The sequence below is a fragment of the Pongo abelii genome, chromosome 16 (assembly GCF_028885655.2).
Source record: "Pongo abelii isolate AG06213 chromosome 16, NHGRI_mPonAbe1-v2.0_pri, whole genome shotgun sequence".
NCBI lineage: Eukaryota > Metazoa > Chordata > Mammalia > Primates > Hominidae > Pongo > Pongo abelii.
This window is the reverse complement of record NC_072001.2, coordinates 19,832,711-19,893,658: the sequence shown is the minus strand read 5'-3', so window position 1 is coordinate 19,893,658 and position 60,948 is coordinate 19,832,711. Positions and strand designations below refer to the sequence as shown.

At 44.3% G+C, this 60,948-nt stretch overlaps 1 protein-coding gene and 1 long non-coding RNA gene across 11 annotated transcripts; one reads left to right on the top strand and one right to left on the bottom strand.

Annotated features, from left to right (window-relative positions):
- Positions 1–465: 465 nt before the first annotated feature.
- On the top strand, positions 466–7,492 carry LOC129053826 (golgin subfamily A member 6-like protein 7). The gene is made up of 8 exons (XM_054545940.2): positions 466–649; positions 2,182–2,310; positions 3,426–3,476; positions 3,565–3,658; positions 3,741–3,847; positions 5,122–5,180; positions 5,509–5,650; positions 5,948–7,492. Exons 1-8 carry the CDS (start codon positions 566–568, stop codon positions 7,082–7,084), a joined length of 1,803 nt encoding a protein of 600 aa, XP_054401915.2. The 5' UTR covers positions 466–565; the 3' UTR covers positions 7,085–7,492.
- Positions 2,542–48,582, bottom strand: LOC129050386 (uncharacterized). 10 transcript variants are annotated; one of them, XR_010137364.1, is made up of 16 exons: positions 48,462–48,582; positions 45,960–46,157; positions 44,235–44,344; positions 40,122–40,198; positions 37,623–37,741; positions 36,344–36,498; positions 36,102–36,245; positions 31,743–31,868; positions 25,662–25,781; positions 23,155–23,313; positions 22,953–23,069; positions 22,396–22,539; positions 22,179–22,303; positions 20,327–20,505; positions 10,496–10,630; positions 3,247–3,419 (listed from the first exon to the last, which is right to left on the bottom strand). It is a non-coding gene; the product is annotated as an uncharacterized LOC129050386 (long non-coding RNA). The 10 variants fall into 10 exon arrangements; XR_010137365.1 differs by lacking the exons at positions 45,960–46,157; positions 48,462–48,582 and adding an exon at positions 2,569–2,641 and having other exon boundaries at positions 3,313–3,419; positions 44,235–44,447; XR_010137361.1 differs by lacking the exon at positions 45,960–46,157 and having other exon boundaries at positions 3,248–3,419.
- Positions 48,583–60,948: the final 12,366 nt, after the last annotated feature.

Sequence of the window (60,948 nt, the reverse complement as noted above, 5' to 3'; positions counted from 1 at the left end):
CAAGGTGCTGGGTTTACAGGCATGAGCCATCACACCCACCTCAAAAGCTTTGTGTTTTTAAATATATTAGACATGTCTCTAGTTTCCAAAAAAAAAAAAAAAAAACCCTTAATAATGTAGGAAAATAAGAGAAACTTTTTCCAAAAAAGAGAAATTATTGTGATTATTTTACCTTATTGGAATGTTGGATAATATAGTCAGCTTTATTAATCATCAAGCATGCTGTAAATTTTCCATTATAATAGGATTTGTACCTCAATTAAGGTGATAAAGTTTTAAAGCTCAGAAAGTGAAAGCCAGCCCCACCCCTCTCCTAGAGTGGGTGGGGACAGCAGTTGCATGGGCGCCTTTCCTTGTGACATCACAGGACCTTCGTGACACGTGGCTGCTTGACCCCGCCTCCTTTCCCTTTCATCTTTCTCACTGACCAATGGGCTTGGAGCATTAAGGCCACACCCCTATTCTGCATTCTAGTGTGACCCTGGTGACGCCTCCTCTGGCTCAGTCACATAGCTGCGTGGTACGTGACTGGAGGCATATCACTGCCGTTGCCTGGATCACGCCAATGTGGCCCCAACCCCACCTCCCTCCCCTCCCCATGATGTCAGAGAAAAACCAACAGAGCAAATTGCCTGAGGCCAAGAGACAGGTAAAACGCATAGGATTGCGGGACCCCAACCCCAACCCAACCCCAGGCCCCCTCTGATGGCAGAACAGCTGTCAGAGTCCGTGTCACTCCAGAGGTACACCAGGCTGGGCCCCCCCAATGCCTCTGGGCTCCCTCAACCAAAATCTTGTGTCAGCCCCAACCCCTGCCCTCACCTGACTTTGAGCGGGTGACTCAAGGGACTCCCTGCTCTGTACTCTGCCCTCACCTCCTCTTGCCTGAAAACTGACCTCCCTGGGCCCTTCAGGTTCATGTTTCCAAGGAACTGGATGCCCCAGCACCTGCCCTCACCAGTCACCCCAGGGTGACTTTGGGCAGGTGACTCCTGGGGCTCCCCGCTCCATACTCTACCCTTGCCTACCACTGCCCCATGGCTGACCTCCTTGGGCTGTTTGGGCTCAGGTCTCCAAGAACCTGGGTCCCAACCCTGCGAACCCCAACCCAATCTCAAAGAGGCAACTTGGGCATAGCACTGATGTCACCCGTCCCCCACCACCCCACGGAGGAGTGGAATGTACTGACGGCACAGTCCCTCTAGGAACTGTCATTACTGCTGCAAGACTGGCCTTTGATCTTAGGACCCATCCCCTAAGTGTTCTCACCCTGTTTCTGGTTACGCTGGTTGCAGCACAAATTTCCATCTGGAAGGGGAGTGGGGACCATGTGACCTAGGATCAAGAAGTTTCAGGCTGCCTTACTCCCTTAACACAGAAGTTGACTGTTTGAAAAGCCTACACCTCCCTTGTGAACTCAAAATGTTGACAGTGTCTCTGGGTGGCAATGGGAGAACGGGTTTGGTTTGGTTTTCTCCCAGGCTTCTACTCTCCAGAGAGACTTCAACAGTTTTTCCTAAGTTCTCCACCTCATATTTGAATTCTCCATGGTTCTGGCACCAGAGTGCCCATCAGTTAGTGATCTTTGAAGTGAGATTTGCTCATCTTCTGTGGAAGAGACCTTGGGAAACTGAACTTGACAACTTGAATCTTCCTCATCTCATCTCAACCTGGGGTACTTTCAGTGCCACAGGATACATATGGGGCATCTTTCTGAAGCATCACTTTCCCTTGATTCTCTTGAGAGAGACAAAACATTAATGTTCTTAGGGATGACAGTCACACATATATTTCTAAGAGACTAGCAGACTTCTCTCCAAAATGAAGCTTGGGTTGTCCTCTTTCTGTTCAATTTCCAGATTTAACAGAAAGGCTGCCTTCTGCCCTGAGGATACATGACTTTTACTTTTCTACCTCTGCCTCTGGTTTTGGTCCCTGGCAGCTGCTGATTTGTGGCAAAATCCCAGAGCTCGGAGGCAGAAGAATGAGTTTTGGTTCCATTATTGCCTTTCTTTTAGCCATGGTATCAATCTCTCTCAGTCACTAAGTGATTGCAACAACACCTTGTACAGTTGTCGGTGGCATTAAATCAGATAGTCTATAAGAGTATTTTGTATAAACTGTAAAGTGACTGTAGGAGCTTGTAGTTCTCATGAGTATCACTGCTCCTCTTTTCCACAGTTTACAGATGATCATCAGTGGAACAGTGCTGGTGCTGGTACCGGAGCAACCGACAGCAAACAGAAGAAAATAAATAATGGCACTAACCCTGAGAAAACCACTTCTGGTGGTTACCATTCACCTGAGGATGTGAGTCTTGGCTGGCTGGTCTCCTGAGGACAAGGGGCACAAGGGGAAGTCGAGGGTAACTGTTGAGATTGTGGAAGGAAGAACTGCTGGGTACTGGTTAAGAATTCTGGGTTTGAATCCTACCCTCTCTCTCCATCTGCGAGGGACACGATTTATGGCAAATTGCTTGAGTTCTTTGGACCTCTCTTTTCACATCTGTAAAATAGGGGTGGTAATGTTTTACTTACATGTGTGAAGCTTAAATTAGATTTGTTGTTGTTGTTGTTGTTGTTGTGTTAATCTCTAGTCCAGGGCCTGCTGTAAACTCCTCTCCTCTTTGGGCTTCCATTTCCTGAGGAGGTAGAGTTAGAGTATTAGAGGTTTCTGTTTGCTCTGAGACTCTGGGATTTAAAGATTCACTAGAATGGAAACCTTGGGGCCAAGGGCTCCTGTCTGCCTTTTCCGTCCTATATCCCAGCTGGGAAGAACTGTCCCTGGCCCCTATGTGCTTGCTCAATGCTTGTTGAATGAACACATCTTTCTAAATCACAAGCTAGCAGAAGGGTGGGCTTTTCTCACATTCCATGTCTGAAGGTTTCTGTTACTGTCTTTTCTGGAGAATCTAGTTTCAGACTTTCAGTATTGTGGCTGTGGGCAAAAACCAATAAAGACCCAAATCCTTTTTCTTTGGGCATTAAGGAGAGTTGATCAGTTCGTGTTCCCATTGGGTCTAAGAACTTTGTCCTTAAAATCCATTCCTGACCCCTGCCTACCGCTTCCTGGCCTGGGGAATAGAATCGAGGGGCTACCCTCAGTCACCTTCCTTTGACTCTCCCCACAGAAACAACAGAACCGAGCTCAGCTGAAAGAAGTAACATGGTTTCTTTCTTTGCTCACGACATGACTGCTGGGTTTCGGGGGCACTCAGATGTAGAGGCCCCAGTCTCATCTCGCCTACTCCCAGTACGGGGAGGAAGGCTCACCTCCCAGATTCCACCCCATCCCCACAGGGTCCCTGATAACCTGGTCCCATGGGTGGGCCTGTCCTGGGGCAGTGGTGCCATTCTGGGGGCATGTCTCTTGCTGTGCCATCTCTGCCTCCCTCTAGTAAGAGCTCTGTCTTCCTCTTCCTATAGGAAAAGCAGGAAAGCCACCAATATCAGCAAGCCCTAAGGAGGCAGCTAGAGGTGAGTGGAGGGTGTGAAGTTCCCTCCTGTCATCTGGAGAAGGTTTCTTTGCTTCTCTTTCAGCACTTGCTTGTCTTTTCTCCCAAAGGCCCAGGATCATACCATACGAATCCTTATGTGTCAGAAAACTGAACTGGAGACAGCACTCTATTACAGCCAGGATGCTGCTAGGAAATTTGAAGGTGGGAATCTGGGCACCCCATCTTCCTTCAACCTGGCATTTTCACAGGCCTTTGGGCTGCATCTCAACCTCTCTCATTCCAGAAGAATCCAAGGATCTGGCAGGATGCCTGCATCATTCCTGGAACTTTGCAAGAGAGTTACAGCGGGCTCTTTCTGCTGTGTCCACACAGCACAAGAAGGCGGACAGGGTGAGTCCAACCACCTACCCGGTCCCCTGGGAGCCCAGCTTCACAGATGGAGGAATGAGCCTAAAGGTCCCTTCTGCAGGATGCAGTGTCCTGCCCAGAAGACAGCATGGGCCATTTCTTGCTGCTTTTGTATGTGGTTGTTAGAGGCAGGTTGGGGCTGGGTCAGCTGCTGTCAGTGAGTTGCGGGGCACTGTGGGGAGCAAGCACTGGACACAGAGCTCCGAGGCCAAGTGCCCACCCTGCCCATACTTGGCTGTGCCCTTGGTCAAATCCTTGGTGGGGATTAGGGTACTTGTACCATGAAGGTACAGAAGAGTATCTTTAGTATGTTACCATTTGTGTAGAGAGAGGGAACACATGTACGTGTGTGTGTGTGTCTCTGTGTGTGTACGTATTATGGTAATATACATAAAACATGTTTGTAAGGATTCATAAAAAACTCAGGCGAGAGGAACAGTATTGGGGGGAGATATTTCCCTTCTGTACCTTCTGAGGTTTGGACTATGCCAATGTATCGTTCTTTCAAAAATCAACAAAGGATTAATTTCCTCCTCCTTATCTGTGCCCCTACCCCCACCAAAAGAATGGGTTTAGAGAATCAGATATACCTGGGTGTTGAAATCCCAGCTCTAAGTGATCTTAGGCAAGCACTTAACCTTTAATACCCCATGTTTTTCATCTACACAATAGAGGTGATAATGATAACTGTCTCCTATGGTGGTGGTGAGGATTAAATGGGATTGTTAGCTTAGGGCCTGGTGAAGCACTCAATAAAGTTTCCAACAGTGGTAGTAATAATAGCAATAGCAGCATTACTGTAATAATGCTGTATACAGTAATAGTAAAATTTTCTCATCTCTCTGGGCCCCTGTTAGCCAGCAAACAATTCAGTCTTTTTCCCTGTCCCTTCCACCCTTACTGAGTTCTTTGAAAAACAAGTGAGAGCCAGGTGTGGTGGCACATGCCTGTAATCCCAGCTACATAGAAGGCTGAGGAGAAGAATCGCTTGAACCCGGGAGGCAGAGGTTGCCGTGGGGTGAGATTGCGCTATTGCACTCCAGCCTGGGCAACAAGAACGAAACTCCATCTCAAAAAAAAAAAAAAGAAAAAGAAAAAAAAATTATACCATGGACTTGGAAATGCCTTGAGAACATGTCAGGTGGGATTGAGAGGGAGCAAGTGTTACTGTGGAGTAGTCACTGTAGCTGTCATCACTGGTCGGTCAGCTGCTCCTCTGCCTGCTGTATCCTGACTTGACCTTTCTCTATTTGCAGTATATCAAGGAGTTAACAAAGGAGAGGGACGCTTTGAGTCTGGAGCTGTACAGGAACACGTAGGATAGGGGAAGGTGGGATGGGAGGTCTGAGAGCCCTTAGCGTGGGTGGTGTGCTGGGAGGTGGGGGGTACAGGTGAGCATGGCAGGGGGTCATACAGGTTTGCATGTGTGCACAGGGAAGCTCCAGTGCCGGCTGTGCCACTGACTCATGGGGTAGCCTCAGGCAACTCATGTCTTCTCTCTGGCCTGCCACCTGGGACTTTTAATTCCTGGGTCCCTTCTAGTGCCACGGTTCTGTGGTTGTGGAGCGAGGGTAGAGGGTCGATCACCAAAGCGGTCCTTTCTGTTCTTCGTTCATTCCTTTCTCTATTGCCTCCGGCCATAGCATAACCAATGAGGAGCTGAAGGAGAAAAATGCCGAACTACAAGAAAAACTTCGACTCGTAGAAACTGAAAAGTCTGAGATCCAGCTCCACATCAAGGAGCTAAAAAGGAAACTGGAGACGGGCAAAATCCTGCTGCCACAGGTGAGCAGCGGCAGCCCCGGGGGGTGTGGGAGCCCCATCCAGCTGGGACCATGGTCTAGGGATCATGCAGGGTATGGGGAGGCTCCAGCCAAGAGCTGGAAAATTTGGGTCCTTGTTCTGGTCCCGCCATAGAATCCTCTAGAGTGTGCTAAAAATCTACAAATTGGGACCATGCCTGGGAAATCAGAAAACCTCAGGGTTAGGGCTTAAAATTTCTTTTTAAAGAATCATAGACTAAAACCGTTATTTTATAGATTACATTTATATACCTAGCTTATGAGTCTATTTCCTTTTGAGGTTCAAACCAACACTTTGCAGGAGGAGAAGATGTGGAATCAGGAGGAGGAGCTACGGGATCAGAAGGAGAAGCTACGGAAGCAGGAGGAGAAGATGTGGAGACAGGAGCAGAGGCTGCGGAAGCAGGAGAAGGAGCTGCGCGAGCTGGAGGAGCAGATGCGGAAGCAGGAGGAGCAGATGTGGGAGCAGGATAAGCAGATGCGGAAGCAGGAGGAGCATATGTGCGACCTGGAGGGGCAGATGCGGAAGCAGGTGGAGGAGATGCAGAAGAAGGAGGAGCAGATGATGAAGCAGGAGGAACAGATGTGGGAGCAGGAGAAGCAGATGATGAAGCAGGAGGAGCATATGTGTGACCTGGAGGGGCAGATGCGGAAGCAGGAGGAGGAGATGCGGAAGCAGGAGGAGCAGATGATGAAGCAGGAGGAGCATATGCGCGACCTGGAGGGGCAGATGCGGAAGCAGGAGGAGCAGATGCGGAAGCAGGAGGAGGAGATGCGGAAGCAGGAGGAGCAGATGCGGAAGCAGGAGGAGCAGATGCGGGAGCAGGATAAGCAGATGCAGAAGCAGGAGGAACAGATGCAGGAGCAGGAGGAGGAGATGCGGAAGCAGGAGGAGCAGATGCAGGAGAAGGAGGAGCAGATGCGGAAGCAGGAGCAGATGCGGAAGCAGGAGGAGCAGATGTGTGAGCTGGAGGAGCAAATGCGGATGCAGGAGGAGCAGATGAGGGAGCAGGACGAGAGGCTGCGATTTAAGGAGGAGAGGCTGTGGGATCAGGATGAGAAGATGCAGGAGGAGGAGGAGAAGATGCGGGGGCAGGTGGAGGAGAAGATGCGGGGGCAGGTGGAGAAGATGCAGGAGAAGGAGAGGACGGGAGAGCAGAAGATGCAGGAGGAGCGGTGCTCAGAGCCCTGCCTCCCTCCCTCCGAAGATCTGTATGATACGAGCCACCCTGGCAGCGTGAAGCCTGCACGAGAGGCCACGGAGGGTTCTCCTGATGACAATTGCACTGCACAGCAGATCATGCAGCTGCTTGGTGGAAGGAAGAATGCCCAGGAGTGCCCAGTCTTAGGCAGCACCTCCTGCATCCCATTCTTCTACCGAGGAGACAAGAGAAAGATGAAGATCATCAGTATCTAAAAGCCGGCACTGTCAACAAGGCCTACAGAAGTGTAAGCCGCCACATGACCTTGTGAATATCGTCTGAGAACAAACTTGAAAAAAGAAAATTTATTTTAAATTGTGGCAAAATACTGGCTGGGCACGGTGGCCTGCACCTGTAATCACAGCACTTTGGGAGGCCTAGGCGGGGGGATCACCAATCCCAGCTACGTGGGAGGCTGAGGTTGCAGTGAGCCGAGATCACACCACTGCACTCCTCTCTGGCTGACAGAGTGAAACTCCCATCTCAAAAAAAAAAAAAAAAAAAAATTCTACTTGAGGACTCTAATATCTATGTATGTTTCTATTTTTTTTTTTTCTTGGTCTTTCTCGTTTAGTCTTGTGTTGTCTTGTCTTATGGCATGCCTAGTAAACTTTTATCTGCCTCCAGAGAGTATTGACTTTGACTTTATGGCACACAATCGGCGTTCAAGCAGATCACCTTCATCTAGTTTGGGACTAAGCTGGCTCAAAGCAGGTTTTAGTTTTTGTGACAGCTGGTCTATTTTTTATTCTTTTGGATTCTTAGGGGTGGCCCTTCCAGGATCCCCACCAAGGTCCCATCTCCTTACTGGGACCCAAATTCTCATTATGTCATTTCAGCCCTGTGAGAGTGCCAAACATTCAGCTAGGCTCTCCAGCCTCTTAACTATCACTTCATACTCAGTTTCTTAGCCTCTTAGCCCTCCACTGTTGACCAATCACCAAATGGGGGAAAGCACTACAGACTGTCAGGGTCACCTCCTAGGCCTGGTCACTCAAGTCCTGGCTGAGGTCTCCAATTACCTTCCAACAATTGTTTTTGATGGTGAGGGGGGACACATTTTTGTCCAGTTTTTCTAACTGTTCCTGTGGGGAGGCTAATCTATAACAAGCTATTCTGCCTTTAATGAATGTTGAAAACCCTTTTTTTTTTTTTGAGATGGAGTCTCGCTCTGTTGCCCAGGCTCTAGTGCAGTGGTGTAATCTCTGCTTACTGTAACCTCCGCCTCCTGGGTTCAAGCAATTCTCCTGCCTCAGCCTCCCAAGTAGCTGGGATTACACGCATGTGCCACCACCCCTGGCTAATTTTTATATTTTTAGTAGAGACAGGATTTCACTATGTTGTCCAGGCTGGTCTCGAGCTCCAGACTCCAGTGATCTACCCGACTCCGCCTCCCCAAGTGCTGGGATTACAGGCGTGTGCCACTGCATCCAGCCCATCTGTCTTTTTAAAAATGTTTCTGATTTGAGGTATAATTTATATTCCGTGAAATGCACAGATCTGGTTTACATTTTGATGACTTTTAACAAATGTATTACCCATGTAACCCACCTCCTTTGAAGATATGGAACATTTCTATCATCCAGAAAGTTCTCCTGTGCTTTCATCCTGTCTGGCACTCCCCCAGCAGCTGATGAACCTGCTGAGGACATTGGGTACAGGACTCTGGCCTCCCCAAAAGGGCTACTTTGACAAGACTGCTTGCCTTACCCGGCACTAAATCCCTGCCTGCTCTCTCAAAATTTCCATCTTTAAACTGCTTGTACCTATAACCCTCCCACATGAAATCCATAGATAAACCAGCCCACAGCCTAATATTTACTGTATACCCAAGCTTTCAGAAATACGACTCCCAGGAGTGGGGACTGATGGCTGCATCCCCTCCTCCTCCTGGAAGCCTCTACCAGCCTACAGAGCCCACAGAGTAGATCTCACCAGGCAGCTTGAGCCTGAAAGTGCTGCGGAGCCTCCTGCTGGTTCACCCTCACTATGGTGGCAGCTGCACGGGAGCAGCTGGGCTCACCCATTAAGCAAGAAGACGTTGGCTTGATACTGACACTCCAACCCCAGCCTGGGCAAGCCTGGCTGAAAGGACCCTTCCTTCTGGTCAGACTGTGGGGAGATGGGCCAGAGCATACACGCTCTACCGCCCTCCTCATGCTTCAGCTGTGCTTCCTTCTTAACAGAGGGAGCAGCTCATGGATTTGGCCAAAGTCTTCTTGAGGGCTGTAGGTTTGACAGGCTGGGTGTGTGGGGGCCACTGTGCTAGAGAGACAGACTGGTGTGTCAGAAGGCAGCCACCTGGCCAGAGGGGGGTCAACCCCCTTGGTAACCCCCTTCCCCCATCTGGACACAGAGCCCTGCACTCTCCACATGTGACTGCTCCCCTCAGAGCTGCCTCCAGAAGCGGGGTTCTAACCCTGTGGGTGGGGACATTGTGTTACTTTACAGTGGGCCATGGCTCCCTCTGATATCTCCAACTCAGAGGCAGTAGAGAGAAGATGAGAAATTCCCTGCACCTCTAGTCCTAGCTACTTGAGAGGCTGAGGGAAGAAGGTCACTTGAGCCCAGGAGTTCAAGGCTGCAATGAGCTATGATTACGTCAATGCATTCCAGCCTGAGCAACAGAGTGAGACCCAACCTCAAAAACAACAATAATAAACATAAAACTACCACATTACTGGCCAGGCATGGTGGCTCACACCTGTAATCCCAGCAATTTGGGAGGCTGAGGCGGGTGGATCACGAGGTCAGGAGATCGAGACCATCCTGGCTAACACGGTGAAACCATCTCTACTAAAAATACAAAAAAGTTAGCCAGGCATGGTGGGGGGCGCCTGTAGTCCCAGCTACTCTGGAGGCTGAGACAGGAAAATGGCGTGAACCTGAGAGGCGGAGCTTGCTGTGAGCTGAGATGGCGCCACTGCACTCAAGCCTGGGCAACAGAGCGAGACGCTGTCTCAAAAAAAATAAATAAACATGTAAGCATTCCACATTATAGACCAATTCCACTCCTAGGTATAGACACAAAGAATGAAAAGCAGACACTCAAGACACTTGTAAACCAATGTTCATAGCAGCATTACAACAGTCAAGAGACGAAAGCAACCTGATTGCCCACTGATGAAGGGATAACATGTGGCTTACATATATAATGGACTAGTATTGAGCCTTTAAAAGAAAATTCTGATGCATGTGGATGAACCCCAAATACCTAAGAAGTTCAATAACCCAGTCACAAAAGGACAAATACCGCATGACTCCCCTTATAGGAGACACCTTGAATAGTCAAATTCTGAGACAAAAGTAGAATGGTGGTTGCTTGGGGACACAAGGAGTTAGTGTTTCATGGATACGGAGTTTCAGTCAGAGAAAAGGCAAAAGTTGTAGAGATGGATGGTGGTGATGGCTGGGCAATAATGTGAATATACTTAATGCCAATGAACTGTACACATAAAAATGATTAAAACGGCAAGTTTTATGGTATGTATATTTTACCACAATATGTAAATTTTTTTAATTACGTTTTTTAAATTGTTATGAAAAAATACAAATAATCCATCCAAGTCATTTAGAAAAGGAGCATCAGATCAAGCTTTTCAAAGTGCCAAAACTCAGAAGATTACCTGGTTGCTTGCCCCATACCCAGCTGTCCAGAATTGACTTGGCCCTATATACAGGTGCAGGAGTTTCTTCTTCATCTTTTTTCTTTTTGTCATTCAGATCTTCTTTCTTTGTTCCACTTGGTTCGACACTATCATCTGCAGAATTAAAGATTTTTTAATCTGTAACTGCTTTTCAGAATGTCATACCGTTAGTCTCTGCAAATGTGCCTCCCCGAAAAGTTACAACACACATCGTTAACTGAATGGCATGCGGTGTCCCCCACCCCCAGGGCTGTGAGCATGTGTGACTAATAAACTGCTACTTCATCTGTCCAGTGTCAGCGTCCTATGTTCAGCCATCCCATATCCCTAGGGCAGGAATCTTCTAGGGTTATAAACAGAACTTTAATCAACCTCTCCTTTGTTATTTTACTGGTTCCATGATACAAGTTTTTCTGTGCAAAAGATCTGAACAGAAACTTCACAGAGGATACAAGAGTGGCAAAGAAGAACATGATATTCAGCATCGTTAGCCATTATGGAAGTGCAATTAAAACCACAACGAGATCCCACTAGACTTGTTAGAATGGCTCAACTAAAAAACACTGATAACACTAAGTGCTAACAAAGACACAGAGCAACAGAAACGTGACAGATTGCCAGTGGGAAGGCAAACTAAAACAGCCACTTTGGAAAACAGTTCAGCACATGACCCAACTTTCACACTACTAGGTCTTTATCCTAGGGAAATGGAAACTATATTCACACAAAATCTGTACAGAAATGCTCACAGCAGGATTACAATTGGGAAAGAAAAATGGAAACAACCACAAGGTCCTACAGTAGCAGAATGGATAAACACCATGTTGTACATGCACATAACCAGATGCTATTCAGCAATAAAAAGAACTATCAATACACAGAACAGCAGATAAACCTCAAACATATAACTGGGAGTAAATGAAGATGGTTTCAAAACGTTACTTAAAATATGGTTCCACTCACATGACATTCTCAAAAAGAATACCCTATACTGATGGAGAACAGATCAGTGGTTGCCAGCGTACGAGGCCAGGGAACACGTGATAAAAAGGAGCAGCACAAGAGAGCTTTCAGGGTGATGAAACTTCTCCATCCTGATGATGATGGGAGTTACATGAATCTACAGAATTCAAAATTTACTGAACTACATACCACAATAAAATAAATTTCATATAAGTTTTTTAGTTAAAAAAATGTTGGCTGGGTGCGGTGGCTCACACCTGTAATCCCAGCACTTTGGGAGTCTGAGGTGGGCAATTCACAAGGTCAGGAGTTCGAGACCAGCCTGGCCAACATGGTGAAACCCTGTCTCTACTAAAAACACAAAAATTACTCAGGCTTGGTGGCACATGCCTGTAATCCCAGGTACTTGGGAGGCTGAGGCATGAGAATGGCTTGAACCTGGAAGGCGGAGGTTGCAGTGAGCTGAGATCATGCCATTGCACTCCAGCCTGGACCACCGAGTGAGACTGCCTTTCAGAAAAAAAAAAAAAAAAAAAAAGGAAAATATCTAGGTCCAGGGAGGACAGCTGGAATAGTCTGGTGGAATCATGTCAGAGCAGGGAGCTGGGTCTGGAGGGCTGGAGTAGGGTGTGGCCCCACTCTAGGAAGGAACTAGGAAACGCATCCTGGGTGAAGCAAGAGCAGAGTCCCGTTCTGCAACAGGTGAGCATTTATCTTGATCTGAGAAACTACATGCACATTTAATAAGTCTCACTTAGCCTCTTATTTTCCTTAACAACATGGAAAATGAGAGAACAAACAATTCAGAAGGTTAAGACATGAAATACATTTAATTCAGAAATCATACACAGGAAGGTAGGAAATGAATGGGGGAAAAAAGCAGCTAATGGAAAGTGAAAATGGGCCGGATGCGGTGGCTCACGCCTGTAATTCCACCACGTTGGGAGGCCGAGGTGGGCGCATCACTTGAGGTCAGGAGTTTGAGACCGGCCTGGGCAACATGGTGAAACCTGATCTCTACTAAAAATATCAAAATTGGCCCAGCATGGTGGCAGCCACCTGTAATCCCAGCAGTTCGAGAGGCTGAGGCAGGAGAATTGCTTGAACCTGGGAGTCAGAGGTTGCAGTGAGCTGGCATCTTGCCACTGGACTCCAGCCTATACAACAGAGCAAGACTCCATCTCAAAAAAAAAAAAAAAAAAAAACAAAAAGTGAAAATAACCCAACATCTACTATGCAAAGCCTCTGGCCTAACAACAATACATTACCCTTTTAAATCTTTACAAACAACCTTGAAGGAGGCAGGCTTTGTTGTCTCCAGTTTACCAAGGTAGACACCTCGGATCACAGAATACAGAGTAGAACCCAGCCAGAAACACAGCTCAGGTGAGAACACAGGTGCTGGCTCTAAATGCCACACTCTGCCCTACGTGTGTGTGTGTGTGTGTGTGTGTGTGTGTGTGTGTGTGTGTGGTCACAAACCACAGCCCAGGGGCCAAACCCAGCCCACAGCCTCTTTGTGTATGGTCTGAAAGCAGAGAAAGTATTTTACTTTTGTTGTTCTTTTGAGACAGTCTTGGCTCACCACAACCTGTGCCTTCCAGGTTCAAGCGATTCTCCCAGGTTCAAGTGATTCTCGTGCCTCAGCCTCCGAGGAGCTGCGATTACAGGCGTGCATCACCATGGCCGACTAATTTTTTGTTTTGAGTGGAGATGGGGTTTCAGCATGTTGGCCGGGCTGGTCTTGAACTCCTGACCTCAGGTGATCCGCCTGCCTTGGCCTCTAAAAGTGCTGGGATTACAGGTGTGAGCCACCACGCCCGGCCACTGTATTTTATATTTTTTAATAATTGAAAAATAATCAAAAGAAAAACAGTATTTTGTGACTTGCAAACATTCTGAGGACTTCATCTTTTGGTGTCCATAAATCAACTTTACAGAATGAACGTCCCCTGCCCGCTGACGCAGTATTGTCTGTGGCTACTTTGGCACTACAGCTGCAAGGTCCCATGGCTATGACAGAGACCATAGGGTCCATTGAGACCTTAAAATATTTACTATCTCACCCTTTAAAGAAAGTAGGCCACCCCTACCCTACATCTGGCTATAAATTTTACACGTGAAAAAAATGCAACATTCTTAATTTTAAACTCAGTACACTGGAACATTGCTCATCTCCCTTCTTCAAGATGAAAAGCTTCGACAGTCACCAGGAAGCAGACAAGAACCCTAAGTACACCTGAAGAGTTATTCTCAGGAGCATAAATTACAACATTTTACAACAGCAAAAGCAGGATGAAGTCACTGGAGGGTATGAAAACAACCAAGAGTAATTAGCACCACCAGCTCCAAGACCACACCACATCAGCTTCAAAGTTGTCTACTCTTCCTTTCACTACTGTACACTTCAAAGTAGACACAGAGAAAATCGAACACATACTGCCCAGACACATTGCTTATGGAATGCTGGAGAGAAGGGAAGCGAGACGTCCCATTGGCCAGGTGTGGTGGCTCACGCCTGTAATCCCAGCACTTTGAGAGGCCAATGTGGGAGGATCACTTGCACCCAGGAGATCAAGACCAGCCTGGCCTACACAGCAAAACCCCATCTCTACTAAAAATACAAAATACGGCTAGGCGTGGTAGCTCACATCTGTAATCCTAGCACTTTGGGAGGCCGAGGTGAGAGGATCACTTGAGGTCAGGAGTTCCAGAGCAGCCTGGCCAACACAGTGATACCCCATCTCTACAAAAAATGTGGCTCATGCCTATAATCCCAGCACTTTGGGAGACTGAGGTGGGTGGATCACGAGGTCAGGAGTTCGAGACCAGCCTGACCAACATGGTGAAACCTCATCTCTACTAAAAATTCAAAAATTAGCTGGGCGTGCTGGCGTGCACCTGTAATCCCAGGTACTCAGGAGACTGAGGTGGGAGAATCACTTGAACCCAGGTGGAAGTTGCAGTGAGCCAAGAAGGCGCCACTGCACTCCAGCCTAGGCCACAAGAGCAAGACTCCGTCTCAAAACAGAAAACAGCAACAACAAAAATTCCACTGTCAAGACAGCAGCGTGACCACATGCTACATCTCTTTCTTCTATAGAACATCATTAGACATAGTAAAAAAAAAAACCAGTATTTTGAGACAGAGTTTCATTCTGTTGCCCAGGCTGGAGGGCAATGGCGTGATCTTGGCTCACTGCAACCTCCAGCTCCCAGGTTCAAGCGATTCTCCTGCCTCAGTCTCCCGAGTAGCTGGGATTACAAAAAAAAACCATATATTTTAAAGCAGAGTAACAAATTGATAACTAAGCGTGGAGTGGAAAGAAGGGACCACCGAGGACTGGAAATAGCAACGTTAGACTATGAACTAAATTTCTCCCATGGTTGATTTGGCCTATGCCCAGGAATGAGCAAAGACAGCAGGCCCGTGAGACTGGAAGAAAGATGGAGTCAGCCATGCTAGACTTCTCTCACCGTTATCATCTTTGCAAAGCTGGTCTCACCATTTATTGAAGTGAATTTTTTTTTTTTTGAGATGAAGTCTTGCTCTGTTGCCTAGGCTGGAGTACAATGGTGCAATCTCAGCTCACTGCAACCTCCACCTCCCAGGTTCAAGCAATTCTCCTGCCTCAGCCTCCCAAGTAGCTGGGATTATAGATGCCCACCACCATGCCTGGCTAATTTTTGTATTTTTAGTAGAAACGGCGTTTCACCATCTTGGGACTCACAATACACATCAGCCCATCGCCTCTCCTGCTTGGCAGGGATGGTCATGATCCTCATTTCCCAGTTAAAGAAACCAAAACTCCATTATGGGGTTTCACCATATTAGCCAGGGTTGTCTCCAACGCCTGACTGCAAGTGATCCAAGCGCCTCGGCCTCCCAAAGTGCTGGGATTACAAGTGTGAGCCACTGCACTCAGCCAATTAGGAGGAAATATCCAACATTTAGCCAGGTGCAGTGGCTCACTCCTTAATCCCAGCACTTTCAGAAGCTGAGGTGGGAGGATCACTTGAGCCCAGGAGTTTGAGTCCAGGCCTGGCAACATAGTGAGACCGTCTCAACACAACATTTAAAAATTAGCCAGGCATGGTGGTGTGCGTCTGTAGTCACAGCTACTTGGGAGGCTGAGATGGGAGAGCGTTTCAGCCCAGAAGGTCAAGTAAGCTGTGACTGTGCCACTGTACTCCAGTCTGCATAACAGAGCAAGACCCTGTCTCAAAAAAAATCCAAAATATATAAATAATTGATACAACTCGAAACAACCCAATTTTTAAAATGTTTAAAAAAAAAACTTGAAGAGACCTTTCTTTAAAGAAGACATGAAAATAGGAAGTGGGTATCTGAAAGGTGTTCCGCATTGCAGATCATTAGGGAAATGCAAATCAAACCCACTGAGATACCCCCTCACACCCCTTATGACCATTATCAAAAAGTCAAAAGATAAATGTTGGCAAGAGTGCGGAGAAATCGGAACTTTTGCATACTATGGATGAGAATGTAGATTGATACAGCCATTCTGGAAAAGAGTATGAAGATTTCTACAGAAATTAAAAATAGAACTACCATATGACTCAGCAATCCCTCTTCTGGGCATACAGCTAAAGGAAATGAAATCATTACTTTGTAAAGATACCTGTATTCTCATGTTCATTGCAGCCTTAATCACAATAGCCAAGATATGGAAACAATCTAAGTGTCCATCAATGGATAAATGGATAAAGAGTCTGTGGCACACATACACAATGGAATATTATTCAGCCAGGAAAACAAACAAGGTCTTGCCGTTTGCTGCAAGATAGATGAGGCTGGAGGATGTCATGCTTAGTGAAATAAAGTATACACAGAAAATCAAATATTGTATAAACTCATTTATATGTGGGATGTAAAAATGTAAATAAATAAACCTACAGGGATAGAGAGTAAAACATTGTCTACCAGGGGAGGTAGGAGAGGGGAGGAATTGGGGACATGGAGGTCAAAGGATACAAAGTAGCAGGTATGAAGGATGAACAAGTCTAGAGATGTAATGTATGACATGAGGACTGCAGGGAACAAAATTGTTCTGTATGTGAAATTCATGCTCAGTGAGTAGATTTCAACTGCTCTTGCCACAAAAGCAACAAGGAAATGGAGAACTATGTGAAATGATTGGTGTGTTAATTTCTTTCAGTATAGGAATCTTTTTACAATCTATATATAACCTGTAACATCATGTTGTAAGCCTTAACTATACACAAGAAAATTCATTTTTAAAAAAGAAAAATTGACAGTCAAAGACTGACAAAGCAAAGACTAAGTAAATAAAAACAGGGGTAACTGTATTTATATCTGTTAGTCAAAAAATGAGTGACTGACTGAGGCAAGTGCCTCCATCAATAGAGCTTTGTGGAGCCACAATTTGACGACACCCCCGGAAAAAACACACAAGCCACAGAAACGCCTGTGACCTGTGCTTTCCAAAGAGGGTTTTGGGAACTGAGCATGTAAGGGGAGAATGCAGGCAGGAGAGAAGAAAGGGAGGGGGAGCAGGCAGTGAAGGGGTGGTTACATTCTTAGGAAGCTCTAATTAGTGTTCAGTAAATCTTCATTTTACATAAGATAAGGTAAACATCTGAAAAGAGGGAGGAAAGATCAATTATGCAGCCATCTCAGGGTAGGTGGAAGAGTGATTGATCTCATGTTCTTGTTCTGTACCTGGGAAGGTAAGCCTGTAATCAACAATGTCAGTACCAGATTGAAAAGAACTCAGTTTTACGTCTTCAACTGAGGTTGCAGAGCCAGGGTTAAAATGGGCATATGCTTATTTTATAGGGGGACATGGATCCTGAAAGATTTAGGGGCTAGCAAGGAATGTCCCTGTGAACACTTTGTAAGGGGGGCCATATGGAGAGGTATGTGGCCTTTTGTGGCAGTGGGGACCTGGCTTATGTCTAATGCCATCACACAGGGTTGTGAAATGGCAGCTCTCTCTTTGGGGAGAAAGAATGGTAGTGTTGGATGACTCAGCTCCCAAACTTACGTCTCCCTTAGCATAACAGGTTTGGCAGTTCCAAGACTTTATTTTCTTTTACATATTAAAAAAAACTCTAATGAAAGAGCTATGTGAGAGATAAAGAGGGTATTTCCTAATGATAAAAGGGTGCAACCAGCAGGGAGAAAAAGGAATTCTAAATTTGTTTATGCCTGGTAACCTTAAAACACGCAGAACAAAGCTTAACAAACAAAAAAAGAAATAAGTTGACGATCATTGTAGGAAACTTTAATATCTGTGTCTCAGCCACTGAAAAATAAACAGACAAACGTCAGTAAGGAAATAGAATCGTTAAAGGATGCATTTAACATGCTGGACCTAATTGAGATACGTGGTACACTACACTCAACATGCAGAATACATATCCTTTTCAAGTGCAGAAGCAATATTTATAACAATTAATCATATTTACGATCATTGAGAGGACACAAATACAAAGAGTTTTAGTTATACAAATATTTAATCGCAGTGGAAGTATAAGTTTGGAAATTAAGCAAAACATTTTCAGTATGTTAAAGGGATGAATAAAATCAAAGTTTGCTTTTTTGAAACACTAATAAAACTGATGGCCCCCAGCAAGATTAAGAAAACAGACAAAAAGCACAAACTCCAACCACAGACCTTATAAGTATTAAAAAGATAAATAATAGAACAACTTTGAAATTTTAGATAATGAACAAATTGATTCAGCAAACACAGGTTACCAAAATGAATATTCATATATATGTAATTGAACCTGTAATTAAACACCTTATAAAGAAAACTATACAGTCTCACATGGCTTAATAAGTGAATTCTTTCCAAATGCTTAAGGAAGAAATAGCACACATCTTACATAAACTCTGTCAGAAACAGGAGAAGAAACATTTTCCAAATTGTCTAACCAGCATAGCTTTAATAATTCATATTAAAACCTCACAAGTCTGGGTGCGGTGGCTCACACCTGTAATCCCAGCACTTTGGGAGGCTGAGGCGGGTGGATCATGAGGTCAGGAGATCGAGACCATCCTGGCTAACATGGTGAAATCCCGTCTCTACTAAAAAATACAATAAATTAGCCAGGCGTGGTGGTGGGCGCCTGTAGTACAAGCTACTCGGGAGGCTGAAGCAGGAGAATGGCATGAACCTGGAAGGCGGAGCTTGCTATGAGCCGAGATCACTTCTCTTATTTAGTTCTCTTATTTCCATTGGTTAAAGACCAGAATGTGTAAAATATGCATTATCAGATTAGAAAAACAAAACAAATATCAGAAAAACGTTTTTCAAAATAGCATTTGCTAAAATCTATGAGAGAAACTTGCTCTAAAACGTCCTGTTTCAAAATTTTACTGTGTGTCCACCAAGTTCATTTTTCTGGCTGTGGACAGCAGGCCCACACCACGCCACAAACCCACCCCATGCCAGAGACCCACCATGGCCCCATGAACAGGCCAGCTGAGAGCTGCAGCCACTGCCCAGGGCTCCCTGCTCTGTCCTCGGCTTCCTGATCCAACCTGCCAGTGCTTTGCTTTCTCTAAGTGTAGAAACTAAAGCCAAGAGCCCAAGTTTACAAAAAGCACATTTTTATTAAATAGAGGTACAAAAGTGTTTCATTTTCTAATAAATCTCTTTCACAAATCACCTGCTTTTTTGCTCTTCTTGAGGTTTTTTTTTTTTTTTCTTTTTTGTGACGGAGTCTGGCTCTGTCACCCAGGCTGGAGTGCAGTGGCACAATCTCTGCTCACAGCAAGCTCCGCCTTCTGGGTTCCCGCCATTCTCCTGCCTCAGCCTCCCAAGTAGCTGGGACTACAGGCGCCCATCACCACGCCAAGCTAACTTTTGTATTTTTAGTAGAAATGGGATTTCATCGTGTTATCCAGGATGCTCTCGATCTCCTGATCTCGTGATCCACCTGCCTTGGCCTCCCAAAGTGCTGGGATTATAGGCATGAGCCACTGCACGCAGCCTGTGAAAAACTTCTGAGTATCATCATACCCTCCAACTTCTCCTCTCACCTATATTTAAAAGGGTCTGCTCTTTATCCTAACATCTATACTAGGTAATTTTCAGAATATTCCTTCAATCACCAAACACATTTTTGAGATTCTTGTGCTAGATTTCACTATCTTAATATGAAATCCAATCATCACCCATTAAAATACAATACAGGCCAGGCACAGTGGCTAACGCCTGTAATCCCAATACTTTCAGAGGCCAAGGCAGATGGATCACCTGAGGTCAGGAGTTTAAGAGCATCCTGACCCAATATGGTGAAATCCCATCCTACTAAAAATACAAAAATCAGCCAGGTGTGGTTGTGGACACCTATAGTCCCAGCTACTTGGGAGGCTGAGGAAGGAGAATTGCTTGAACCCAGGAGACGGTGGGTGCTGTGAGCCAAGATCGTGACATTGCAGTCCAGTCTGGGCAATACAGCAAGACTCCGACTCAAAAAAAAAAAAAAAAAAAAAAGAAAAAATTATTACGTAAATAAATAGGCTGGGCATGGTGGCTCAGGCCTGTAATCCCAACACTTTGGGAGGACAAGGTGGGCAGATGACCTGAGATCAGCAGTTCAAGACCAAGCTGACCAACATGAAGAAACCCCATCTCTATTGAAACTACAAAATTAGCCAGGCGTGGTGGCACACACCTGTAATCCCAGCGGCTCGAGAGGCTGAGGCAGGAGAATCACTTGAACCTGGGAGGTGGAGGTTGCAGTGAGCCAAGATCACGTCATTGCACTCCAGCCTGGGCAACAAGAGTGAAACCGTCTCAAAAAAACAAAAAAAGTAAATAAATACAATACAGTACAGCTACTACGATTTACCTAAGAAGCTGTTGTATGAGCTGAACCAGAGGCAAACACTGTTTGCCAGAAGGCTCACAGATCCCCGTATTAATAAGGTCTTTATCCAATGGAGTCCTGCTTCTATGAAATGTTGAGGCATTCGCTTCCTGTTCATCAATTTCTTTTTCCTTCTGTGCTTCTTTTTTGGCCTCAGTATCCTGTAATTCATAAACAGAAATTGTTTACAAGTGATCTCATTAGCAGGTGTGAAGGCACACAGGCTGGCTGAGCCCTGACCCCAATGCCAAGCTATCCCAGCCTCTGTGGCTAACGCACACACCTACCCACAGGCCCCCGCCTGCCCTGTTGGAAACCCTAACTCAGTTGTGCGGTTCCAAACAGTGTCTTCTTTTTACAGATCCAAGGTCCAGGCTGCCTCTGCTGATGCTTTCCAATCTCCTTCTGTGAAGTCCCTAAAATCCTTAACCCTGCTACTGGCTCTCACAAAACCCAATGTGATCTGCCCCACATACGCAGCATCTAGCTGCTTTGTAAGGACAAGAAGCAGCTGGAATTCTCACACACACTGGTTCAAATGTAAATGGCAAAGCCACTTGGGGAAACTATGAACACACACTGACCCCAGGACCTAACAAATTCCACTCCAAGTGTTTACCCAAAGGGAGAACATATGTCCACTAAAGTACTTGTACACAGCACAATCGTGGCAGCTCTACACGGCCAAAAACCAGAAAGCCTGGGCGTGGTGGCTCACCCTTGTAATCCCAACACTTTGGGAGGCCAAGATGGGGGGATCACTTGAGCCCAGGAGTTCGAGACCAGCCTCTGCAATACAGCGAAACCTTGTGTCTACAAAAAAATCAAAAAACTAGCTGGGCATGGAAACATGTCTGTGGTCCCTGCAACACAGGAGGCTGAGATGGGAGGATCATTCGAGCCTAGGAGGACAAGGCTGCAGTGAGCCAACATCAGGTCACTGCATCCAGCCTGGGTGACAGAGCAAGTCGCTGTCTCAAAAAAAAAAAGAAAACAAAAACCAAAAGCAATTAAATGCCCTTCAATAGGGGAATGAACAGTACTACACCTATAAAATGGAACACTTCCCAATAAGAAAAACGAAGTCACAATACACATAACAGTGTGGAGTGAATCTGAAAATCATTCTCCAAGGCAAAACAGGAAAGAGTGCATACTATACAGTTACATTGCTGCAACACTCAGAGCAGGCAAAATGAATCTAATCTCAGGGCAGGGGAGTATCCTGGCTGCAAGTGCCAAGGGCACAGGGATCTTTCCGGGTGATGGGAATGGTCTACATGAGGAACAGGTTACCTGTTAACTTCACTGAAACAGACAACCTGCAGTATTTCATCACAATTAAATCATAACTCAAAAAAATTTTAAATTAGCACATAAGGTCAGTCGCAGTGGCTCACGCCTGTAATCCCAGCACTTTGGGAGGTTGAGGCAGGCCAATCACAAGGTCAAGAGATCGAGACCATCGTGGCTAACACGGTGAAACCCCGTCTCTACTAAAAATACAAAAACTTAAGCGGACGTGGTGATGGGCGCCTGTAGTCCCAGCTACTTGGGAGGCTGAGGCAGGAGAATGGCGTGAACCCAGGAGGCGGACCTTGCGGAGAGCCGAGATCGTGCCACTGCGCTCCAGGCCGGGTGACAGAGTGAGACTCCATCTCAAAAATAAATAAATAAATAAATAAATAAGCACATAAAATAATTTTAATTTAAAAAATACTTGGATATGATAAAAGTTGAGTGTTTTACTGTGTTCTGTTATTCTTCACATGTGTGAGTGTGGTATTTCCGATCTCAGCGCACCACCAGGTCACGTGTGCCTCCAAGGCCATACCTGGATCTCCGCAGTAATGGCTGCGTGTAAGGCTGACTCCAACCCTCCAGCAGCCATCAAGCTGCCCACCAGAAGATCAATCATGAATCGACGACCTGGACTTATGTTCACTTCATTGCCTGAAACTGAAATAGAAAGTGTGTGGCAATTGGAGTGAAATGCCATCCCGTCCCAGCACCCTGACCCATGCCCTCTCCTGTTCCTTCCCCGAGCCCACCTGCGCAGGGCAGGAGAGCAGAGAGTGCCCGGGCCTGCTCCTCCGTGGTGGGCAGCAGCACGGACAGCCGCTCTGCAGCACGGCCTGGGCAGCCGACTGCACGATGCTCAGCACGTCCGCGCTCCTGGCCAGGGTTACCACTGTCTGGTTAGGAACACAAACAGAAAACCAAAATTAAAAGCAAGTAGATACCGTAACGTCAGACTACAGAATACAGAAAGACTTACCACAGGGAATCTAGAGTGGCCAAATGTTAAGAAATGTAATACTACTAACCAGAGACAATTCAGAGTATCAATCATTCCATTTCAACTCTCATTCTTAATAAATAAAATGCCCACACAGGAATGGCGGCAGCTGCTAACCAGCTGACAGCCCCCAGGCAAACAAGTCCAGTAACCACCAGGGCCTCTTCCCCAATGCCACTGAGCCCTACACCCACTGGATGACAGGGTGGGCGGCCTCATGAGGCCCACTGTACTCCTCATCTCTTCCTCCAGGGAAGCTGCCATGTGTGTCCTTGAGGGCCTATCCAGGGTGGCGAGAGCTCTACGTACCATTCTCAGTGACAGCCAGGGTTTGAGCGTCCCCACTCCCACACGCCACATTGGTGACCTTCAGTCCTTATTTAAGCCCAGCTACCAGCATCGGAGTGGCCTCATCTTCACTGGAGCCTTCAAACAGATAGGACAGAGGTTACTAAGTCCTGTAAGAGGCCACCTCCTGCTGCACGCTCCCACTCATGCAGAGCAGACATACCGTGGCCCAGCCGGCCGCAGTTCCCGTGGCCCCAGGTGTACAGCTCCCCCTCGGCAGTGATGGCCGCGCTGTAAGTGCTCCCGCAAGCGATGTGCACCATGTGCTTCCCGGCCTGCTTTCCAGAGAAGGCGGAGATCACCTTAGGCTCCTCCAGAGACCCTGGGGAGGATGGGAACAAACAGGAATGCCCTTCTTCTTGGTGTTTTTTCTTATTAGCAAAGGAAATTCAATATCCAAATTTAGACCATCACAGCATCAGGCCAGTTTCACCTTCCAGGTACTTTATAAAATAAGGAAGAGAGAATTCCAACACCTAACACCTCCATGACTTTTTGTTCAGTTGGAACCCGATGCCAAGCATGGTATCCAGTAGAAATATAAAAACAGTGTTTGTTAAAGACTCGTATGACAGGCCGGCCACAGTGGCTCCCACCTGTAATCCCAGCACTTTGGGAGGCCAAGGAGGGCAGATCACCTGAGGTCAGGACTTCGAGACCAGCCTGGCTAACATGGAGAAACCCTGTCTCTACTAAAAATAAAAAATTAGCTGGGCATGGTGGTGGGTGCCTGTAATCCCAGCTACTTGGGGGGCTGAGGCAGGAGAATCACTTGAACCCAGGAGGCAGAGGTTGCAGTGAGCTGAGATCGCCCCATTGCACTCCACCTTGGGCAACAAGAACAAAACTCCATCTCAAAAAAAAAAAAGAGACTTGTAAAGTCCATTGCAGCTTTATTCACAATGGCCCAAAACCATGGTCCATCTGCAACAGAAGGAATGAATTACCCATACACACAACAACATGGCGTGTTCTCAAGACATCTGCTAAGTGAAAGACGCCAGAAACAAAACACCATACACTGTATGGCTTTGTTTATATTAAATTATAGAAAAGGCAAAATAATAACAACAGAGAGCAGATCACAGGTTGTCAGGAACTAGAGGTAGGAAGTGGGGATCAAAAGGGTACAAAGACGGCCCTGGAAGCGACGGGAGCACCCCATGTCTTGATGGTGGTGACCCAACTGCGTGCACTTGTCAAAACCCACCCAACTCTACATCTGAAACTCATGCATCTGGTTGTATGGAAGCCTCATAAAGCTGACCGACATTTGTATGTATTTGTTAAATGAATATGGATGGAATGAACCCAGCACTCTGCAATCTACACTTTACAAATGAAAAGTATGAGGCAGTGGGGATTAGGGTAGAGAAGTCTTACTAGTTGAAGAAATTGCAAAGTTAGCTACTATGAACCTGACTTTCAAATAACTGATTTGTAACTACTTAATTTACTAATATTTACTAACACTTCATGTTAACTTTCACTAAATGCAAGTTACATACATGTGGTGTAAGGTCTAACATTAAGACCCAATATTACATGTTGCCTTGACATCTGGTATAAACCGGGAGGTTTTAATGGCCTCAGGGCAAGTTTTCCTGCCCCTGATGCCAAACAATTCTCATCACAGTGACCAGGCACAGGTACAGTTCCAGCTTATGCCTGAGGAGTAGGCCCCACTGCCCTGCCAGCCCAAGGAATTCTTAAAGCAATTATTAAAGTCTTTCTGCAGGAACCACAGCCACTCTCGTTACCACACAGCCTGCCTCTCGCAGCCCCTGGTTCTCTGTTCTATCCTGAGCGAAAGACTAAGAAACTTCCGTCCATCTCGTCTGCCCAGTGTCAGTACTGTGGGATGGAAATCCCTCCCACACTGACAAGGTGAAGAGGTGATTAAAACAATACATATAATGGAATTTTACCCATTTAATCCTAAGGCCACTGAAAATTATTCCTAACCTTACTATGGCTATCATATGAGATTTTCTCCACACTTACTTTACATAATGCTTCATGCTGCTATTTAAAATCTAGTTTCCCCTTTCCCTTTAATCTATGTGTTATGGGAAATTTCAAACACAAAAAGCAGAGAGAAGGCCTTTTCTGACCAGCTGGGTCCATCATGTGCATATGGCTTTCGAGAGTCCCCTTGACCAGGCACCCCTCTCCTGCCCTCTTCATTCCCAACACAGGAACCTGACACCCTCAGACAGGCCCTCCCCTCCTCCTCCTGCAATCCAAAGCCTGCTCTCCACTCAAAGCCAGGGTACACCTTAAAAAGACTTCTGCAATTAACTCCAGCCCACAGGCATTTTCTCTTCTTTCCACTATTTACTTAGCCTTTTAAATTTAATTCTCAATTACTATTCTATCTTCAAGGTAAACTCTTTAAGTTCCTTAAAAACAATTACTTAGGTTTTTTTGTAGTAGTTTCCCCACAAAAGGCACGCATTTACGGTAGCAAATTGGATTTACAAGCCTTTCTAGAATGAGGCACATCACCAAATAAGGTGATCTGGTTGTTCTGTTTGTTCATGCATGGAACTGTACCAGGGTGTATGTGTGGAGGGCTGGGGGATGACAAGCAGCATACAATTTGCAAGCCTTCAAATTATAAAGCAGCCTTCTGCCACCAAGAAAATAAGTGATCTCATTCTGACTTACAGTTTGAAAATAGGACATCAGAGGGAATGTCCTGAAAGGAATGAGTTGCTTCACTATTCTCAGACCTATTCGCACTCTGCTCCCTCTCTGTAACTGAAGGTCAATCACAGCCGGGAGAGCCTGCAACAGAGATATTTTTTATTCTTAAGAATTAGCCACGAGGCAGGGCCAGTATTAAAGACAGATAAACAGTAAAACTTTCTAAATTTCACTTCAACTAGGTTCCCAAACCACAGATGACAAGCTCCATGTGGTTCACCTGCCCAATTTACTTAGAGGGACTCAGGGGAGTAATCCCAACTGTGACCATTGCTCAACAAACACTGAGCAGCTATTATCTGCCAGGCACTGAAGTTGTAAAGACGATCAAAGGGCCTATCCTCAAGGACTCCACAACTAAGAGAATTAAAAATTCCAAAAATAACCTACTGATATTTTAAACACTTTTAAAGACCCTTATGATTTTCTGCTTATTCTCTTTGTGTGTGGGAGGGGAAGGGTTTGTTTTTTTTGTTTGTTTTTTTTTTGAGACAGTGTCTCGCTCTGTTTCCCAGGCTGGAGTGCAGTGACGTGATCATCGCTCACTGCTGTCTCAAATGCCTGGGCTGCAGTGATCTCCAACCTCAGCCACTCAAATCGACAGGACCACAGGCGCATACCACCACACCTAGCTAATTTTTTTGTTCTGCTTGTTCTCTCTAAATTTTAACAAACTCTTTTTTGTTTTTTGAGTCACAGTCTCGCACTGTCACCTGGGCTGGAGTGCGATGGCACCATCTCAGCTCACTGCAACCCCTGCTTCCCAGGTTCAAGTGATTCTCCTGCCTCAGCCTCCCGCATAGCTGGGATTACAGACGTGTACTGCCATGCCCAGCTAATTTTTTGTATTTTTAGTAGAGACGGGGTTTCACTATGTTGGCCAGGCTGGTCTGGAACTCTTCACTTCATGATCCACCCATCTCGGCCTCCCAAAGTGCTGGGATTACAGGAGTGGCGCCCGGCCAACAAATTCAATTTTCACAATTGATTTTACTAATATTTGTAATGTGAACTTTCATTAAACATAAAGCGTGTTAAAAGTGGAAAAAATACATCTCAAATAAAAGAAAATTATGAAATCGTTCCACCTTCTTAAATAATGTGGAAAACACATAACTAAAGAACAGGCAAAAATGGACTAGTATTCTAATAAAGAAAACCTAAACTAGGACCTGCTTTGCAAAATGATTATCAGTAGGCAACAAAATCACCAAAGTTAGCAAACTTTAAAAATCACAGCAACTTGGCCGAGCACGGTGGCTCACACCTGTAACCCCAGCACCTTGGGAGGCCGAGGTGGGAGGATCACCTGAAGTCAGGACTTTGAGAGCAGCCTGGTCAACATGGTGAAACCCCGTCTCTACAAAACACACCTGGACAACATGGTGAAACTCCGTCTCTACAAAAACACAAAAATGATTTTTTTGTATTTGCCGTGAGAGCGGGTGCCTGTAATCCCAGCTACTGGTGAGGCTGAGGCAGGAGAATCGCTTGAACCCGGGAGGTGGAGGTTGCAGTGAGCCAAGACTGCACCACTGCACTCCAGCTTGGGCGACAGGGTGACACTCCGTCTCAAAAAAAAAGAAAAGAAAAAATTGAAAAAATTACACCAACTGAAGTACATAGACACCATTAAACTTTTCACAGCATTTCTGACATTTCATTTTAACAAAGGCTTAGTTAAAGACATGTGGTAAGGGCCCACAATGAGGAACCAGGTCCAGAGATGTTAAGTAACTCGTCACACAGCTGAGGTAGCAGAAGCAGAAGCATAATCCAGGCCTCCTCATCTCTGCCAATCTCAGTCTTCTGCTGAAGAATTTAGAATCACTGTCTGTAGCAAGAAGACCAAATTGTGTAACCTAGTAACAAAGACCCTTCGCCATTTGTTCCAATCCTACCTATTATTATTATTATTTTTTTTAGACGGAGTCTCCCTCTTTCTCAGGGGCTGGAGTGCAGTGGCCCCATCTCGGCTCACTGCAAGCTCCACCTCCCGGGTTCACGCCATTCTCCTGCCTCAGCCTCCCGAGTAGCTGGGACTACAGGTGCCCACCACCACGCCCGGCCAATTCTTCATATTTTTACTAGAGACGTGGTTTCACCATGTTAGCCAGGTTGGTCTCCATCTCCTGACCTTGTGATCCACCCACCTCGGCCTCCCAAAGTACTGGGATTACAGGCGTGAGCCACCACGCCCGGCCTACATTTTATTTCCCATACCATATTTCACACATCCTGTGTTCTACCCCGGTCAGCACTCTGCTGCTATTCTAACTTGCTCCTACCTTTCTTCCTCCGTATTTGGTTGACACTAACTACCCGTCTGTTACGGTTACTTTGGTACTTAACTAGTATTGCCTTCACTGTGGCTCCCAGTGAACATGCGGCTTGCTTATATCATTTACTCAACCAACCAACATTTACTGAGCACGTACAATATTCTAGGAGCAGGGGTACAACAGCCCACATGGGGTTATCTCCTGCTAGAGGTAGGGCGAAATAATAAATGAAATAAAGACATTATTCTGGAAAAGTAGCAAATGTTATGGTAAAAAATAAAACATGTGCAGGGCACTGGGGAGTTGAGTTGGGGGATTCTATTTTAATGACCGTAGTTGGGAGGCCTTGCTGAGCAGGTAACACTTGAGCAGAAGCTTCCAAGAGCTTTTTGAAAAGAACAAAGGAGAGAGAAGCAAGTGCAGGGGCTCTGAGGTGTGAGCGGGTGTGCAGTTTCCTCAACAAAGGCCACTGTGGCTGACCTTGAGTGAGGGCAGGTTTGATGCATTCGCGTGAAAAAGCGAGTGTCGGCCGGGCGCGGTGGCTCACGTCTGTAATCCCAGCACTTTGGGAGGTCGAGGCGGGTGGATCATGAGGTCAGGAGTTCGAGACTAGCCTGACCAACATGGTGAAACCCCGTCTCTACTAAAAATAGAAAAGTTAGCCAGGCGTGGTGGCGGGCGCCTGTAATCCCAGCTACTCGGGAAGCTGAGGCAGGAAAATCACTTGAACCTGGGTGGCGGAGGGCGCAGTGAGCAGAGATCATGCCACTGCACTCCAGCCTGGGTGACAGAGCAAGCCTCTGTCTCAAAGAAAAAAAAATCAACAAAACAAAAACAAACAAAAAACAACTTTAGACCTCTTAGTTTTTTTATGAAATCTTTACTACTTGGTTTCCATTGCTATCTAAGTTAGCTTAGGCCTGGCTCAGTGGCTCACGCCTGTAATCCCCGCACTTTGGAGGCCAAGGTGGTTGGATCGTATGAGTCCAGGATTTGGAGACCAGCAGGTGTAACATGGTGAAACCCCGACTTTAAAAAAAACACAAAAATTAGCCACTGCACTCCAGCCTGGGTGACAGAGTGAGACTCTGTCGCAGATTAAAAGAAAAAAAAAAAAAACTTTGTGACACTGGGTTAAGCAAAACTTCTTAGCTATGACAGCAAATCACAGTCCATAAAAAGAACAAATTGATAAACTGGATCTCATAAAAATTAAGAACTATTAGTCTTACAAACACATCATTAATAAAAAGAAAATGTTGGCCAGGCACAGTGGCTCATGCCTGTAATCCCAGCACTTTGAGAGGCTAAGGCAAGTGGACCACCTGAGGTCGGGAGTTTGAGACCAGCCTGACCAACAGGAGAAACCCTGTCTCTCCTAAAAATACAAAAATTAGCCGGGCGTGGTGGCGTATGCCTGTAATCCCAGCTACTTGGGAGGCTGAGGCAGGAGAATCACATGAACCCAGCAGGCGGAGGTTGCAGTGAGCCAAGATTGTGCCATTGCACTCCAGCCTGGGCAACAGTGCGAGACTCCATCTCAAAAAAAAAAAAGAAAAAAGGAAAAAGAAAATGTGGCCAGAAGTTGTGTGTTGTACCTATAATCCCAACACTTTCAGGGGCTGAACAAGGAAGACTGCTTCATCCCAGGAGTTCAAAACCAGCCTGGTAATAAAGTAATAAAACCCTGTCTCTACAAAGAAATTTAAAAATTAGCCAGGCAGGTGGCAGGCACCTGTAGTCCCAGCTACTAAGGAGGCTGAGCCAGAAGGATCGCTTGAGCCTGCGAGGTTGAGGCAGCAGTGAGTCAGAGTTGTACCACCGTACTCCAGCCTAGGCGACAGAGAGAGACCCTGTCTCAAGGAAAAAAAAGAAAAATGGGAGGGGGAGGGGAGGGGCAGGGAGGGTACAAAGTGTCCAAAAACTTGAATGTTCTTAGCAGCTTTATTTATAATAACCAAAATGGGAAACAACCCAAATGTCTATCAACAGATGAATGGACCAACAACCAATTAAATCCATACAACAAACTACTACTCAGTGATAAAAAGAAATGAACTATCGATACATACAACAACCTTACTGAATCTCAAAATAATGCTGAGTGATGATTTCACAGGTGCATGCATATATACATACCAAAATTTATCAAATCATGCACCTGAAATATGTGCAATTTTTTGCACTTCAATTCTACCTTAATAGAGCTGTTTTACACACTCAAAATGATTTTTCTCTTGACCATGTAATATCCTCCCTTTAGGTACTGTCTTCCTTTCTGTTGAAGTCAAGTTTCTTCAAGAAGTTATGTATACGGCTATTCACTCACCCTTCAATCTAGTGTAATGAGACATCCTCTGGCAAAAACTGAAGCATTTTCTCACTGCCACATACAAAAGCCTCTCTTCACTCCGGAACTTCCTTAGTGTCTTTGCTGCATCTGCCCCTACAGATAACACCTGACTCCTGTGGCTTCAGAGATATTCACTAGCTCCTCCTCTCCTTCCAGTAACTCATTATAAGAGCCTATATGCCCAGGTAGTGTCACTGACCATTATCTTACCCTAATGACACATTTTCTTTGGGAAGTATGATCCATATGTGCGGCTTCAATGACTTACAGGCATAAGATCCATACCTCAGCCCTGATTTCTTCAGTTTACATGCTGTAATGTCTACATATCATGCTAAAAAAAAAAAAGAGAGAGAGAGAACACTTTCCAGCCTGGGCAACATAGTAAGACCCCCTTCTCAATAAAAGTAAAAAAATATTACCCAGGCATGGTGGCAAGTGGCTGTAGTCCCAGCTACTTGGGAAGCTGAGTTAGGAGGACTGCTTGAGCCCAGGAGCTCAAGACTACAATGAGCTCTGATCACGCCACTGCACTCCAACCTGGACAACAAGACCTCATCTCTTAAAAAAAAAAAAAAAAAAAAAGAACATTTTACTTAGCACAGCTTTATGAAGGGCTTTACCAGCAGGTCTCAGCTGACTATTCCTATTTTCTAACCCAATCTATTATCTTTTTACTTTTTTGGTACATATTTTTATTGATGTATGATGTACACACCATGAAGCACACACATCCTAAGAGTATAGTTGATGAAGTAAACATGCTCATGTAATCACTATGCAGATTAAGAAATATAAAACATTACCAGTAACCAAGAAGCCCTCTTAGTTACTGCTATGCCTCTTAACTAAAATATCCTAAACTCTAAACACATTGGCCTGTATTCTATATTCCCCAAATGTTTTACACACTTTCTTTACTGGACCTTCTGCCCTTCCCCTCCCGACACCATTTTCTCTTTCTCTCTTAAAGGTAAACACAGATCTCTTCCTCTATGGCATTAGCTCATCTTTGCTTACATTACACTCTAAATGTATCACCAACACAATGCTTTTTGCACTGTATTATGCCACCCACTTATTATTCACTTGGTAACTTTTCTGAAAGCAGTGACCCCACAGCACCATTTCTATATGTGTAACAACTAGCCCAGTGTTGCCACAGGAAAGTGTCTCCAATAAAATTCAGAGGGGAGGGGAGAGGGACAGGATTAGGAGATATACCTAATGTTAAATGAAGAGTTAATGGGTGCAGCACACCAACATGGCACATGTATACATATGTAACAAACCTACACGTTGTGCACATGTACCCTAAAACTTAAAGTATAATAAAAAAAAAGAAAAAAAAGGAAAACTTAAAATTCAAACTTTCTTTGGAGGAAGACCATTTGATATCTACTTTACCTGTGTGTGACATTCATTGCAGATAAATTTTCCTCTTGGCATCTCAGTCAATCCAAGGCACTCCAGGTGGAAAGCCCTGCAGCACTGAGCCTCACATAACAGCAGCTCACCTGATTTTTCACAATTCTGTTAAGAGAAAGAAAACATCTATCTGTTTTTCCATGTTTGAGAATGAAGAGTAAAACCAGTGTCAGTGGGTTAAAATAAACAAAGGTTAAAAGTGGCAGAAAATGAGGTGAGAAAGAGGCAAGGGCCTGTAGTTGTAGATTTTATTCTAGTTACAAAGGTGTACCACTGGAGAGCTTTGCCAAAGGAAAGCTAAAATCAGGTATTCATTTTTAAAAAGATTGTTCTGACTGCTACATGGAAAATGAGTTCAAGAGTAGAAAGGTCAGAAAAGAGCATAGAGATAAACCAGAAAGCTACTGAATGGTTCAAGCAACAGACACTGGCTAGCTAGACTTGGGCCATAAAGTTCCAAAAGAGCTCCCACCAAGGTCTGAACAGCCCTTTTGGGACACATCTAGAACCATCCCAGAGAGAGATCACTTTTCTGAAATAATCTCAGCTAAGATAGGGCCTCACTTAAGACAGGGGCTTAGGAAATAACAACAGGCATCTGTCATTATAAAACACTGTAAGATTTATGTATGTTTTTTTTTTTTCTGAGAGAGTCTTGCTCTATCGCCCAGGCTGGACTGCAATGGTGCAATCTCGGCTCACTGCAACCTCTGCTGACCAGGTTCAAGTGATTCTCCTGCCTCAGCCTCCCGAGTAGCTGGGATTACAGGCACGTGCCACCACGCCTGGCTAATTTTTGTATTTCTAGTAGAGAGGGGTTTCACCATGTTGGCCAGGCTGGTCTCGAACTCCTGACCTCATGATCTACCCACCTCAGCCTCCAAAAGTGCTGGAATTACAGGTGTGAGCCACTGCACCCAGCCTTGTACTACTATGAAAGGCAAACAAGGGGAAAGGTGACTAAATAAGTTTTAGCTTCAAGAACTCATAGAAACAGAATAGGTCTTGATCGCTTAAGAATTAAAGCTTAAATAAAAAACTAACTAGGACAGCTTTAGGGAGAAAGGTTAGAGAGGTAGGCTAGAATTGATAGGGGACCCCAGGGACTTTATCAACCTATAGTCTGAGCTATCCTCAAATGTCTGACTCCCCATTATCTACTATTCACATGTAAAAATTGAAAAATAGCATTATACATTGTACTTCGCATATTCAGAGTGCCAATAACATAAGTTTTTATATATAGTGAAAAAAAACTGACCTTCAGCACTTAAATAGGAAAATGTTCATTACAATGTGAATTAGAAACAACATTTTTGCATTAACTAAATGTTATAGACTAATTCTTCAACTGGGATAACCATGTAATTGATCTTTCAAACTGGGACACTTGAGTGAAAGGAAGTGCTATTAATAAATTATGACAGAACAAGGGACCTACACAAAGACCGATCCAGACAAGCCAGGACCACAGGGTCACCTTACCTTTAATCTTTTTATTAAATGATCTTTGCAAAATGTATTTACACTCTGACCTGTCTCACTAAGTAAATAATGGGCATAACTGTTTTTGATGATTAACACTGTTGTTTGGGATCTGGTCCAAGTATGTAATAGTGAAGATAACAGGCAAAGAAATTCAATTGAAATTATATTGGCCACGATAACATTTTCTGGTCTGAGTTTACTTTTTTAGAGATCTCAACTTATTTATCTATTACTATTTATAATTTATGAGATAGGGTCTCACTCGGTCACCCAGGTGGGAGTGCAGTGGCATGACCATGGCTCACTAAAGCCTCTACCTCCCCAGCTTCAGGTGATCCAATGACCTCAGTCTCCCAGTAGGGGAACTACAGGCATGCACTGTCATGCCTGGCTAATTTTTTTTTTTTTTTTTTTTTCCTTGTCAGGGTTTATTTCATCGGCTAACATTCATTCTCGACCTAGACAAAAACAATTAGATAATTATGACTTGCTTTTCCATCATCAACTCATTTTTTTTTGTATGAATAACCAAAAAATTTCTTCAACACTTTTTTTTTAAGAAGCTATAACTAAATAAAGCTTTAAACGATCCTGGGTGCAAGTTAAACAGCTCCAGTTCCCGAAAAGTTCACAGCCTTGTTTTGTGGGCAGTTCTGCTGTTCCTGGCTTCCCCCTCCAGGAGGGGACGTTTGCAGGTCTGGGGGTCCTGGTGACTAAGCTGTTAGCTCCACTGCCTGCCTGCTTCCATCCTTGCAGCCCTGGGAGGGCCCCGAGTGGACAGAGTCCTTACAATTTAGGAGATGCTGCTGGCAAAGGAACCATTGACCCAAAGCAGGTGGCCTGAATGGGAAGTGCCAGGCTGGACACTCGGGGGCTGAGGGCACTGCCAGCTGCCACCGCCTCTGGACACCTCAGCCCGGTGCTGGCCCGAGAGGAGACTGCTTTCCAAATGCAGTGAAGAGACCGAGACAAGACCCGTGCTTCCGTGTGAGTCGGGATGCGGGGCATAAGTTAACACATATTCCAATATGTACAAAACAACCTGCGCTCGGGCCCGCGCACCCAGGAAGCCCATGGTGAAGGTGAGGCCACCTCGAGCCAGGCCTCTGGCTGGGTGTCCACCTCCTGCTGGGAGGCCAAGGTGCCCCACGTGGCTTGTGCAAGACCTCACGATCCCCTTAACATGTTCCTCCACCTCCAAGGAGTGTATCCGCTCCAATGCTGAGTGTCCGAGCAGATTCCCATTGACCCTGACCTCCCTTTGAAAGAACCACACCACTAGATCCCCTTGGCACTTGCTTCCTTAGTGTGATGCATCCACCCAGGGAGGTGGCCCTGCGCGACGCTGGCACACTGTCCACCCTGCCCTGTTGACCATCCTGTCCTTCGACCCCAAAGTAAAATGGGGCCAGTGTAGGAGGCCTGAGGGTGGGGCCCTTATGCCAGACCTCCAGGGGTAGCAACCTCATCTGACCCCAGCTTCGCCTTCCTGTGCTGCAGAAGGCGCTTGCTCCCAAGCCCGTGGTGACCCATGTCTCCACCCCATGGTGGGGCAACTGTGGTGGCTGAGTGGAAGCTGGGAAAGGAGAGAGGACCCCCGCCAACCCCAGCCAATGCCTGGCTAATTTTTATATTTTTGGCAGAGACAGGGTTTTACCATGTTGCCCAGGCTGGTCTCAAATTCCTGGGCTCGAATGATCCACCCACCTCAGCCTCCCAAAGTGCTGAGATTAGTGCTGTGCTCGGCCTATGGTTTCAACTTAAAAAAGAACTAATATCCTCAAGTTTTTTGTTTATTTAAGTCTGTAATCTTGACCTCTTGGGCTACAGGTATGAGCCAATGCAGCTGGCTAATTTTAAAAAAAAGACAAACTTTTTAAAAATAGAGACAGGGGTCTCACTGTGTTGCCCAGGCTGGTTTAGAACTCCTGGCCTCAAGCAATCCTGCTGCCTCAGCTTCCAAAAGCACTGTGATTGTAGGTATGAGCCACTGCGCATTGCCTATCTTCAAGTTTTTATATACCAAATTTTAAGAATTACATAGGTACATCAAGACCATTAAAAAAAAAATTCAAATGGTCATTGACTCTACTCACAAAGACTTAAAGGCTCTTTAACAATAAAGTGGAATCCCCTATCTCACAGAGAGGCAATCCAGCACAATGGTTAAGACTCTAAACCAACCAAGTCCAACAGAGCTTAAAGGTTAAAAAAAAGGAGAGGGAGACTCCATATCCAGATGGCCAGGCTTCTCTCATGAATATAAGCAAGCTATTTATCCTGTCTGTAATTTAGTTTCCTCGTCTGCAAAATGGGGATAATCACAGAACTCTACTTATGAGATTATTACAATGACTAAATAATGTAATATTTATAAAGTGCTTGGAACAATACTTCATACATAGTAAATACTGGATAAATATTTATTAAATAAATAAAATATAGATGATAGGATTTCTAAAGTCACCACGTTAAAGGAAAAATATCTCAAAACTAAAATTACCCTTGAAAAGTTCCTTACAAACCCAAAGATTCTGACACCATGAGAAGTACTGGAGAATTATATTTGAATAAGCCACCAGAGATTCACATATTCCATCTCAGACTTGCTTCACAGCATATATTCCTTCATGGGCCTTAAGGGCAGGTGGTTCACCAACACTAAACTATTTCTCCAAGTATCTTTCTTTGTGGGAAGAAAAAAGGGTCAAATCCTTAAAGAAAGTGACTCTACTGGAATCATCCAAAAGCACTGTTATTCTACCAAGAAACTATCATAAAGAGATGGAGTGGGTTTCCCTTTAAAGATGAACATGCAATGAAAACACAAGTGGGCAAATATTTCTCTACCTGTCAAACATTCTCCTTGAGTGCAGCTCCTCCACCACGTTCACCCTGCATTGTGTTAGAGGCAGCCATCCCAGGATCGTGTTCTACACCTTCCTCAACAGTTTCCTTGGGGCTTGTGGCCGTCCTGTGAGGCATTAGTTCTCCCTTGCAAAGAAAAAACAATGTCCCACATCTGTATTATTGATGTCTCTTCCATTTGACCCCCTCCCTCTGGGCTATTTGTCTAGCCATTAAGCACTTACAGATGTTCAGCCAATCACTCGGGGGACTGCATGCAACGTTAGTTCTAACCCTGCTGTGATTGGGCGGGTAGTGGGCGCCTCATGCCCTGCCACTAACTGCTCTGAGGCTGTTTGTTCCACTGGAACTTTCTGAGCTGTTCCATTTTAAGGTTTCACTAAGGGAGAGAAAACATTCTTAAGTTTATTTGATTACTTATTTGTCCTTCCAAGGTCAGTGTTTCCTAAATAATGCCCCTCTTGGGCATTCTATTCAAATCGTCCTGGAAAGAAACATTCTGCATCATAATGTGTGATGCTGACCTGACTTCTAACTCTCTTTTAACCTGAGTTGGAAACCCAAAGATCATATCCATGATTGCACTGATGCTTTACAAGGAAATGGTTTTAAATCTTTTGTTTCCTGAAGGTCGATATTCATAAAAATTGTCCTAAGATTAAGTAGCTGATGGTCTCAAAAAATAAGCAAGTAAATCTTCCCGCTGATCACAGCAGTCTCAACTTTTTTTTTATTTAAATAGAGACAAGGTCTCATTGTATTTCCCAGGTTGGTCTTGAAACCCTGTTCTCAAATGATCATCCCACCTCAGCCTCCCAAAGAGCTGAGTGGCATGAGCCACAACACCCAGCCAGCAGTCTCAACTTTTTTCTTTTGAAACAGAATCTCACTCTGTCACCCAGGCTGGAGTGCAGTGGCATGATTTCGGCTCACTGCAACCTCTGCCTCATGGGTTCAAGCGATTCTTGTGCCTCTGCCTGATTAGCTGGAATTACAGGTGCACACCACCAGTCAGCTAATTTTTGTATTGCTAGTAGAGATGAGGTTTCACCACGTTGGCAAGGCTGGTCTTAAACTCTCAACCTCAAGTTATTTACCCGCCTCGACCTCCCAAAGTGTTGGGTTTACAGGCGTGAGCCACAGTGCCTGGCCAGTCTCAACTTTTATAGGGCAGTATCTAAGTTCCTTCAGGTCACATGTTGAGTTGATATTGTGCTCTCTGGTTTTACAAGTTTACTTAACGATGAAACACTCATATACTTGATTGGACACCTACAGCACAGGATGTGATGATCTTTTAAAAAGACCATATTGACAGTTGCAATACGTGCCTTGCCTTATTATTAGGATAAGGCTCTACTTTTCCTCCAGGATGCCTTGTGGCCATGAGCCACTTCGGTAGAATAGTGTTCTTAAGAAAACTCAAGGGAAACAGGGATGTGGCCTCTGGTGTGAAAAGTAGCTTCTCTTTAGAAGGTGAAGAGACCAGGAACTGAGTAATACCTCTGAGCATGGAATCTCTTTTGATGAGTCATCATTTTTCACTTTTTTGCATTGCATCTTGGCTGCAGCATGCCTCTGTCGTTTTCGCGTCCTTGGTTTGTCAAATATCTTGATAGTGCCTATGACAGGAAAATAGGTGCTATCTGCTGGCTAATAACACACATGTCCAAAAACTCTTATCCTATTATTAGAATAAAAACCAACCTTAAAACTCATTTAATTCTCCAGCTTTATGGATTAGGAAAATGGGGGAAATAAGAATTGAGACTAACTCATCATGACATAACTAGTTGGGAAATGGCTACATATATGTAACTTCTCCCTCATACAGATTAAATAGTAAGTGTATAGGTTATTACAGAAATTTTAATTTATGTGATTGAAATGACAAATCTTGTAGTTCCTCAAAGGAATTAAATCCTATAGATGAAGGGGAAATGCATTTTACTAGTCATGAAAAGATAGCACTCCCTAGGCTTCAAGATTGGAGACAGTAATATCAATCACTATATGATTTAAGGATTAAGGGCCGGGCACCGTGGCTCAAGCCTGTAATCCCAGCACTTTGGGAGGCTGAGGCCAGCAGATCACATGAGGCCAGGAATTCAAGACCAGCCTGACCAACATAGTGAAACCCCATCTCTACTAAAAATACAAAATTAGCCAGGCATGGTGGTGCATGCCTGTAATCCCAGCTACTCAGGAGGCTGAGGCAGGAGAATCACTTGAAACCAGGAGGTAGAGGTTGCAGTGAGCCAAGATCACGCCACCACACTCAGCCTGGGTAACAAGAGCGAAACTCCATCTCAAGAAGAAAAAAAAGAAAAAAAGGATTAAGATGGAGAGTTGAGGCCGGGCACAGTGGCTCACACCTGTAATCCCATCACTTTGTGGGGCTGAGGCAGGCAGATCACGAGGTCAGGAGATTGAGACCATCTGGCCAACATGGTGAAACCCTGTCTCTACTAAAAATACAAAACAAATTAGCCGGGCGTGGTGGAGTACACCGGTAGTCCCAGCTACTGAGGGGGCTGAGGCAGGAGAATCGCTTGAACCCAGAAGGCGGAGGCTACAGTGAGCTGAGATCGTGCCACTGTACTGCAGCCTGGTCGACAGAGCCAGACTCTGTCTCAAACCAAAAAAAAAAAAAAAAGAAATTCTTCTAGTCCCTCCTGCACTTTCCATTAAACACATTTCAATTGTGTTATAGAAACACAAAGAGGAACATAAGAGGTATTTCATAAAACATTCCAGGATATTTCTGCTAGTTAACAATATGAAAGTTGGAGTTTTGAAGACTGCCTCAGTGAGCTCTTTTTTTGACTGCCTGATTTGAGCTGGAGAAGCTCTGCCATCAAAACTGCTCACAGCCTAACACTATAAGACAACTTAATATGAGCATAACAGAAAGGTTTGAAATTCTCATAAGCTGGAACACTTACACAAAATTTATAATGGATAAAGTTCATGTTTTAGGTTTTATTTTAAAAATGAAATATAAAAGTATAGGAAAAGAGCTGATGTTATTATTATTACTACTATTATTTTAAGAGACATGGTCTCTCACTGTTGCCCAGGCTACAGTGCCTGCTGTGAGCAACAGCTCACTGTAGCCTTAACCTCTAGGACTCAAGGGATCCTCCCACATCAGCTTAACAAGCAGCTGTGACCACAGACATACACCACCATGCCTAGCTGAAGTTTTTTAAATTGTAGATAGAGACAGGGTCTCACTAAGTGCCAAGCCTGGTCTGGGGGGAACACCTGGCCTCAAGTGATCCTCTTATCTCAGCCTCCCAAAGCGCTGGCATTGCAGTTGTGGGCCACCATGATCGGCCTGATATTATTTTGAAAGCAGCCTATTTTTAAATCTTACAAGCAAATTGACCAACCTATGGGATTACAATTGCCACGTGGCTAAATAAGCTAACATATTGCTAGATTTACTTGTTAGAAAATTTAATAATCGTAGGTCACATGAAATATAATCTTGCCTCCATGATACTCTTTGCTGGCAGATCATGCCTGCTGCAGTGTGCTCAAATTTGGAATAACATTTCAAAAATGACACTAATCAATAAATGGCTTTGGCAGACAAATGAAGAGTGGAAGACAGAAGTGGCAAGGAGGAAACCTGGGGAGGATAAGAAGACAGGAGTATGACCATGAAATTGGTCAGGTGTGGATTTAGTTCCCTGACCTTGCTACCTTGTTCATCTTCACTTTTCTTCTATAAAACAGGAATACTATAGATAATAATCCAACTCTCTGTAATGCTTTAGAGAGATTACAGGTAGCATTCCTACTAAAAGTCCTGGTAGAGTAGATGTTCAATTTATGAATATTTTATCTGTTTCAGGAAGCAGATTTTGGGCAAACCAGTTTGAAAACTTGTACCTCACTGGTCTGGCTTACACATGAAACATTTTTTGTGGTTAAAGGACAAAGTGCTTCAAACTTACTACTGTATTACATTCTTTAAATCTCAAAAATACTCACCTCCACCAAAATCTGTTGAAAAAGATGTGGCACAAGATTCAGTTATTCCATTCTCCAGGTGACCAGCTTCTTAAGCACTACAAATAAGTGAAAACAACACCATTTACAGATGAATGAAAAAAATAAACCCTTTACCTTATATGCCAAAGTCTAAATTGTCAGCTGCTATGGATATACACTTTTGACTTGTTTTAGCAATTAAAAAAATCAACATGACCACAGTAAACGGTTAAACAGAAACTTCAGGGGGAAAAGGAATCAGATTTAAAAATGCTCCAACAGACTGGGCACGGTGGCTCACATCTGTAATCCTAGCACTTTGGGAGGCTGAGGCGGGTGGATCACCTGAGGTTGGGAGTTCAAGACCAGCCTGACCAACATGGAGAAACCCCGTCACTACTAAAAATGCAAAATTAACCGGGCATGATGGCACATGCCTGTAATCCCAGCTACTTGGGAGACTGAGGCAGGAGAATTGCTTGAACCCAGAGGGAGGAGGTTGCAGTGAGCCGAGATCACACCATTGCACTCCAGCCTGGGTAAGGAGAGAGACTCCATCTCAAAAAAACAGAAACAAAAACAAAAATTAAAAAAAAGCAACAACAAAAAAAACTCCAACAGACCTGTGAACACCACAATAAAGACTGGCCAGAGATTTCCAACATATAGACTATATAGACTAGATACACAATGCTTTCTGTGAATACACTATGCTTTCTGTGACTGAAGTGGAGAAAGAGAAGGGGTATGTACCCAGAGACCCACAGGTTCAATGTTATTGCACTGCACCCTGTACTTAAAATCCATCTTCCTGGCCAGGCACGGTGGCTCATGCCTGTAATCTCAGCACTTTGGGAGGCCAAGGGGGACAGATCATCTGAGGTCAGGAGTTTGAATCCAGCTTGGCCAACCATGGCCAACACGGTGAAACCCCGTTTCTACTAAAAATACAAAAATTAGCTAGGTGCGGGGGCACATGCCTGTAATCCCAGCTACTCAGGAGGCTGAGGCAGAATTGTTTGAGCCCAGGAGGTGGAGGTTGCATTGAGCCAAGATCGCATCACTGAGCTCCAGCCTGGAGACAGAGCAAGTCTCAAAAAAAAAAAAAAGAAAAGAAAAGAAAAATAATCCATCTTCCTACAATTGTGTTCACAGCTATTAGATTTGACACAGACCTGTTTACTTGGTGAACTGTACATTAAACAGTTCTGAAATACTGAATGGCATTCCAACTTAAAATGACTTCAGATTAATCCAAATTAAAGCAACATTAAAACTCAAAACAAATACTCAACATCAGGAGTCTAATCAAGGGCCATTTTATTCACCCACTACTAATACTTGTACTTGTATGAATTAGTTCCATCCCAAGCAAATGTCTTTTCCTACAAGAATGATAATATTCCTCATCATAACTGTAAAACAACATTTAGTGGTCACAAAAAGTCAATACAATAAAGGCCCTTCTGTCCAGGCATGGTGGCTCACGACTGTAATCCCTGCATGTTGGGAGGGTGAGGCGGGTGGATCACCTGAGGTCGGGAGTTCGAGACCAGCCTGACTACCATGGAGAAACCCCGTCTCTACTAAAAATACAAAAAATTAGCCGGGCATGGTGGCACATCCCTGTAATCCCAGCTACTCGGGAGGCTGGGGTAGGAGAATTGCTTGAACCTGGGAGGCGGAGGTTGTGGTGAGCCAAGATCACGCCATTGCATTCTGCCTGGGCAACAAGAGCAAAACTCCATTTCAAATAAATCAATAAATAAAAAATAAAGGCCATTCTTGCTGTAGAGTTCCTAATGTTTGGGACTAAAACAAGATAAAATACAGCTGTGAATTTCTCAATGCTCATTTTATCATATTAATAAATCATAAGACTGCAATTCTCCTCATGTTCAGTATATATCAGAAGTCTAACCAAGTGAAGTAAAATGAATGGGCAAATGTTAGGTATCCAATTCAACAAAACGAGACTCCTAGACAAATCCACAAAATACATTTCCGCAATTTTCTTTAAATACCAATCATTTCATTTAGATAACAAATTAGTTCATTCTTTAACAGTTACCCAAAAGCTGTGGAATAAAATAATTACAATGCTCCCCAAACTACAGTCAGAGAATAATGCAGGAAATATTCTCATTTCTATTCTGATCAATTTTATAAATTAAAATAAAAATTAACAGCACACACACACCCACCCACCCACGCACACACACAAGAATCATACCATATGAATAAAAATCAAACTGTTCTGTTTAGAATGAAAAAGACCAAAGAACTTCTTAGAGGATGTGACTAAGATTCCAGTGACTTACTGTGTAGATAAAGTCTAGTGTGGATATACATTCAGCCAGAGTACCCTTAAAGCACTACCAGAACAGATCATCTCTCATTCTGTTACTGATTAATCCACCTGCAGACAGGGTGGTGGTGTGCCTGGTAAACTAAAATGGAACTGAATCATGGCTTTAGCCTTATGACAAAATATACCTCAGGGTAACCAGGACTTCAACAATGAAGTAGACCAGGTCAGATGGCAAGACAGACTCCCAAACAGACAAGAAGGCACTTTTCTCCAGAGTTTGGTGCTAGCCATAACCAATCATTCTGATTTTCTCTTGCTCTGATCCCAAATTTAATGGCAATTCCCTCTCCCCAAAAGTAAAAAATTCAACAGTGACAAAGAGTTATTAAGCATGATTAATACTTAAAAGAGATTAGGCATCTGAGAGATGGTGAGGATAAATAGCAGGGAATTTTTTTTTTTTTTTGAGAGAGAGTCTGGCTCTGTCGCCTAGACTGGAGTGCAGTGGCATGACCTCGGCTTACTACAACCTCTGCCTCCCAGGTTCCAGCAATTCTCCTGTCTCAGCCTCCCGAGTAGCTGGGATTACAGGCAGACACCACGACACCCAGCTATTTTTTTTTTGTATTATTAGTAGAGATGGGGTTTCACCATGTTGGCCAGGCTGGTCTCCAACTCCTGACCTCAAGTGATCTGCCCGCCTCGGCCTCCCAAACTGCTGGGATTACAGGTGTGAGCCACCGCACCCAGACAATATCAGGGATTTTTTGGTAAATGGTGGTAAAACAACTGGACATCAATATGGGGGAGAACAAAACTCCGTCTCAAAAATTCAAGATGGAACAAAGATCTGTATGTGAAACCAGAACCAAAAAGCTCCTAAAAGAAAACACAGGAAGAACACATTTGTGTCCATGGTGTACACAAAGATTTCACTGATTGATTGACTGACTGAGACAGGGTCTTGCTCTGTCACCCAGGGTGGAGTGCAATAGTGCAATCATAGCTCACTGCAGCCTTGACCTCCAGGGCTCAAGACATCCTACCACTTCAGCCTTCTGAGTAGCTGGGACCAGACACGCAACACCACAGCCGTTTTCTGGTGTTTTTGGCATTGTGTTTTGTTTTGTAGAGACAAGGTCTCCTTTATTGCCCAGGCTGGTCTCAAACTCCTGAGCTTAAGCAATCCTACCGCCTCAGGTTCCCTAAGTCCCCGGATTATAGGCTTAAGCCATCACACTAGATTTCTTGAATAAAACACAAAAAGTATGAATCACACAAAAAAATTGATACCCCGTCTCTACCAAAAAAATACAAAAAATTCTCTGGGGAGCCTGGGAGGCAGAGATTACAGTGAGCCAAAATTATGCCACTGCACTCCAGCCTTGGTGACAGAATCAGACCCTGTCTCAAAAAAAAAAAAGAAAAATACAAAAGGGCTACAACGACATGGCAATAGGATAGAGCAGACTAGTGATGTTTGAGATAGTAGTTTAGTAGAAAACAGTTAAGAGGATTTGAACCCAGAAAAGAAATTATAACAAACACAAACTTAATCTTAAAAGCATTTAAAAATTTTTTTCATTGGTAAGGACACCTGAAACCAGTTTATACACATACATGGTTACACAACTGCAAAACAGCCTTTCCTGTAGGAAATCTCAGATCATGTATGCCTGCTGACACACACACTAATTTCTATATGTATGTACATCAATGTTATAACTACTACTCAAAATGTCATTTTAAAAATTCCTCATTTCCTGAGTTTATTTCTTTTAGAACTTACAAAAATAACATACCTTTTTAGAAAGGCCAAGGTCCCCCTTCTTGGGCATAAATCCAGGGTCTAAATCATTGGATTCAAGAAGTTTCTTAGTTGGTTTTCTTTGATGTTTACTTTCATAAAGTCCTGAAATGCATGTATCTTTATATTAAATGATTTAGAAACTGGGCACAAGTTAATTTTTTAAAAATCTGTATACCACACAAAGTGAATCTCAATGTTTTTGATGTTTTCTCTATCATCTTATGGGAAGAGGCAGGATGGTAATTTGATTATAAAATATTAGTAAACAAAACAAGTAAACAGTTCTCAATGCAAACACAAACTAATGTGAGGGATGTGTGTGTGTTGACTTTAAATCACAAAATAACTAAGGGAGAAATCAAAAGGACAGAACTATCTTTATGACAACTGATTTTTGGTGAGGACAAAATAAGGAGGAGTGAAATAGAGCTTGGATAATGGTCATAAATGGACCACGATTACAGTTTCTGCTCTGCCCCTAAGAAAATAAAATTCAATAGGTAAAAGATAATTCATAGGATCACTCAAGAATTATATAAAAGAGCTGACTTAATAAATCGAGTTTGGCACATAATAGGTACTGAAACAACAACTATCTTTACTATTCTCTCAAAAATCTTTTTAATTATACCCAACTAGTTTAAGCACAATTGGAATCATTTCTTTAAGGAATAACATCAAAAGCTCCTGTTGATGATGTAAAAAGTTACATCCAAAATTTAAAGGGGTACAGAAAAGAGGATTCTTCCCATTCCTTGACTGCCTATAATATTCAATAGTTACAAGGTGAATTAGAGACAATATGTTTAGATCCAACTCTCCCCAGGTGATATATAAAGAATGATCAAGTGAGAAGTAACTGGTAATTAACTTCTAATGAACTGGTAATTACTATGTTGTCAGGTATATAACATCATACATTAATACATTATGATCTCCATTTTATAGATGAGGAAACAAGTTCAGGGACTAAACAACTTCCCAAGTAACACAAGGACTGGTGGAGTCAGCACTTGAAGCACAGTGCTTATTCCACTAATGTGCGGTGCCCCTCTTGAAGCCCTGTTATTCTGGTTGTTAATTTACACAGTGGCTGATCAACAATCATGAAGAGCAACACTGGAGCAAGGAGCATAGTTATCAAAAATACGTCTCCTTGATAGCGTGCTACAATTCATAGTAACTATATCTAATTAGCCATCATTGTAACTATTTCCCAGGACAAAAGGGGGTAGTTTATTGTATATAGATACAATGTTGGCTTTACATCAAAACATACTAAAATCTCCTGCTTCCTCTAATCATATCTGCTCAAATACTGAGACCCCAACCACACCTTACCTGGTGTTTTAACTAGCAATTCCTCAGACTCAAGGGCAGGCCGTGGAGAGACTCCCGGAGCCACAGGTACAGACAAGGTCAGCTGTGGCAACTCAGCATGTCCACCTCCAAGTTCTGACTGAGCCAAGGGGCCCTCCAAAAATGGAACCTCCTTTTTTTTTTGAGACAGAGTCTTGCTGTGTCACCCAGGCTGGAGTGCAGTCATGGGATCCCCGCTCACTGCACACTCAGTCTTCCGGGTTCATGCCATTCTCCTGCCTCAGCCTCCCTAGTAGCAGGGACTACAGGCTCCTGCCACCATGCCCGGCTAATTTTTTGTATTTATAGTACAGACAGGATTTCACCATGTTAGCCAGGATGGTCTCCATCTCCTGACCTCGTGATCCACCCGCCTCGGCCTCCCAAAGTGCTGGGATTACAGGCGTGAGCCACTGCGCCTGGTCTACAGAGCCTCCCTTTCAAGAACTGGAAGCTCTTCCTTGGTTGAAATCAAAGAATTCTCGTCCACCTGCTTGTTCTGAGCACTAGATCGACCTCGGGCTAGAAGGCTTTCCTCTTCACAGCGGGAATTTACCTAAGAACAAAAAATAAAATTAGAGTCCACAGGCCAAAATTGTTGTAATTTAAGTGTCAAAAAGAATAACGCACTTTAAAAGGAATGAAATTCTGACAAAGGCTACAAAAAGTGGATGAACCTTGAAGACATTATGTATGCTAAGGGAAATTACTTAGACACAAAGAACAAATATCATATGATTTCAAGTATATGCGGTATCTAGAATAAGAAAATTCTTAAGACAGAACATAGAATGGCAATTGCCAGGGGTTGAGCAGAAAAGGGAGTTATTGGTTAATGGGTATTGACTTTTAGTTTGGAAAGATGAAAAAAATTATCGAGATGGATGGTGGAGATGGTTCCACAACAATGTAACTGTGCTTCATGCCACTGAACTGTACACTTACAAATGGATAAAACAGGCCCAGCGCTGTGGCTCATGCCTATAATCCGAGCACTTTGGGAGGCCGAGGCGGGCAGATCACGAGGTCAGGAGATCGAGACCATCCTGGCTAACACGGTGAAACCCCGTCTCTACTAAAAATGCAAAAAATTAGCCAGGCGTGCTGGCGGGTACCTGTAGTCCCAGCTACATGGGAGGCTGAGGCAGAAGGAGGTGTGAATCCGGGAGATGGAGCTTGCAGTGAGCCGAGATCATACCACTGCACTCCAGCCTGGGCGAGAGTGAGACTCTCTCTCAAAAAAAAAAAAAAAAGATAAAATAATAAAATGTTTTATATATATGTATATTTAACCAAAATTAAATAAAGAAAAAAATGAAGGTGACTGAGATACACTGAAGCTATAATATTGATAAGTCCACAACAATAATTCAAAGGCAGGGGAAAAAGACTGCTCTAATGTCTCCAATTAAAACAACTACTAATGAACTCCTTAATGTTACAATTGGTAATTAATGGGAAAGAAAGAAGCACTTATTCTGCCTTTCAAGTATTTCAGGACAATAATAGAGTCCAGTTAATGAAAGAGACTATCACTTAATAAAAATAGAGAAAATAATAAAATCTGAAAGTCTTCATTTTGTAACCTCTAATAAAATTATTAATATAGGTAAAGATCTTCAACTGGGGTTTTCAAAAAACCATCAAGGAAGCTGGGCATGGTAGCTCACACCTGTAATCCCAACACTCTGGGAGGCTCAGGCAGAAAGATCACTGGAGCCCAGGAATTCCAGACTAGCAAGGGCAACATAGTGGGATATCGCCTCTACAAAATACTTGTTGTTAAAAATTAGCCAGGTGTGGTAGTGTGCACCTGTGGTCCCAACTACTCAGGAGGCTGAGATGGAAGGATTGCTTAAACCCAGGAGGTCAAGGCTGCAGTGAACTGTGTTCATGCATCTCTGCACTCCAGCTTGGGCAAGACCCTGTCTCAATTTTAAAAAAGAAAAAACAAACTGTCGGGGAATGGCTGATGGGAATAAAATATTCCTTTTTTTTTAAACTCTCAATATGCAATGTATTACACATTATCATCTCTGATACAGTCTAGCTAAAAATGTTCAACTTCAATCTATCAAACTGTTAGGTTCTATCTTCCACTTCACAGAGAACAGGAGATAGAGAAAATCTAAGTGACACCTAAGAGAAAGCAATTACACAAATATAGAGAAGTAGATAACTTTACATGTCACTCTCTTATAGACATGATCCTGATCATGAAAAAAGGGGTTGTTCTGAATTCAAAGTGATTTGAGAACCATAACAACCAGTTACAATGAGTAGTCCTAGACTGAGTCCTGGTATGAATAATCCAAAGGTAAAGGTTAGGGGATAATTGGTGAAATCTGAAAGACAGCTGATGTCAGATAAACAGATCTTATATAAGATGTAAGTCTGTTAAATTGATTATAAAGGAAAATGTTCCATTTTTTAACTACATATTAACCTATGTAGGCGTAGAAGGTCAAAATGTCTCTAAATACTTCATTTTAAAAAAACTGAATTAAAAAATAAGACAAATAAGATGTATTTATTTTTGAAATTAGGATCAGACTATATATATTTCACTTTATACCCTATATTTTTACTTAAGATAAAATCACAACAATATTCCTAAGTCATTAAATACTCTTTGAAGACAAAGAGGAAAAAATATGTACATAAAGAAATATAATATGTAGACTCATTTATATATTTCCTGAATAACCACTAAATCCTAAGTACTGTGCTAGAAGCTGAGAATAAAAAACAAGATCCCAGTTACGGAAATTATTATTTCATGAAGTTAAAGTATGACACTGAAGATAAAATTGCAGTTTCCTAAGGACCAGTGAAAGTTTGCCGAAATTTTGCAACACACCTTGTGCACCTGCTCCTGTACCTTCTTTTGTTTTTTCTTAGGAGTAAATATCTGATCATATTCTTCTGTATATTCCAAAAGCCACTTGCTTGCCTTTCTAAGGCATTTCTTCTCTGACCGCACAGCTAAAAGATGATAAACAAGTTCAATATTAATCCAAAAGTTTCAGGAAAACCCACTCTTTTTATGAGACCATCTGGTACTCCCAAAAATAACCAGATGGGAAACCACATAGTAAAATAGACTATGGCTTAAGATGCAAGAGGCACAAAATGGCTTATGTTTTCTCATATGCAAAAGGAACTGGGGGAGACAAAAGGACTTGTGTTACCTTATATACACATACAACAGAATATATGGGGCCCATCCAGTATTAAGGAAAAGGTTAAATTTAAAGCCAGGTCTTATAGTCACTGACACCTGTACATATAAAGCTAATATACACCTAACAAAAATATAGCATCTAGATCAGGTAAATGGGTAAAATACATCTTGAATTACAGATTAAGTATGGCTTATCTGAAATGCTTGGGATCAGAAGTGATTCAGAATTTTTCATATTTTGGAATATTTGCATCTACATAATAAGTTATCTTGGGGATGGGACCCAAGTTGAAACACCAGACTCATTTATGTATTATATACATCTTTTATACACATAGCCTGAAGGTAATTTTACAAAATATTTATTTTCTACATTACACAAAGTTTGTGTACAGTGAACCGTAAGAAAGCAAAAGTGTCATTATCTCAGCCACCCATGTGAAATATCTGTGGTTGTTTGGCATTACCATCATTCCTGCCTCTGAATTTATATGCTACTGATAGGCAAACATTTCCTTACACTTATTCACACATAAGTACTTAACAGTAAAAATATGACATACCCTTAACACAGTGAGAAAGTAGTGTGTTCAGGGTAGCTACGCAGCACAGTACCATCACTAGAATAGTTGTATCAGCTGATAAAAAAACAGTAATAACAATGTCGGGCTTTGCGTCTCCATCTGTGATGCTGTGTTTTGATTAAAAGGTTACTGTATCCTGTTTTATTTTATAAGGTAAGCAGAGGCCGGGCGCGGTGGCTCACGCCTGTAATCCCAGCACTTTGGGAGGCCGAGGTGGGCAGATCACAAGGTCAGGAGATCGATACCGTCCTGCCTAACACGGTGAAACCCCGTCTCTACTAAAAACACAAAAAATTAGCCAGCCATGGTGGCGGGTGCCTGGAGTCCCACCTACTCCGGAGGCTGAGGCAGGAGAATGGTGTGAACCCGGGAGGCCGAGCTTGCAGTGAGCTGAGATCATGCCACTGCACTCCAGCCTGGGCGACAGAGCGAGACTGCGTCTCAAAAAAAAAAGACTTTCTAATCATATTGGAAATGTGTAACAAGGGCCAAGTACTGTGTATTAAACTTAATAAATCAAAACAACAGGCCCTCTAAGGCCAACACGGTGAAACCCCGTCTTTACTAAAAATACAAAAATTAGTCGGGCATGCATGGTGGCTCACACTTGTAATCCCAGCTACTCAGAAGGCTGAGGTGGAGAGAATCACTTGAATTCAGGAGGCGGAGCTTGCAGTGAGCCAAGATTGCACCACTGCAACCAGCCTGGGCGACAGAGCAAGACTGCGTCTCAAAAAAAAAGACTTTCTAATCATATTGGAAATGTGTAACAAGGAGCAAGTACTGTGTATTAAACTTAATAAATCAAAACAACAGGCCCTCTAAGACACAAATGTGCCTCCCTGGGTTATCTGCCTAACCCATCATAGGAACTCAATTCAGCATTAAACTGGTTTTAGATCAAGACACTAGAACTCATATTTAGCAGTTATTAAATTACAATTATTAAGAAAAAAACTTTATTAGGTAAAGTCCTTTACTCCAAAATGTTTCTCAAAATACATAGACACTAATATAAAAACAATTATTAAAACAACTTTGCCTGAATCTCAGGATTTCAGAAATATGAAAGTACTCATGTCTCACCTCTCCCATCCACTTAAAATGACAAAAACAGACCATTATAGTTAAATCAAAGGACATGTTTAAAGAGAAGCAAACCCAAAGAGTAACTACACCAATTCTTGACCCAATTCTCTGTGCTCTGTCTTGTGTAACATTACACTATGAATAACAATCCCATCATCCACAACAGCTTTTTTTTTTTTTTTTTTGAAACAGGTTTGCTCTCATTGCCCAGGCTGGAGTGCAATGGCGTGATCTTGACTCACTGCAACCTCTGCCTCCTGGGTTCAAGCGATTCTCCTGCCTCAGCCTCCCGAGTAGCTGGGATTACAGGCATACACCAGTATGCCTGGCTAATTTTGTATTTTTAATAGAGATGAGGTTTCACCATGTTGGTCAGGCTGGTCTCCAACTCCTGACCTCAGGGGATCCACCCACCTCGGCCTCCCAAACTGCCGGGATTACAGGCGTGAGCCACTGCGCCTGGCCACACAACACAGTTCTAAACACTGGACTCTCATATCTACCAACACTCAACACCTGTTTAAAAAGAAAAGGAAAAATTAGGAAGGGGCAATAACACTTCAGTGTAAGTATCCATGATCAACTACTGCTTAACAGCCTACACCACTTTTGATGAACAGTCAAGGCAGATTACTTAATACTTAAAATGGTTAACCTTAGGGAGTAGGAAAATACACAGACACACACAAAATATTTCAAACACTTCTTTTTGCTGCTAAGGAGTTCCAAAAGTAGTTTTTCCAAGCTATTTCCAAATAAAAGTAGATTAGGTGTAAAGAACTGTCTATCGAAATATTACTGTTATTTATTTAATAACGTCCTGACAAGCTTGCAATTATCTCATTAAATCAAAAAATTAGGACCTAAGGCCAACACTGTTTCCTCATATTCTTGATGTGAAAATCTGAGCACTCCTCTTAATAAGGAGTTACAAATACAAAACAAACAGCTCAACTGAACTAACTCCTCTCTCCAGAAACACAAACACAAGGCCTCATAATGAGTGAGTTCCTAGCGGCCATAATTACTGCAACTTACTTCTCCAATTTTCCCCTCCACAGTTAACTCAACAGCTCAAAAACTGTCAGTAACAACAGTCACCATGATATGGTTAGGAGTGTGGCAGATTTCTTAACCAGTAATAATAGGAAAAAAATTTTGCCTATTAATAGATCTCAAGTTTCGTGCACTTGCAAGAAACTAATTAAAAGGCAGCCGTGCACGATCTACAAAAACAGCCATAAAGACTGTTAACATTTTAAGTTAAAGGAAACAAACCTGCTCCTCAATATAGCAAGATACAACTGACTTCCCCTTACATACCCTAAAAAAAGCCTTACATGAGAAATTTAAACATGGGAGCAGAAACACACCAACAAAAACACATGTCAAACCCCACCTGTATATCTGTTTGCAACCATATGGAGTCAAGGCGAGCCTGGGCAGCCAAACAGAAAGATTCAGAGGGCATCTTTTCTCCAGCTTCCTCCCAGGTCTCAGGCCTGCAAGTAAGCATACATGTTGAAGACCTAACGCTTTATAATAGTTTACAAAGACACTCCCGAAAGGTTTAATGCAGAAAAGGAAAGAGAGAGAGAGAGAACAGAAAGGGGGGCGAGAAGAGCTGGGGAGGGGAGTGAAAGGGAGAGAGGGAAAGAGGGAAGAGATGGAGGGAGAGGGAGGTGGGGAAGGGAAAGCTTCCTTCCAAGGTAGGCAGGGTGTGCCGAGTTTCTGCACCATGCTGACAAGACCTTGAGAATGGACGGTCACAGGAAGCCAAGTCACAATGTCATCTCCCTGCCCTCAAATCCAAAAGGTACACACAAGCCCATCGTTTTAACGACAAATGACAGCAGCATGAATCTGCCGCTTTACCCTACAGCAGGGCGCGTGCGTGAAACAAATCACTCAAAAGGATCGCCTGCAGAAAAACCCACAGCTGCCACCACTTGAGAGATGGAGAGAGGCCCGAGGCTGCGCCGCCGGCGGTCGGCGCGTCCACGCCCGCCTCCCGGGCTCCGCCGCCCACCAGCCCCGCGCCCGCACCGCCCCCGCCACCGGCCGCCCAGGTGCCCCAGGCCAGGACCTGACGCGCAGGGCCCAGTGGCCTCGCCCCGCCGACGTGCGGACGCAGCCTCCCAGGAGCCGCTGGCTCAGCCGGCGCCAGCGAACCAGGAGCCTCTGGCGGCCCGAGGGGCGGGCCGACGCGGGACTGCCGCCCCCCTGCGTACGACCAATTGCAACGAGGCTGCTCCGCGGGCGCAGCCAATGGGGAAGAGGAGCCCTTCGCTGCTCCTCCCGACTCTCCCGCTTCCAGCAATCCCGCATATCTTCCTATTTGGAGCGCCCTGGCCGCGCCAAGGCCAACAGCGGGCGCCGGAAGGCGGGATTTCCGCACGCCAGCACTCCCACGGGAGACCGATTACGCGGCGGCAGGTGGTCGCGCTCACACAAACTGGAGCTATCCAGGGCGCGGGTCGAGTGGGGAGACCAGCTCCCCTGGGTATGAGAACAGATCTTTGTGAGGTCGGCTCGCTTGGGCCTGCAGAGCTTCCTCCTGTGTGTTCAACTGAACACAGCAAAAGTCTTGGGCGGATTACACGGAGCAGCTGTGGAAGCACTGCAGGGAATCCAAGAAGGAAACAGACCTCCAGCGACCACAAAACAAAATTGAAGAAATATAAAACAATATAGGCTGGGCATGCTGGCTCACGTCTGTAATTTTCAGCCTTTGGGAGGCCGAAGAGGGAGGATCCCTCGAAGTCAGGAGTTGGAGGATCCCATGTTGCCAGACTGGGCAACATAGCAAGACCCCATCTTTAAAAAATAAAAATAAAAAAATTTAACAATTGGCCAGGTGTGGTGGCACACACCTGTGATCCCAGCTGCTCGGGAGGCTGAGACAGGAGAATCGCCGGAGCCTGGGAAGTCAATGCTACAGTGAGCTGAGATCGTGCCACCGCACTCCAGCCTGGGAGTAAGATCCTGCCTCTAAGAAAGAAAAATACCGGCCGGGTGTGGTTTCTTATGCCTGTAATCCCAGCACTTTGGGAGGCCGCGGCAGGTGGATTATTTGAGGTCAGGAGTTCAAAACCAGCCTGGCCAACATGATGAGACCCGCTTCTCTACTAAAAATACGAAGATTAGCTGGGTGTGGTGGCGCGTGCCTGTAATCCCAGCTACTTGGGAGGCTGAGGCAGGAGAATCGCTTGAACCCGGGAGACGGAGGTTGCAGTGAGCCGAGATTGCACCACTGCACTCCAGCCTGGGGGACAGAGGCTGCACCACTGCAGCCTTGACTTACCGAGTTCAGGTGGTTCTCCACCTCAGCCTTGCCAGTAGCTGGGACTGCAGGCACATGCAACCACGCCTGGCTAATTTTTGTATTTTTTGTAGACAGGGTTTTGCCATGTTGCCGAGGCTGGTCTCGAATTCCTGGGCTCAAGTGATCCGCCCGCCTCAGTCTCCCAAAATGCTGGGCTTACAGGTGTGAGTCGCTGCACTCGGCTAATAGTAATGAACTTTGAACAGAAGGAAAGATGTTATTATTTTGTTGTTTATGTTTTATCTATATTTTCTAATTTTTCTAAACATGTAAAGATAAAATTCTAAAAACTCAATAAGACCTCAGAACAAAAAAATTAGAGTATAAATATTTATTTTAGTTAACTTGTACAAATTTGGTTTCTGGAAAAAGAATGGAATAGATTTCCTGAGAAAAAAAATCCACCACTTTGGCCGGGCGTGGTGGTTTACGCCTGTAATCCCAGCACTTTGGGAGGCCGAGGCAGTGGATCACCTGAGGTCAGGAGTTCAAGACCAGCCTGACCAACATGAAGAAACCCCTGTCTCTACTAAAATTACAAAATTAGCCAGGCCTGGTGGCACGCACCTGTAATCCCAGCTACTCAGGAGGCTGAGGCTGGAGAATCCCTTGAACCCAGGAGGCAGAGGTTGCAGTGAGCTGAGATCGCACCATAGCACTCTAGCCTGGGTAACAAAAGCAAAGCTCTGTCTCAAAAAAAAAGAAAGAAAGAAAAGCAGACTGGCTGAAAGGATTAAAAAACAAAATATGATCCACCAATGTGCTATCTACAAGATAAATATTTTAAATACAGAAACGGATTGAAAGTCAAAGGATACAAAGATACAATTAAAATAGTAACCAAAAAAGAGCTGAAGGGGCTGTACTAATATCAAATGTAATACACTTTAAATTAAAGCAGGGCTGGGCATGGTAGCTCACGCCTATAATCCCAGCACTTTGGAAGGTGGAGGCAGAGAGATACTTGAGCCCAGAAGGTGGAGATCAGCCTGAGCAACATGGCATAATCCCATCTCTACAAAAAATACAAAAATTAGGCGGGCATGGTGGTACCCACCTGTGGTCCCAGCTATTTGGGAGGCTGAGGTGGGAGGATCATGTGAGCCAGAGAAGTTGAGGCTGCAGTGAGCTAAGATCGGGCCCCTGCACTCCACTCTCGGCAACAGAGTGAGACCCCGTCTGAAAATAAAAAAAATCAAAAATGGGGTTGAGAGACAAAAAAGGACATCCTTTTTTTTTTTTTTTTTTTGAGATGGAGTTTTGCTCTTGTTGCCCAGGCTGGCGTGCAATCGTGCGATCTTGGCTCACTGCAACCTCCGCCTCCCAGGTTCAAGTGATTCTCGTGCCTCAGGCTCCTGAGTAGCTGGCATTACATGTGCCTGCCATCATGCCCAGCTAATTTTTGTATTTTGGTACAGATGGAGTTTCACCATGTTGGCCAGGCTGGTCTCGAACTCCTGAGCTCAGGTGATCCACCTGGCTTGGCCTCCCAAAGTGCTGGGATTACAGACGTGAGCCACCACGCCAGCCAAAAGCTTCATTTTAAAAAAGGCTGGGTCAGGCATCATGGCTCATGCCTGTAATCCCAGCACTTTGAGAGGCCAACGCAGGTGGATCACCTGACATGAGGAGTTCGAGACCAGACTGACCAACATAGTGAAACCCCGTCTCTACCAAAAATACAAAAATTAGCCGGGCATGATGGCCCGTACCTGTAATCACAGCTACTCAGGAGGCTGAGGCAGGAGAATTGCTTGAATCTGGGAGGCGGAGGTTGCAGTGAACTGAGATTGTGCTACCACACTGCAGCCTGGGTGACAGTGAGATGCCATCTCAAAAAAATAAAGGCTGGGTGCCAGATGTGATGCATAGGCCTAGTTTGTTGACTCCTGTGCTTAAGATATAAAACTCTAAAGAACAGTGGGAGGAGGGAGCTTCCCTCTAGAGGCACAGGAGTGGGCAAGTTGGTCCCTGAGCAGTGACTTTATAATAACATGTTACACTGTGTTTTTTGTTTTTGTTTTGTTTTTTGTTTGAGACGGAGTTTCGCTCTGGTTGCCCAGGCTGGAGTACAATGGCATGATCTCAGCTCACAACAACCTCCGCCTCCCAGATCAAGCGATTCTCCTGCCTCAGCCTCCCAAGTAGCTGGGATTTCAGTCATGCAACACCACGCCCAGCTAATTTTGTACTTTGAGTAGGGACAGGGTTTCTCCATGTTGGTCAGGCTGGTCTCGAACTCCTGACCTCAGGTGATCTGCCCGCCTCGGCCTCCCAAAGTGCTGGGATTACAGGCATGAGCCACCACACCCAGACTATTTTTTTTTTTTTTTAGACAGCATCTGACTCCGTTGCCCAGGCTGGAGTGCAGTGGCACCACCTTGGTTCACTGCAGCCTTGACCTCCCAGGCCCAAGCGGTCCTTCTACCTCAGCCTCCCGAGTAGCTGGGACTACAGGTGCACTCCACCACACACACCTAATTTTTGTATTTTTGGTAAAGATGGGGTTTCACCATGTTGGCCAGGCTGATCTTGAACTTCTGGGATCAAGGAATCCACCAACCTTGCTTTCCAAAGTGCTGGCATTACAGGCGTGAGCCACTGTACCCGGCCAAGAATTGTTTCTTCTCCTTACCTAGGTAGAGACCTCTGCAGAAACGCTGGGAGATCTTTGGAGAGAGGAGATTTTTCAAATAAAAAATTTAATACTTGGCCGGGCGTTGTGGCTCACCCCTGTAATCCCAGCATTTTGGGAGGCCGAGGCAGATGGATCACAAAGTCAGGAGATCAAGACCATCCTGGCTAACACGGTGAAACCCCATCTCTACTAAAAAATTACAAAAAATTAGCCGGGCATCGTGGCAGGCGCCTGTAGTCCCAGCTACTTGGGAGGCTGAGGCAGGAGAATGGCGTGAACCTGGGAGGCGGAGCTTGCATTGAGCAGACATCAGGCCACTGCACTCCAGCCTGGGTGACACAGCAAGACTGCATCTCAAAAAAAAAAAAAATTAATACTTTGGGAGGCCGAGGTGGGCAGATTGTGAGGTCAGGAGATCGAGACCATCCTGGCTAACACGGTGAAACCCCGTCTCTACTAAAAACACAAAAAATTAGCCAGGCATGGTGGCAGGCACCTGTAGTCCCAGCTACTCAGGAGGCTGAGGCAGGAGAATGGTGTGAACCCGGGAGGCAGAGCTTGCAGTGAGCCGAGATCGTGCCACTGCACTCCAGCCTGGGCGACAGAGCGAGACTCCTTCTTCAAAAAAAAAAGTAAGCAGAAACATCATCAGAAGCAGTTGAGAAGAATTCCAGGGAGTCCTCTCGGAATAAAGAGGCATTCTGAGGGATGGCTTTTTAAAGTGTTTCCTCTAAAGTCATCTGTCTCATTAACAATGAGTATTGTCTAGAATGATCTCGTTTTATTTATTTATTTATTTTCTGAGATGGGGTGTCGCTCTGTCACCCAGGCTGGGGTGCGGTGGTGTGATCTCGGCTCACTGCAACCTTCGCCTCCCAGGATCAAATGATTCTCCTGCCTCAGCCTCCCGAGTAGCTGAGATTACAGGCGCCTGCCACCAGGCCCAGCTAATTTTGTATTTTCAGTAGTGACAGGGTTTCACTGTGTTGGCCAGGCTGTTCTTGAACTCCTGACCTCAAGTGATCTGCCCGCCTTGGCCTCCCAAAGTGCTGGGATTACAGGCGTGAGACACTGTGCCCAGCCCAAGGCTCTCATTTTATAAACTGACATGATTTCTTTTTCTGTTATGAATGAACACTGTTCTGGTCCTTCAGTAAACCCGTCACATACATTAACCATGTCATCTATAGGTACTTTTTCTGCAGTGTTAATGTCGTCATTATCACAATCACCCTGATTCAGATCAATGTCAGCTCTATCACCATGGGTGAACGAAGAAACTGGAGCCTCTTTGTCGATATTAAAAGCTTTCTTGTTATCCGCTTCTTCCAGCTTACTGACAAACTGAAGGTATATTTTTTGCATATGTAAGGATGTTTCATATTTTTCTCACTTTCCTGAATAAACCATCAAAATCACCACCTTGTTCATTATCATCAGTGAATACAGTTGAAGGTCAGAAGTTGTGCCAGGCATGCAGAGCTGTACCTTTAGTCACTGTGTTGCAGGCACTGACAACTGCATATATGGCATCCTTCACTCCTTTTGAAACCCTTTCACACCCATACATCTATTCACAGCTGCGAGCGTATTGTTCAAGAAAGTGTTTTTATGTTTGCTCTTCATCAATCTAGGGATTCCCTGGTCACATGGCAGTGAAGTCACACTTCAGGGAAAGCACACAGCATAAACATTATTTTAGAGAAAATTGCAGCTGCAGGGTGAGCTGAAGAGTTTTAAGGAGGAACAGTCATCATCCAGTCCAGCTTCCCAGAAATAAGCACCAACTACTGCTACAAAATGTTTGTGAAACCAATCAGAAAAGATGTCCCTAGATATCCATGCCTTTCTGTTAGCATAATAATTAACTGGTAAGAAATTCATGCCTTTGGGGCAGGTGCGGTGGCTCAGGAGTTCGAGACCAGCCTGGCCAATATGGTGAAAGCCTGTCTCAAAAAAAAAAAAAAAAAAAAATCAGGAGATGCTTTATCACCACAAATCTTTTTTATTTTTATTTTTTATTTTTCATTTTTTTTGAGAGATTTTTTCACTCTTGTTGCCCAGGCTAGAGTACAATGACACGATCTCAGCTCACTGCAACCTCTGTCTCCCGGGTTCAACTGATTCTCCTGCCTCACCCTCCCGAGTAACTGGGATCACGGGCACGCGCCACCACGCCCAGCTAATTTTTGTATTTTTAGTAGAGACGGGGTTTCACCACATTGGCCAAGCTGGTCTCAAACTCCGGACCTCAGGTGATCTGCCTGCCTTGGCATCCCAAAGTGCTGGGATTGCAGGCATGGGCCACCATGCCTGGCCCTAGCACCACAAATGTTTAAAATGTTAATATCATGATTTTTCAGAAATTTCTGCAACCAGCCTGTTGAATATTCACAGTTCCTTTCAATTTTCAGTTCATCATGATATATCTTTATTTCATGATTAGTGCACAGTAAGTTGCATGTGTTCACTGCATTGCTGATGGAGCCACTCTCAATGCACAATGGAGATCTTCATTATTAGCTTCATGTGGTGTTTTTCTATATTTCATTAACTTCTGTTAATCACCTTCAGCACAGAACATCAACAGTTACCCTCCTGTTTCTTCATATCATACATGGTGGTCATTCTAACACCATACTCTTCTGTAAGATATTTCACACTTACACCACTGTCTAGTTTCTCCAAGAGCCTGACTTACTTTCTGCACTATACATAAACATAAATTCTTCCTCTTTTCTTATTACTCCTATCCATGGGGATATCTGCAGGCTTTCTGAAAAGTTCAACAAAAGATTTATACCACAAAGCAGGAAAAAAATTGTTTTTAATTTCAAAACACAATGAATAATGCAAGGAGGCTTTTGCCCCATGTGGGTTATTTTGGAAAACTTTCTGTTGGTGCATCCAGCCTGCACGTGTGCCATTTCATCACCTTTTATGGCTATAATTGCATGGGAAAACCCGGCCATGCACGTAAAAGATACATCTAAGCTGAAGGGAGCTGGAAGGATAGTTTTTCCCTGGGGGATGTTGAATAAACTGTGCTGTGTTCCTGTGTTCTGACTGACCCATTGCATGAGGTCAACTGTGGAATTTTCCACTTGTGGCATTATGTCAATATTCAAAAAGATTTTGATTTTGGAGCATTTTGGATTTTCAGATTAGGAATGCTCAACCTGCATTTTAAACAACATCTCTGTGGATTATGTAGGATATCAGAATGACATTTCAACAGAATATTATATAATCGGCACTACCACATGAATTTCAAAACCACTTTATAAACACTTCATCAATTTAGTGTCATATGGTTGTGTTATTGTCTCATGCTAAAAAACTGAGAACTGTACATCTAAACAGAATTATCAAAAAATATAACAGACATGGGAGGCCAAGGTGAGCAGATGGTTTGAGCCCAGAAGTTCAAGAACAGCCTGGGCAACAAAGTGAGACCATGCCTCTACTGAACATAAATAAATAGCTGCCTGTGGTGGCACACACCTGTGGTCCCAGCTACATGGGAGACTGAAGCAGGAGGATGGCTTCAGCCCAGGAGATAGGGGCTGCAGTGAGCCAAGACAGTGCCACCGCACTCAAGCCTGAATGACACAGCGAAACCCTATCTGTAAAAACAAAAGAATAATAATATATATAATTGATTATATGTCATTATCTCTATAAGATAAAAGTATATGTCATGTAGGCAAAATGCAGGAGAATAAGATTTAATATATATGCAATTGCTTTATGGATCAAAAGAAAAGAAAAAAATTGAAAGATTAAAAATGGAATTTTGGGTATGTCCTTTAAAAAATCTTGTTACAGGTCGGGCACAGTGGCTCATGCCTGAAATCTCAGCACTTTGGGAGGCCAAGGTGGGCAGATCACCTGAGGCCAGGAGTTTGAGACCAGCCTGGCCAATATGGAAAACCCCTATCTCTACTAAAAATACAAAAATTGTGTAGTGGCGCACACCTGTAGGCCCAGCTACTCAGGAGGGTGAGGTAGGAGAATTGCTTGAACCCCTCGAGATCATACCACTGAACTTCAGCCTCCATCTCAAAAAAAAAATAGCAATATCTTATCATGTTTTATGATCAAAATATCAAAGTATATATTTTTCTTCAAAGTAATGATGAAAACATCTAGGCAAAGTGGCCCACGCCTGTAATCCAAGTACTTTCGGAGGCACAGGCAGGAGGATTACTTGAGTCCAGGAGTTCAACACAAGCCTGGGGAACATGGCGAGACCCTGTCCCTACAAAAACTTAAAAAATTAGCCAGGTGTGGTGGGAAGCGCCTGTAGTCCCACCCAGCTATTTGGGAGGCTGAGGCGGGAGGATCACTTGAGCCCAGGAGTACGAGGCTGCAATGAGATAGGATTGTGCCACTGCACTCCAGCCTGGACAACAGAACAAAACCCTGTCTCAAAGTGGGGGCAGGGTGGTGACTTACACAAACCCATCAAATTAGTTAAGTTTTCTTTTTTTTTTTGGAGATGGAGTCTCACTCTGTCGCCCAGGC

Coding starts and splice junctions, on each gene's coding strand:
- LOC129053826 (XM_054545940.2), top strand. CDS start 566: ATGTGGCCCCAACCCCACCTCCCTCCCCTCCCCATGATGTCAGAGAAA. Junction 3,848..5,121: donor AGCACAAGAAGGCGGACAGG/GTGAGTCCAACC, acceptor CTCTATTTGCAG/TATATCAAGGAGTTAACAAA. Junction 5,181..5,508: donor CTGGAGCTGTACAGGAACAC/GTAGGATAGGGG, acceptor CTCCGGCCATAG/CATAACCAATGAGGAGCTGA.